The sequence below is a fragment of the Coregonus lavaretus genome (genome assembly GCF_964263955.1).
Source record: "Coregonus lavaretus genome assembly, contig: HAP1_SCAFFOLD_90, whole genome shotgun sequence".
NCBI classification, from domain to species: Eukaryota; Metazoa; Chordata; class Actinopteri; order Salmoniformes; family Salmonidae; genus Coregonus; species Coregonus lavaretus.
In genome coordinates this window covers 157726-229814 of record NW_028160689.1, presented here as the reverse complement: position 1 = coordinate 229814, position 72089 = coordinate 157726, and the positions used below count along the sequence as shown (strand labels likewise).

Sequence of the window (72089 nt, the reverse complement as noted above, 5' to 3'; positions counted from 1 at the left end):
ACAACTAAAAGATACCAACAACTATTTAGTGCAATCAACATAAGCTAAATAATAATAATAATAATAATAATATGCCATTTAGCAGACGCTTTTATCCAAAGCGACTTACAATCATGCGTGCATACATTTTTGTGTATGGGTGGTCCCGGGGATCGAACCCACTACCTTGGCGTTACAAGCGCCGTGCTCTACCAGCTGAGCTACAGAGGACCACAATAAATATGATGTGGCTGTCCATGGCACTGATTTCTGTTTGCGTGTGGATGCGTGCAAGTAGAACAATCATGTCTCACTCTACTGGTAGAGAAACGCCAAGGCCATCCTCCTCTTTCATGTTGCCTAAACGGTCTATGAGGCTTTTAGTTTTTGTTGTCCTAGGCTACCTGGCTAAAATGCTTGCTCGCTAGCCTGACTTCCTTTCATTAAAATACTACAGTTCATTCGGAAAGGTTTCAGACCACTTCACTTTTTGCACATTTTGTTACGTTACAGCCTTACTCTAAAATTGATTAAATATTTTTTCCCCCCCTCATCAATCTGCCCATAATGACAAAGAGAAAACAGGTTTTTAGACATTTTTGGAAATTGCTTAAAAATAAAAAACATACCTTAGTTACATAAGTATTCAGACCCTTTGCTATGAGACTTGAAATTGAGCTCAGGTGCATCCTGTTTCCATTGATCATCCTTGAGATGTTTCTACAACTTGTTGGAGCTGTGGTAAATTCAATATTAAGCACAAGTTTTAAATCCTCAAGGGATTCCTGCAGAGCTATAAAATCTGACTGTAGTTTGGATACAGCCAGATCAACAGTTGGGCCGATAACATACATAGTAGTATAGATGAAGTTAACTTTTTTTTTTACAGATTGACCAATGGTGTTTATATAAAGAGTGACGAGAACAGGTCCCGAAATCGATCCCTGTGGTACTTCAAGAAAATAACTTAACCCCATCAATCACGATGGCCTGAGTTCTGTCACTAAGACAATCATGAAACCATGAACAGGCGTCAGAGCTCAGGCCTATCGAGGACAATTTATTCAACAAAATAGCATGATCAACAGTATCGAAAGCTTTTGACAGGTCCACAAACAAAGCAGCACATTTAATTTGTGTCTAAAGCATTGACAAGATCATTAACAACTAAAGTGGTTGCTTTAATATTGCTATGCCCAGGCCCTGATTGGTTTAAATTCAAAATGCATTTCTCAGAAAAAAAAAAGTTGTACATTTACCAAGGAAGCCTTTGAAATGGGGCGATAAATATTGAGATCACTACTAGCTGATTTCCATACTTTTTGAATATTTCCTGATAACAATGTTAAATAAAACATGTGGGTTATTGAGCCAACAATGATGGGCGCTGCACATGTAAGCAGACAGGGATCCAATTGGTCGCCCCCTGGGGATTTCATGTTGTCTAAGCATCCAGGACTTATCTTTCTGTAAATAGCCTAAAAGAAAAGCTTTGGCTGTAATTTTTCTGAACATTCAACCATTTTTCCCCTATCTGCATCCAGCCCAATATCATTGTGAATAGGCTTAGAAGTTCTTTCAAAGAGAGCCCTCTGAAATAAAATGGTGGTTAAATGCATCAATGATGCCATTTTGTTTCTCGTCATGAGGCCAGTCTCTGAATTTATTTGTTGTGGAAGAGGGGAGGAATTAGAACCCTTCAGGTATTTGACAGTTTTCCAGAATTTAGCCGGGTTCCCATTACAATCCGAAAGAGCGGTTACATAATAATCCGATTTAGCCTTTCTGATTTGTCTTACACAGTGATTCCTCAGATGCCTAATAGCTTGCCAGTCTGGGCCTAAGCCTGTGTTCCTGGCCTTGACCCAAGCATCATCCCTTTTTATTAAATACTTCTGATAATTCTGAAGTGTACCAGGCATTCGATCTACCTTTAACCCTTCATTTTTTTGAAGGGAGCATGATTATCCACAATAGTATTGAAGACAACAGCAAAAAGGCTCAATGCTAAATCCGGTTCAGAGATAGCTAAAATACAATCAAGGTCACTAAAATCAAGGTCTTAAAAAGCCTGTTCACTGACATTTTTTAAGTTCATGATGATGACACGAGGCATAGAGTTTTGTATTCTCAGATCTGTAACACAAACAACTGGACAATGGTCACTATCTTGGGTGAAGACACCAGTAGAAACATTTCTCTGGTGTATTTGTTAAAATAAGATAAATCAGAGTTGACTCTCTTATGCGTGGGAATACTTGGGAACAGATTTCCACAATTAAAATCACTTGGAGCTGATTTCCTGGTGTTTTTACAGTCTTATGTCAAACAAAAATTCACAAAAATATAAAAAATATATTTATATACACATTTTTGATCAGAAAACTTGAGGCCAAATAAAACCTACTTCAGTCTATAAATAAATACAATATTTCAAAATAGGCTACTACACCAGAAAGCATGATTTGGCCACAGAGGATCATTCACTTCTTTAAAAAATGTAAAACCATTCATATTGCCTAGTCAGAAGGACCTGAAATTTGGGCAGCGCGCTGGAAATACCACATAGATGATTGAGTTGCGACTGTCAGTTAAATATCGCAATATTTCATCACAGTTTGGAAAGCAAATGGTTATTGCTGTAAAGAGAAGACAATAAATAGTCTCTAATCTGTCTTTATAGTTAGTCTATAAATTCACATCTTAATTGATTGAACAGTATAGCCTTTTGGGTTTAAAAACTCAAACCCAACTTTTAGAACAATATTATGGTATTATAAAAATGGATCTATGAGTTTGTAATTTGTGAATGTTTTCTGGGGGTGCTCTAAGTTACTATTAAATGTGTTTAAAGCATTGAGAAATAGCTGCTACATGCCCTTTAACAGACTTCAGTGCAGTAGCTCTCTAAATCCCTTCTCCGAATGTAGAGTTTTCAGCCATTACATTTGCCCACATTTGGCTCTGCGTAAACTACAATTCTGACGCTGTGTTTTAACATTGAGAAACGTAAATAATCATCGATTTCGAAAAGGTGTTCGAAAGATATGCTAATATGCCCCTTATCTTTCATGTCAGCGAGAACTAATCTTTCAAATAAAGATACACTTACTGTAGCAGTTTTACACAGATCCATACACTGTGTGCCTCCAGTTGACAAACGACACTACAAATCTCCAGAAACACCCCAAAACATCATTTTTAGAAACGGCAAAACTCTCAGTATAATGATGCAGGTCTTTAGACGTTGTACACATGACGTTGTTTCATTCCGAAATGTGTCTGCAATGTTATATTCCATATTGGTCGACTCGAGCCGTCTCGAGTGGTTCCATTTCCCATGTAGCCTGCAGGTAACTGCAGAAATAAAGGAAACGCCAACATATAGCGTCATAATTTTATTTATTTATTTTAGCCTTTATTTAACTAGGCAAGTCAGTTAAGAACAAATTCTTATTTACAACGACGGCCTACGAGCCGCCAGAACAGATTCAACAAGTGTCTGGAACTTCCTGTGTGGAAGCACCCCATGCTTTCAATATACTTTGTATCCCTCATTTCCTCAGTGTTTCCTTTATTCTGGAAGTTACCTGTAAAATGGACAGAGAGTTATCGCTCGAGTCGCAACAAAATGGAATATAACGTTGCGGATAAAGTTCGGAATGACACAATTGCATGTGTACAACATCTAAAGACCTTCATCACTATACTGAGAGTTTTGCCGTTTCTAAAAGGACGTATTTGGGTGTTTTTTTGGCGCCTTTGTTTTTTCGGGGTCCACATACTGCTAAACAAGGATGAGGAAGTGATTCGCTGGTTGGGGTAAGGTTCTCAAAAGCATGTGAAATCACAAAAAAAAAGTGTCTGGACCGTTCTATAAAATAACATTTACATCAAAAATACAGATTTGATTGTAAAATAGGAAACTTCTCCTTTTAAGTATTTTTTTTTGGATGTCTGTAATTTACTATTTTATATTTCTGGCAACTTTTACTCCACTTCATTCCTAAAGAAAAGTTGTACTTTTTACTCCCATACATTTTCCCTGACACCCAAAAGTACTCGTTACATTTAGAATGCTCAGGCAGGACAGCAATATGGTCCAATTCACACGTTGTCATCCCTACTGCCTCTGATCTGGCGGACTCACTAAACACAAATACTGCATTTGTAAATGATGCCTGAGTGTTGGAGTGTGCCCCTGGCTATCTGTAAATGATGCCTGAGTGTTGGAGTGTGCCCCTGGCTATCTGTAAATGATGCCTGAGTGTTGGAGTGTGCCCCTGGCTATCTGTAAATGATGCCTGAGTGTTGGAGTGTGCCCCTGGCTATCTGTAAATGATGCCTGAGTGTTGGAGTGTGCCCCTGGCTATCTGTAAATGATGCCTGAGTGTTGGAGTGTGCCCCTGGCTATCTGTAAATGATGCCTGAGTGTTGGAGTGTGCCCCTGGCTATCTGTAAATGATGCCTGAGTGTTGGAGTGTGCCCCTGGCTATCTGTAAATGATGCCTGAGTGTTGGAGTGTGCCCCTGGCTATCTGTAAATGATGCCTGAGTGTTGGAGTGTGCCCCTGGCTATCTGTAAATGATGCCTGAGTGTTGGAGTGTGCCCCTGGCTATCTGTAAATGATGCCTGAGTGTTGGAGTGTGCCCCTGGCTATCTGTAAATGATGCCTGAGTGTTGGAGTGTGCCCCTGGCTATCTGTAAATGATGCCTGAGTGTTGGAGTGTGCCCCTGGCTATCTGTAAATGATGCCTGAGTGTTGGAGTGTGCCCCTGGCTATCTGTAAATGATGCCTGAGTGTTGGAGTGTGCCCCTGGCTATCTGTAAATGATGCCTGAGTGTTGGAGTGTGCCCCTGGCTATCTGTAAATGATGCCTGAGTGTTGGAGTGTGCCCCTGGCTATCTGTAAATGATGCCTGAGTGTTGGAGTGTGCCCCTGGCTATCTGTAAATGATGCCTGAGTGTTGGAGTGTGCCCCTGGCTATCTGTAAATGATGCCTGAGTGTTGGAGTGTGCCCCTGGCTATCTGTAAATGATGCCTGAGTGTTGGAGTGTGCCCCTGGCTATCTGTAAATGATGCCTGAGTGTTGGAGTGTGCCCCTGGCTATCTGTAAATGATGCCTGAGTGTTGGAGTGTGCCCCTGGCTATCTGTAAATGATGCCTGAGTGTTGGAGTGTGCCCCTGGCTATCTGTAAATGATGCCTGAGTGTTGGAGTGTGCCCCTGGCTATCTGTAAATGATGCCTGAGTGTTGGAGTGTGCCCCTGGCTATCTGTAAATGATGCCTGGGTGTTGGAGTGTGCCCCTGGCTATCTGTAAATGATGCCTGGGTGTTGGAGTGTGCCCCTGGCTATCCATAAAAATAAAAAAAGAAGGAAAATCATGCCGTCTGGTTTGCTTAAAGATACGCTATGCAGAAATCCCTCCCCCATTTCCTGGTTGCAAAAAATGGAATAGTTTGCCTAATTTCAGGTTATGTATAAAAACAAGCAGTCATTGTGTAGAGAATCACTGTACCATCTAAACCGATGTGAAATAACTTTTACATAACCAAAAGTATTGTATATTCAGTTGTTTGAAGCTGGTGTACAAATCCGAAAGTAAAAGACTCAAAAACAAAACTTAAGAACAGAACATAGAACAGATCTACTGCTTGTTAGACTTGCTTTCATTGCCATAACTCACATTTCTATGTGCATTTAGTCGGGCTGCCCAAAAAAGTTACATATTGGAGCTCAGTTGGTAGAGCATGGTGCTTGCAATGCCAGGGTTGTGGGTTTGATTCCCACGGGGGGACCAGTACGAAAATGTATGCACTCAATATTGTAAGTCACTCTGGATAAAGAGCGTCTGCTAAATGACTAAAATGTAAAATGTAATTAATATAAGGAATTTGATGTAAAGCATTTACTTTTTACTTTTACTCAAGTATAACAATTGAGTACTTTTTCCATCACTGACCAATGGTTTTTGTGAGTGAAATAATACAATGAAGACAAGGTTATTCAGTACAATAGTACATAGTGCTGCCTAAAACAAACTGCAACCTTGTACTAAATGGTTTGAGTCAATTATGCATTTATATTAATTGAGGAAATCTACTATAGGTTACGTGCACTTACGTTGTGTAATTTAAAGTATGTACTTTGTCTAATGTGAATGAATGTATGTATGTTTTGTTGTCAATGCTTAGCTACCTGATATATTGTCATGACATAATTGACTAAGAAAAAATATAATATATTTTTAGAGAATAAAGAAAGTGCCAGAACTGTCAAGACAATAACTTTTTGTGTCTGTTTCTCATTGTTACTACAGGACGACTATAATTCAATCTGAGGCCGGTAACATTAACAGTGAGGACAAACCCAGCCTGCCTCTCTCCTTCCACACTGAGTCCAAACCTACAGTCACTGGGTCCTGATTGTGACAGTGGAGCCCAGTTTGCACTGCAGGATCCAGAGATGGCATCAGTGAAGCTGGAAGACTGCAGTCAAACACTGGAGCTGAATGTCAACATTAAAGATGAAGAAGAGGAGGAGAAGATTGGGAAATCTGTTTCTCAGGGTAAGAGCAGGTTTTATCTATCTGTAAGTTATCTTCATAATATCTTCATAAAACCTCCATATTTGGTTTACTTTCTCAATTGACTCGAATAGAAATGGAATTGACCCCAACCCTGGTAGCTGCTAACTTGTGATAGTGAGTGGAGGATGAATTGAAATGGAATCCTGGTGGTTGCTAAGTGATGGTGAGTGGAAGATGAATTGAAATGGAATCCTGGTGGTTGCTAAGTGATAGTGAGTGGAGGATGAATTGAAATGGAATCCTGGTGGTTGCTAAGTGATGGTGAGTGGAGGATGAATTGAAATGGAATCCTGGTGGTTGCTAAGTGATGGTGAGTGGAGGATGAATTGAAATGGTGTCCTGGTGGTTGCTAAGTGATGGTGAGTGGAGGATGAATTGAAATGGAATCCTGGTGGTTGCTAAGTGATGGTGAGTGGAGGATGAAATGAAATGGAATCCTGGTGGTTGCTATGTGATGGTGAGTGGAGGATTAATTGAAATGGAATCCTGGTGGTTGCTAAGTGATGGTGGTGGAGGATGAATTGAAATGGAATCCTGGTGGTTGCTAAGTGATGGTGAGTGGAGAATTTTCACTCCTTTTGCTCCTTTTTGCCGTCGACTGTTATCCACTTTTAGAATAGTTTTATTCCCCTTTTGTATTGAACAGCCTACTGATATGAAGTCATATGTATATCACACCAACTGACTGGTTCTTCTGATGTTGTTCACACAGGAGACCACGTTGAGACATTCTCTACATCCAGAGAGCAACAGCAGGAAGATCACAGAGCTAAGAGGTCTCACCACTGCCCACATTGTGAGGAGATTTTCCCAATTCTATCAAAGCTAGAAATACACAGAAAAATACACACGGGAGAGAATCTGTATTCCTGTACTGACTGTGGAAAGAGCTTCAAAACATCAAGGTCTCTGACAGTTCATCAGAGAGTGCACACAGGAGATACGCCTTACTCCTGCTCTGACTGTGGGAAGAGTTTCTCTCAACAGAGCAATTTAAAAACACACCAATGTATACACACAGGAGAGAAGCCTTACTCCTGCTCTGACTGTGGGGAGAGTTTCTCTGGATTGGATACCTTAAAAACACACAAACGTATACATACAGGAGAGAAGCCCTATTCCTGCTCTGACTGTGGGAAGACATTTTCTCAACTGGTCCATTTAAAAGCACACCAACGTATACATACTGGAGAGAAGCCTTACTTCTGCTCTGACTGTGGGAAGAGTTTCTCTCAACAGAGCAGCTTAAAATCACACCAACGTATACACACAGGAGAGAAGCCTTACTCCTGCTCTGACTGTGGGAAGTGCTTCACAACATCATCTGAGCTAAAAGTTCATCAGAGAACACACACAGGAGAGAAGCCATACTCCTGCTCTGACTGTGGAAGGAGTTTTTCCCGATTGAATACCTTAAACTGTCACCAGCTAATACATACAGGACAGAAGCCTTACTTCTGCTCTGACTGTGGGAAGAATTTCTCTCTACAGAGCAACTTAAAATCACACCAACATATACATACAGGAGAGAAGCCTTATTCCTGCTCTGACTGTGGAAAGAGTTTCTCTCGACAGGGCAGTTTAAAATCACACCAACGAATACACACAAGAGAGAAGCCTTACTCTTGCTCTGACTGTGGGAAACGCTTCAAAACATCAGCTGAGCTAAAGGTTCACCAGAGAACACACACAGGAGAGAAGCCTTACTCCTGCTCTGACTGTGGGAAGAGTTTCTCTCGACAGGGCAACTTAAAATCACACCAACGGATACACACAAGAGAGAAGACTTTTGCAGATTAAAACTTTACATTTTGGTGGATGGACAATGGATCCCTGTTTAAAGTATCCTCCTTTTTAAATGAAGTTATACAGAGTTGGCTACAATCTCATCCTCCAGATAAGGCAGATCTAATAATACAGCAAATAATATGACTAAACTCCAATATACTGATAGAGAAAGAAAACTATTTTCTTGTAAAAGATGGGTATAATATTTATGAAGGACATTGTAAACAAGAATGGTAAAAAACTAACAACAGTGTATGGAGGTGTATACTCAATACAAAATTATAACCAACTCATCGTGGCTCTGCCACAAAATTGGAAGAGACAATTACTTAAAGAAGAAATTAAAGAATTAGTCTGGTTGCCCCTCATTTAAATCAGAAATGGCTTAAAATGATTAGTATAAATCGAAAAATATATCAGTTTCACTTAAAGTCATAAGGTTTGACAGCAACACCCTATACAATTCAAGTAATTTGGGAACAGGTTTTTGGTGTCCCAATACCTTGCCATCGGGTCTATGAACTGACAAATAAAACAACAATTGACACAGCAATCCGTTCATTTCGAAATAAGCTATTATACAAAATGCTCAATAAAGAATGCTCAATAGAACAGTCAGCCCTGTGCAGACACTGCCACGGGGAAACAGAATCAATAGAACAGTCAGCCCTGTGCAGACACTGCCACGGGGAAACAGAATCAATAGAACAGTCAGCCCTGTGAAGACACTGCCACAAGGAAACAGAATCAATAGAACAGTCAGCCCTGTGAAGACACTGCCACAAGGAAACAGAATCAATAGAACAGTCAGCCCTGTGCAGACACTGCCACGAGGAAACAGAATCAATAGAACATTCAGCCCTGTGCAGACACTGCCACGAGGAAACAAAATCAATAGAACATATTTTCTGGTACGGTCCATCGGTGGCTCGCTTGTGGAGTCAGGTCCAGGAAGGTTGTTATGTCATAATATCAGGGTTCAGATGGACCTGCAAACTGTATTGTTAGGGGATCTGAAAGACCACGTTCAGTCAATGGAAATATCATTATACTCTTGGGTAAAGTATTTATTTTTAGGACAACATCAGTATAAATGTACAAATAGGGAGGATCAGGACCCTCGTAAGACATCGTAGTAAAATGGAGGGATGTATTGCAAAAGGAAATAGCAAAATGGTATTAAACTGTGAAAGATGGATTAATCTGTGGACATGGGAGGGTTGGAGTTCATATCAGAATGGCATTATACTGGGAAAGATGGGTTAATCTGTGGACATGGGAGGGTTGGAGTTAAAATCAGAATGGCATTATACTGGGAAAGATGGGTTAATCTGTGGACATGGGAGGGTTGGAGTTCATATCAGAATGGCATTATACTGGGAAAGATGGGTTAATCTGTGGACATGGGAGGGTTGGAGCTCATATCAGAATGGCATTATACTGGGAAAGATGGGTTAATCTGTGGACATGGGAGGGTTGGAGTTCATATCAGAATGGCATTATACTGGGAAAGATGGGTTAATCTGTGGACATGGGAGGGTTGGAGTTCATATCAGAATGGCATTATACTGGGAAAGATGGGTTAATCTGTGGACATGGGAGGGTTGGAGTTCATATCAGAATGGCATTATACTGGGAAAGATGGGTTAATCTGTGGACATGGGAGGGTTGGAGCTCATATCAGAATGGCATTATACTGGGAAAGATGGGTTAATCTGTGGACATGGGAGGGTTGGAGTTCATATCAGAATGGCATTATACTGGGAAAGATGGGTTAATCTGTGGACATGGGAGGGTTGGAGTTCATATCAGAATGGCATTATACTGGGAAAGATGGGTTAATCTGTGGACATGGGAGGGTTGGAGTTCATATCAGAATGGCATTATACTGGGAAAGATGGGTTAATCTGTGGACATGGGAGGGTTGGAGCTCATATCAGAATGGCATTATACTGTGAAAGATGGATTAATCTGTGGACATGGGAGGGTTGGAGTTCATATCAGAATGGTATTAAACTGTGAAAGATGGATTAATCTGTGGACATGGGAGGGTTGGAGTTCATATCAGAATGGTATTATACTGGGAAAGATGGGTTAATCTGTGGACATGGGAGGGTTGGAGTTTAAATCAGAAGGAATGGTGGGTTGTTCGCTGTGGGTGAAAATCCAGCACTTGAAGAAAGAGGACATTAGCAATATATGTATAATGATTTCTTTACAGGTACCCTAGACGTGAGGGAAAACAGCTGTACATAGCAGTAGAAGTATTGTTGTCCGTTAGTTTACTCCAACTAGGGGAGGGGTGGTAGGGTAGTTCACTATAACCAGGGTAGGGATGGTAGGGTAGTTTACTATAACCAGGGTAGGGATGGTAGGGTAGTTTACTCCAACTAGGGGAGGGGTGGTAGGGTAGTTCACTATAACCAGGGTAGGGGTGGTAGGGTAGTTTACTATAACCAGGGTAGGGATGGTAGGGTAGTTTACTATAACCAGTGGAGAAGTGGTAGGGTAGTTTACTATAACCAGGGTAGGAGTGGTAGGGTAGTTTACTATAACCAGGGTAGGGGTGGTAGGGTAGTTTACTATAACCAGGGTAGGGGTGGTAGGGTAGTTTACTCCAACCAGGGGAGAGATGGTAGGGTAGTTTACTCCAACCAGGGTAAGGGTGGTAGGGTAGTTTACTATAACCAGGGTAAGGGTGGTAGGGTAGTTTACTCCAACCAGGGTAAGGGTGGTAGGGTAGTTTACTATAACCAGGGTAGGGGTGGTAGGGTAGTTTACTATAACCAGGGTAGGGGTGGTAGGGTAGTTTACTATAACCAGGGTAGGGATGGTAGGGTAGTTTACTATAACCAGGGTAGGTATGGTAGGGTAGTTTACTATAACCAGTGGAGAGGTGGTAGGATAGTTTACTATAACCAGGGTAGGGGTGGTAGGGTAGTTTACTATAACCAGGGTAGGGGGGTAGGGTAGTTTACTATAACCAGGGTAGGGGTGGTAGGGTAGTTTACTATAACCAGGGTAGGGGTGGTAGGGTAGTTTACTATAACCAGGGGAGGGATGGTAGGGTAGTTTACTCCAACCAGGGTAAGGGTGGTAGGGTAGTTTACTATAACCAGGGTAAGGGTGGTAGGGTAGTTTACTATAACCAGGGTAGGGGTGGTAGGGTAGTTTACTATAACCAGGGTAGGATGGTAGGGTAGTTTACTATAACCAGGGTAGGGATGGTAGGGTAGTTTACTATAACCAGGGTAGGGGTGGTAGGGTAGTTTACTATAACCAGGGGTAGTTTACTCCAAAACCACTGTGACTGTGGGGAGAGTTTCTCTCAACACGGCAACTTAGAAACACACCAATATATACATACAGGAGAAAAGCCTCATCATATGTCTCCGACCAGTTAAGATTAAAGTCACTCCATCGCTTAATTCTCATCTCGTAAGAGAAGCTGTAACGTTGAATTGGATCATGAAGAAAGCGTAGAAAACTATTGTAATCCTATTGTTTCTCAAATCAAATTGTATTAGCAGCGTATACATATTTTGCAGATGTTATCGTGGGTGTAGTGAAATGCTTATGTTCCTAGCTAGTAGCTAACAGTAGGCGGCAGGTAGCTTTAGTGGTTAAGAGCGTTGTGCCAGTAACCGAAAGGTCGCTGGTTCTAATCCCCGAGCCGACTAGGTGAAAAACTGTTGATGTGCCCTTGAGCAAGGCACTTAACCCTAATTGCTCCTGTAAGTCGCTATGGATAAGAGCGTCTGCTAAATGACAAAACATAATAATACAAACCAACAGTGCAGTAGTACCTAGCTAGTAGCTAACAATACAAACCAACAGTGCAGTAATACCTAGCTAGTAGCTAACAATACAAACCAACAGTGCAGTAGCACCTAGCTAGTAGCTAACAATACAAACCAACAGTGCAGTAATACCTAGCTAGTAGCTAACAATACAAACCAACAGTGCAGTAGCACCTAGCTAGTAGCTAACAATACAAACCAACAGTGCGGTAGCACCTAGCTAGTAGCTAACAATACAAACCAACAGTCAGTAATACCTAGCTAGTAGCTAACAATACAAACCAACAGTGCAGTAGCACCTAGCTAGTAGCTAACAATACAAACCAACAGTGCGGTAGCACCTAGCTAGTAGCTAACAATACAAACCAACAGTGCAGTAATACCTAGCTAGTAGCTAACAATACAAACCAACAGTGCAGTAGCACCTAGCTAGTAGCTAACAATACAAACCAACAGTGCAGTAGTAGATAGCTAGTAGCTAACAATACAAACCAACAGTGCGGTAGCACCTAGCTAGTAGCTAACAATACAAACCAACAGTGCAGTAGCACCTAGCTAGTAGCTAACAATACAAACCAACAGTGCAGTAGTAGATAGCTAGTAGCTAACAATACAAACCAACAGTGCGGTAGCACCTAGCTAGTAGCTAACAATACAAACCAACAGTGCAGTAGTAGATAGCTAGTAGCTAACAATACAAACCAACAGTGCGGTAGCACCTAGCTAGTAGCTAACAATACAAACCAACAGTGCAGTAGCACCTAGCTAGTAGCTAACAATACAAACCAACAGTGCAGTAGTAGATAGCTAGTAGCTAACAATACAAACCAACAGTGCGGTAGCACCTAGCTAGTAGCTAACAATACAAACCAACAGTGCAGTAGTAGATAGCTAGTAGCTAACAATACAAACCAACAGTGCAGTAGTAGATAGCTAGTAGCTAACAATACAAACCAACAGTGCAGTAGGACCTAGCTAGTAGCTAACAATACAAACCAACAGTGCAGTAGTAGCTAGCTAGTAGCTAACAATACAAACCAACAGTGCAGTAGTACCTAGCTAGTAGCTAACAATATAAACCAACAGTGCAGTAGTACCTAGCTAGTAGCTAACAATACAAACCAACAGTGCAGTAGTAGATAGCTAACAATATAAACCAACAGTGCAGTAGTTGTTAGCTTGTAGCTAACAATACAAACCAACAGTGCAGTAGTAGATAGCTAGTAGCTAACAATACAAACCAACAGTGCAGTAGCACCTAGCTAGTAGCTAACAATATAAACCAACAGTGCAGTAATACCTAGCTAGTAGCTAACAATACAAACCAACAGTGCAGTAGCACCTAGCTAGTAGCTAACAATACAAACCAACAGTGCAGTAGTAGATAGCTAGTAGCTAACAATACAAACCAACAGTGCAGTAGCACCTAGCTAGTAGCTAACAATATAAACCAACAGTGCAGTAATACCTAGCTAGTAGCTAACAATACAAACCAACAGTGCAGTAGTAGATAGCTAGTAGCTAACAATACAAACCAACAGTGCAGTAGTAGATAGCTAACAATATAAACCAACAGTGCAGTAGTTGTTAGCTTGTAGCTAACAATACAAACCAACAGTGCAGTAATACCTAGCTAGTAGCTAACAATACAAACCAACAGTGCAGTAGTAGATAGCGAGTAGCTAACAATACAAACCAACAGTGCAGTAGTAGCTAGCTAGTAGCTAACAATACAAACCAATAGTGCAGTAATACCTAGCTAGTAGCTAACAATACAAACCAACAGTGCAGTAGTAGATAGCTAGTAGCTAACAATACAAACCAACAGTGCAGTAGTAGATAGCTAGTAGCTAACAATACAAACCAACAGTGCAGTAGTACATAGCTAGTAGCTAACAATATAAACCAACAGTGCAGTAGTAGCTAGCTAGTAGCTAACAATACAAAACAACAGTGCAGTAGCACCTAGCTAGTAGCTAACAATACAAACCAACAGTGCAGTAGTACCTAGCTAGTAGCTAACAATACAAACCAACAGTGCAGTAGCACCTAGCTAGTAGCTAACAATACAAACCAACAGTGCAGTAGTAGCTAGCTAGTAGCTAACAATACATTTACATTTTAGTCATTTAGCAGACGCTCTTATCCAGAGCGACTTACAGGAGCAATTAGGGTTAAGTGCCTTGCTCAAGGGCACGTTTACGTCATTTAGCAGACGCTCTTATTCAGAGCGACTACAAATTGGTGCATTCACCCTATAGCCAGTGGGATAACCACTTTACAATTAAACTTTTTTTATTTTATTTATTTATTATTATTATTTTTTTTGGGGGGGGGGTAGAAGGATTACTTTATCCTATCCCAGGTATTCCTTAAAGAGGTGGGGTTTCAAATGTCTCCGGAAGGTGGTGAGTGACTCCGCTGTCCTGGCGTCGTGAGGGAGCTTGTTCCACCATTGGGGTGCCAGAGCAGCGAACAGCTTTGACTGGGCTGAGCGGGAACTATGCTTCCGCAGAGGAAGGGGAGCCAGCAGGCCAGAGGTGGATGAACGCAATGCCCTCGCCTGAGTGTAGGGACTGATCAGAGCCTGAAGGTACGGAGGTGCCGTTCCCCTCACTGCTCCATAGGCAAGCACCATGGTCTTGTAACGGATGCGAGCTTCAACTGGAAGCCAGTGGAGTGTGCGGAGGAGGGGGGTGACGTGAGAGAACTTGGGAAGGTTGAACACCAGACGGGCTGCGGCATTCTGGATGAGTTGTAGGGGTTTAATGGCACAGGCAGGGAGCCCAGCCAACAGCGAGTTGCAGTAATCCAGACGGGAGATGACAAGTGCCTGGATTAGGACCTGTGCCGCTTCCTGTGTAAGGCAGGGTCGTACTCTCCGAATGTTGTAGAGCATGAACCTGCAGGATCGGGTCACCGCCTTGATGTTGGCGGAGAACGACAGGGTGTTGTCCAGGGTCACGCCAAGGCTCTTCGCACTCTGGGAGGAGGACACAACGGAGTTGTCAACCGTGATGGCGAGATCATGGAACGGGCAGTCCTTCCCCGGGAGGAAGAGCAGCTCCGTCTTGCCAGGGTTCAGCTTGAGGTGGTGATCCGTCATCCATACTGATATGTCGGCCAGACATGCAGAGATGCGATTCGCCACCAACAGTGCAGTAATACCTAGCTAGTAGCTAACAATACAAAAACAATAACGCAAATAAAATGAAAAATAAAAAAAGGAACTAAGAAATGTAGAAATATTAGAACGAGCAATGTCAGAGTCCGGAATATAAATATATGTATATGATGGTGTGTATAGACATTATGGACAGTATATGAATAGAAAAGGTTTGTACAGCAGTAGTTATATAGGATGAGCCTTGACTAGAATACAGGATATACATATGAAGTGGGTAAAACAGTATGTAAACATTATTAAAGTGACCAGTGTTCAATAACTATGTACATAGGGCAGGGTTGAGTACCGGGTGGTAGCTGGCAAGAAACAGTGACTGAAGTTAAAGTTCAGGGCAGGGTACTGGGCAGAGGCTGGCTAGTAGTGACTATTTAATAGTGTGATGGCCTGGAGATAAAAGCTTTGATGCGCCTGTATTGTCTCCGCCTTCTAGATGATAGTGGGTGAGCAGGCCATGGCTCGGGGGGATGAGGTCCTTGATGATCTTCTTGGTCTCCTGAGACACCGGGTGCCGTAGATGACCTGGAGGGCAGGCAGTGTGCCCTCTGTGATGCGTTGGGCTGACCGCACCACCCTCTGGAGAGCCCTGCGGTTGCGGACGGTGCAGTTGCTGTACCAGGCGGTGATACAGCCCCGACAGGATGCTCTCAATGATGCAGCTGTAGAAGTTTGTGAGGGTCTTAGGGGCCAAGCCAAATTTCTTCAGCCTCCTGTTGCGCCTTCTTCACCACGTCTGTATGAAGGGACCATTTCAGGTTGTCAGTGATGTGCACGTTGAGTAACATGACGTTTTTGACCCTCTCCACTGCGGCCCGTCGATGTGGATGGGGGGGGCGTGCTCCTTCTGCTGTCTCCGAAGTCCACGATCAGGTCCTTTTGTTTTGTCGTTGAGGAAGAGGCTATTTTCCTTGATATGACCCTTAACTAGCCTCTCAAATCACTTCATGATAACAGAAGTGAGCGCTACGGGGCGATAGTCATTTAGTTCCGTTACCTTCGCTTTCTTGGGTACAGGAACAATGGTGGACATCTTGAAGCAAGTGGGTACAACACACTGGGATAGGGAGAGATTGAATATGTCCGTACGAACAAAGGATCCAATTCAGGATAGTCGTATCTCTCATTGAAATGCTGGTGCGTGACCGCAATTCTAATATCCCAAAGTTATTTTAACGACTAGGTAATAATGCAAGAAACGTTCTGAGCAAATAATGTCAGATATAACACAAATATATACAGTACCAGTCAAAACTTTGGACACACCTACTCATTCAATAACTTTGAAATAACACATATGGAATCTTGTAGTAACCAAAAAAGTGTTAAACAAATCAAAGCTGTCATCAAGGCAAAGGGTGGCTACTTTGAAGAATCTCAAATATAAAATATATTTGTATTTGTTTAACACTTTTTTGGGGTTGCTACATGATTCCATATGTGTTATTTCATAGTTGTGATGTCTTCACTATTATTCTACAATGTAGAAAATAGTTTTAAAAAATAAAGAAAAACCCTTGAATGAGTAGGTGTGTCCAAACTTTCGACTGTTACTGTATATATACTGCGAAGTTGGAACAGGGCGAGCATGTCTGTCGGCGCCATCTTGTATCACTGTGAGATAATTGTGCAGAGGAAAGGGAGCGTTATAGAATGTTAGCCTGTCTTGACTTTACTGATCAGTGTTCACCTTGTCAGTTTTGGTGTGTTTTGTTATCTTCTACTGTAATGATATTGAGATGACCTTGGATTTGCCCTTAGGGTTGAATAGCCTTAGTGAGGTCTGATAGATGACTGGGGGGTACTGCTTCCCTCTGCTTCCCTCTGCTTCCCTCTGCAGCTTTCTGTGGGAATGATCTAGTAGACACAACATGCATCAGACAGAGATGTTGTGATGATCAGTTTTCACCATTAGTTTCGGTGGATAATTTTTTACGACTAATGACTATTACTTTAATGATAAACAGGCTATGAAACAACTACATGTTTATGAAATTGTATTTTAGTTTTGTTCTTTTAGAAAGCAATTAGTGGTGCGCACCAATATCCATAATTCAATATTAGGTACACCTCTCTGTTTACCATAATGGATTGCTCATATAGACAGTGAGCCACGTGGCTTGCTATATAAAGCAGGCAGACAGGCATCGAGGCATTCAGTTACTGTTCGATTGAATGTTATATTGGGCAAAACCAGTGACCTAAGCGACTTTGAGCGTGGTATGATAGTCATTGCCAGGTACGCCGGATCCAGTAACTCGGAAACAGCCTCCCTCCTGGGCTTTTTCTCGCACAACAGCGTATAAGGTTTCCCGAGAATGGTGCGACAAACAAAAAACATCCAGGTAGCAGCAGTCCTGTGGGCGAAAACAGCTTGTTGATGAAAGAGGTCGAAGGAGAATTACAAGAATCATGCACGCTAACAGGCTAACAAGCTAACAGGCTAACAGGCAGGCCACAAACAGACAAATAACGGCACAGCACAACAGTGTTGTGCAGAACGGCATCTCGGGAAACGCCCAACTTGTCGATCCTTGTCACAGATGGGCAATTGCAGCAGACGACCACACACCGGGTTCCACTCCTATCATCTAAAAAACAAGAAGAAGCGGCTCCAGTGGGCACGCCATCACCAACACTGGACAATTGAGGAGTGCAAAAACATTGTCTGGTCTGACGAAATCCCAGATCCTGTTGCGTCATGCTGACGTCAGAGTCGGGATTTGGCGTAAGCAGCATGAGTCCATGGACCCAACCTGCCTGGTGTCAACGGTACAGGCTGGTGGCGGTGGTGTCCAATCTGCAGCAACTGTGTGGACCAGCATCCCTGTGGAACGTTTCTGACATGTAGAATCCATTCCCCCGAAGAATTCAGGCTGTTCTGCAGGCAAAGGGGGGTCCGACCCAGTACTAGAAGGGTGCACCTAATAAACTGTCCGCTGTTAACCTACACTTTTATGTAAAACAGCTTCCATGACTGGTTGCCCAGGCAACCCTCTAACAGGCTCTCAACTGATTTAACTGCCTGCCGATTGGCCAATCGACTGCTTCCCATTGTATTTACACTGGTTGGGTGGGTTACGCCCCCAAGAACAATCACACTTGGCCCAATGGGCAATCAGCAAGCAGCTGTCTGGACTTCACAAAGCCGTGGCAATTGTGAAGTCCACACAGTCACAGTGTTATTTATTCAAAACTGATAATGATATCGATATTAGTTGAACAAAATTACAGTTCAACTCATATCGATATACTGTAGATTTTCCATATCAGTGCCCATTGCTAAACCAATGTAGTCTGATGGTTGACTGGGTTTTACTGCCTCCCTCTTCAGTGTTCTGTGGGAATGAGCTAGGAGACACAACATGTATCAGGTAGAGATGGTGTGATGATCAGTTTTCACCATTAGTTTGGGGGGATAATGTTTTACTAGTAAACAACTATTTATTTAACAATACACAAGCTTTGAAATGACTAAATGTGCTTATTAGTATGAAAATGTATGCACTCACTAACTGTAAGTCGCTCTGGATAAGAGCGTCTGCTAAATGACTAAAATGTAAAATGTATTAAATTGTCTTTTAAAACAAGATTTGTTATTTTAGTCATTGATATGAAAAGTGATTGGATTAATGCATTGAACTGAATCGATCTGTCAATGAAAAATACAAGTTTGTACATACATTTTTGCTGGTCAAACTCTTCTCTTTTGTGTAATTAACATCTGGCCACGTCTCTATCACACTCCAGCCCAGAAGGTGGCAGTGATGAACAGGAGAGAAGAAGAATGCATGCTTAGCTACCACCCCCCCTCTCCATGCTGCAAAACTATGAAAGCTCACACAGTGAGAGCGCGCAATCAAGCGTTTGTAAGTACATTTAATTTAACAAAAATGATTAATACACTTGGTTCGATTGCACGATGTTACTTCAATCAGAATAAAGGAGAGATTAGGGAAAGTGGGAGAACACTCAACCAAAATGGAGGTCTGGTGACCAAACAATAGCGCCAATACTTACAAGTCTGGGGTTGGGCAACATGGGCAAAAAATCATATCACGGTATTTTTTTTAATTAAATTGGACGGTATGAAGGTATTTTATGTTTTTGAATTATAAAAGTTCAAAATGTGCTTTATGAGTAGTGTTAAGTTGCGTCAATTCAAATCTGGTATTAGGAACAAAAGAGGTCAATACACGTCTTCTAAAATAGACTAGTATTTTAATTAATGCAAACCACTTCAATGGTAAATATGATGTTCGTATATACGGGTCCACTGAAATACCACGCAGGGCACTCAGAGAACTGATCCATTGTTCTAAGTTCTTCTTCAAATACTCTGACAGAGATAGTTCCCGCTCCCTGCTGGCCAATCAGAGTAGAGACTGAGCGTGGTTTAGACTTACTCAGCCAATCGTTGGCGCACAGGCTGGACCCAGCCCCTTGGCGCTCCACTTGTTGCACACTGTTGCCAGGCATAAGTTGTTATCATCACAACCTGTAGAGTCAGCACCTTTTTGCAGTACACGTCCTTGAGCGCGGTTTAACAAAGAGGCAGTGTGTATGTGTCTGTGAGAAATACAAGTCTGTCTCACCCTACTCCCTAACATTCCTCACATGAATCACAGCTTGTTATGTTAAACAATTTATATCAGTACAGTACAAACCTATTATGTTTCATCATTAATGCATTCTTTCGAAGCTAGGCATAACATCTAGATCCCCACAGTAGTGCTGCACGATATAGGCAAACAACCTAGGCCTTATTTTTAACCAAACGTTGCAATTGCGATTTGACTTGGCGATTTAGAGCAAAACACTTTGGTGAATTATCAGGATCATGGAAATATAATTATTATTCTATAACACTTTACTTGACACCCAGTGTATGACACGGTCATAACCACGTCATAATATGTAATAACAGCTGATATAACCTGTCATAATATAGTCTCATAACACTGTCATGACCCATATATTTACACCTGTTGTAACAAATATTGCGTTATTTTATGGCTGGTTATGACAACTACATAAGAGTGTCAAAACTCACATTTATTCAAATTAGTTATTTCCCTGCCAAGAAGTGTCCTTTCGTTTGAAAGTTTGTCTCTTAAAATCCTTTGTTTTTGTTGTAATGAATTCTTTACAGTCATGTTTTTTTTTCACATGTTAAATACATTGTGGAAAATACACTTTTACACTGTCATGAAGCATTATGACCATCCTGTTACACTTTACTTGGACTAAGAAAATACACTTTATGATACTGTCAAGAAGCAATATGACCATCCTGTTACACTTTACTTGGACTAAGAAAATACACTTTATATGACACTGTCAAGAAGCATTATGACCATCCTGTTACACTTTACTTGGACTAAGAAAATACACTTTATATGACACTGTCAAGAAGCATTATGACCATCCTAATCATATAAGTCAGATAGGCCTATCACCTACAGGCCCTTATATCAGTCATCAGTCAAAAAGAGGGTGTCCTGTCCTGCTCCTGAAATCTGCTCCTGTATTCATCCCAGTCATCAGCAACAGAGCATTGGAGTAGGCGCATGTCTGACATCAATGTGTGCTCAATTACAATGATAATTTAACATGGTCAATAAAGAAAAAAATACTATAACAAACATTCTGTTGATACATAGGCTATGGTGTAATGGGATGTTTTACCTTGTGTAGTAGGTTTTGGGGGTTTTGACACTTATGTAGGTGTCATAACCAGCCAGAAAATAATGCAATGTATGTCTCAACAGGTCTAAATATATGGGTCATGACAGTGTTAAGACCATGTTATAACAGGTTATGACAAGTTCTGTCAGCTGTTATTGACATATTATGACATGGTTATGACCGTGTCATAACGTGTTATGATGCTGGGTGTCAAGTAAAGTGTTAGCGATTATTCTAATTCTATAGCTAGAATATAGTAGTGGGCACTTTGAACACAGTGTTGTTTGACATGACAACTAATTTAAATGCCAGGGAGCAGTTATTGTGACAGAGTAGGAACCAAAGTGTTGATAAGTGTTTTTGTCTTAGCTACTTCATGTAGCTAACAATCTTGCTTCGCGTATTCCTCTTTGATTTAGAAGATACTGTTGCTCAAACAACATGCTGATTTAGGTCTACAGCATCACTGGTATTATCAGGCTGTATAGCTAATTTACGTTTGCTCGGACTCGGTACATTTATTAGCTAGCTAGCTAGCGATTAGCATTAGTGATTAGCATTAGCGATTAGCTGCTAACAAGATTTAGGCCCAACTTGCTAAGAAAACACAAACTAGTAGTGTAATTATAGAACGCTAGTGGATTTATATTAAGAAGCAAAGAGAAAACAGCATTGGTGTCATCAATATTGTTGCATGCGCTGCGTTGACCATTGCAGACTGAAGTGTCTCGTGGTCGAGGTACAACAGATGCGCTCCCTGAGTGACGGGGCGGTGTCTAGGTCTGTGTGGAAAGCGACATGGAGAGGGAGAGAGATGACTAAAGTAGCGAAGTTAACTATAAAAAAAATGGATGTTACACATCACGGCGTATCCCATTTAACAAATCAAACATTCAAATAACGTTATAGAAGGTATATTAAAAACCCAAAACCGGTCCGTGCATCAATACCGGTATATGGTAAAATACGGTATACCGCCCAGCCCTACTTACAAAAAGGATTAATGGCCTTTAAAAAAGTAGAATCTTTATCCCACTGGAAGGGAGGGTTCAAAGAGGAGAAAGGCACTAAAGCTAAGAACTGGGGTGTATTCATTATGCCTTGCAATGGAAACCGTTTACCGTTTAAAAAACAAAACAAAAAAATAGCAAATGGAACGAAATGGGGAGGGACCTACCTGAATTTGTCCAATAGAAACTCTCGGCAGGTATCTTAGTGGTTAAGAGCGTTGTGCCAGTAACTGAAAGGTTGCTGGTTCTAATCCCCGAGCCGACTAGGTGAAAAATCTGTTGATGTCCCCTTGAGCAAGGCACTTAACCCTAATTGCTCCTGTAAGTCGCTCTGGATAAGAGCGTCTGCTAAATGACTAAAATGTAAATGTAGTAAGCTGTTAGTAGCCCATGTGCCTCACCCTAATAATTTGGTCCCTTTCCCCCTCATAACTTAGCCTACTGTTCTGACTTGGTGGTGCACATGTAGCCTATAGCCTGTTTTAGAGAAATGTAATCATTGAATATTGTAAGAGCTTTCATTGTCTGCTTATATGCCCCCTTTATTTATCCTACAGTTCTGACTTGGTGTACAGGGAGAACACTGTAAGAAACAGACCATGTTCTGAATTCCATCACTGTACATTTCCAAAAATGCCAAACAAATAGTTATATTGACTACGTCCGTCCTAGCTCGCTCATTAATGTCTTAATCGAAATTACAGATTGCCTCTTATCCGCTCGTCGTCCCCTTATGCCATAGTTTGTACATCTCAATTGTCAGTAGAAACCACATTTGTTTAAGCAAGTCAGCCATATCAGCTATGTTTTTTTTTAAGGCAGTAAATGAGGCTAAATTAACTGTTTCGCTGCCAGACAAGGCTCCGCTGATAGCCAGGTGTAGCAGTGGTAAGATGTTGGGACTCTGCTGTTGGGACTCTGCTATTGGGACAGCTCTATGTAGGTCCTAACAGTTTGTGGGCACCGTTCGTCACCGTTATAGGGGTTCAACAAGGGTTCTTCTAAGATCCTCAAAGCTCTTCGAAGAACCTTAGGGTTCTTGGCACTGAAAATGGCCCCCAAAAGGTTCTTCCAAGAACCCCATAGGATGTGGGGTTCACAGAGGAACCTCCTTCAGTTGGTGGGAGTTCTTGCAGGAACCTAACTGCCCAACTGAAACATTTGGATTTGAATTTGAGAAAACAGCAGGTGCAGGCACTTAACTTTAAAAAATGTTAACCATCTATCTTTTCATATTTGTGCAAATGGCTGTGTTGTTGTTTGGCACTTTCTCCCTTTTAAAAGTCTTTATAAAACAGAAAATGGACACAATTCAATGGACGTCAATCAAAAAAGATACATTGAAGTCTGTAGTAGATGACTGAACCGCCCACTTATATGCGTGTGTCTGCAGGTATGACGAGGAGGCACACACAGGAATGTACTGTACAATTGATATTGGGTTGTCGCATAATGTTATGCAGATCACATGTAGGGGCGGCAGGTAGCTTAGTGGTTAAGAGCGTTGTGCCAGTAACCGAAAGGTCGCTGGTTCTAATCCCCGAGCCGACTAGGTGAAAGATCTGTCGATGTGCCCTTGAGCAAGGCACTTAACCCTAATTGCTCATGTAAGTCGCTCTGGATAAGAGCGTCTGCTAAATGACAAAAAAATAAAATTAAAATAAAAAATAATAAAATGTAGGCTAATTTATATGAATGGTTTCTCTAAAACCTTCTAGGAGTCAGTCACAGCAGCCAGCTTCCTCCTCTTCAATGAAGATCCCAGAGGTCTCTACATTATGGACAAGGGATGTGTATGAAAACCGTTGTCAAAAGTGAACCGTTTTTTTATTCACATGTACCACAGAAACCAAAGGGATGAATAATGTCCTGTGCGCGTTTTGTTAATCATCTGTATAATTATTATTTGTGTATTCACAGACTTCACCCTCCCTACACCGCGGATGAACATAACTGGAAACCTGTTCGATCCCCATGCACTGATAAATTATTCGGGCTATATGGATACGATGGGTATCAACGCCAGAGGATACACTGATTGAACTTAGAGCTCTGCTGGGAGTTTACATCTTTTTTTATATTTTTTATTTTTTATTTATTTTTATTTTTTATTTTATATTGTTTTTTAGGGGGTAGATCAGCTTAATATTGCAGATAGATTGTATCTTCTATCAATGTAATTGTCTGCATCACTTCCAATCCCCCATGTTTTTTATATATACAGTGGGGGAAAAAAGTATTTAGTCAGCCACCAATTGTGCAAGTTCTCCCGCTTAAAAAAATTAGAGAGGCCTGTAATTTTCATCATAGGTACACGTCAACTATGACAGACAAAATGAGAAAAAAAATCTAGAAAATCACATTGTAGGATTTTTAATGAATTTATTTGCAAATTATGGTAGAAAATAAGTATTTGGTCAATAACAAAAGTTTCTCAATACTTTGTTATATACTCTTTGTTGGCAATGACACAGGTCAAACGTTTTCTGTAAGTCTTCACAAGGTTTTCACACACTGTTGCTGGTATTTTGGCCCATTCCTTCATGCAGATCTCCTCTAGAGCAGTGATGTTTTGGGGCTGTCGCTGGGCAACACAGACTTTCAACTCCCTCCAAAGATTTTCTATGGGGTTGAGATCTGGAGACTGGCTAGGCCACTCCAGGACCTTGAAATGGTTCTTACGAAGCCACTCCTTTGTTGCCCATTCGGTGTGTTTGGGATCATTGTCATGCTGAAAGACCCAGCCACGTTTCATCTTCAATGCCCTTGCTGATGGAAGGAGGTTTTCACTCAAAATCTCACGATACATGGCCCCATTCATTCTTTCCTTTACACGGATCAGTCGTCCTGGTCCCTTTGCAGAAAAACAGCCCCAAAGCATGATGTTTCCACCCCCATGCTTCACAGTAGGTATGGTGTTCTTTGGATGCAACTCAGCATTCTTTGTCCTCCAAACATGACGAGTTGAGTTTTTATCAAAAAGTTCTATTTTGGTTTCATCTGACCATATTACATTCTCCCAATCCTCTTCTGGATCATCCAAATGCACTCTAGCAAACTTCAGACGGGCCTGGACATGTACTGGCTTAAGCAGGGGGACACGTCTGGCACTGCAGGATTTGAGTCCCTGGCGGCGTAGTGTGTTACTGATGGTAGGCTTTGTTACTTTGGTCCCAGCTCTCTGCAGGTCATTCACTAGGTCCCCCCGTGTGGTTCTGGGATTTTTGCTCACCATTCTTGTGATCATTTTGACCCCACGGGATGAGATCTTGCGTGGAGCCCCAGATCGAGGGAGATTATCAGTGGTCTTGTATGTCTTCCATTTCCTAATAATTGCTCCCACAGTTGATTTCTTCAAACCAAGCTGCTTACCTATTGCAGATTCAGTCTTCCCAGCCTGGTGCAGGTCTACAATTTTGTTTCTGGTGTCCTTTGACAGCTCTTTGGTCTTGGCCATAGTGGAGTTTGGAGTGTGACTGTTTGAGGTTGTGGACAGGTGTCTTTTATACTGATAACAAGTTCAAACAGGTGCCATTAATACAGGTAACAAGTGGAGGACAGAGGAGCCTCTTAAAGAAGAAGTTACAGGTCTGTGAGAGCCAGAAATCTTGCTTGTTTGTAGGTGACCAAATACTGATTTTTCCACCATAATTTGCAAATAAACTCATTAAAAATCATACAATGTGATTTTCTGGATTTTCTTTTCTCAATTTGTCTGTCATAGTTGACTTGTACCTATGATGAAAATTACAGGCCTCTCATCTTTTTAAGTGGGAGAACTTGCACAATTGGTGGCTGACTAAATACTTTTTTCCCCCACTGTAAGGTCACAGTTATGAAAACTTAGGACACTAAAGAGGCCTTTCTACTGACTCTGAAAAACACCAAAAGAAAGATGTCCTGGGTCCCTGCTCATCTGCGTGAACGTGCCTTAGGCATGCTGCAAGGAGGCATGAGGACTACAGATGTGGCCAGGGCAATAAATTGCAATGTCCGTACTGTGAGCTGATCGTCCTCGCAGTGGCAGACCACGTGTAACTACACCTGCACAGGATCGGTACATCCGAACATCACACCTGCGGGACAGGTACAGGATGGCAACAACAACTGCCTGAGTTACACCAGGAACGCACAATCCCTCCATCAGTGCTCAGACTGTCCGCAATAGGCTGAGAGAGGCTGGACTGAGGGCTTGTAGGCCTGTTGTAAGGCAGGTCCTCACCAGACATCACTGGCAACAACGTCGCCTATGGGCACAAACTCACCGCTGCTGGACCAGACAGGACTGGCAAAAAGTGCTCTTCACTGACAAGTCACGGTTTTGTCTCACCAGGGGTGATGGTCGGATTCGCGTTTAACGTTGAAGGAATGAGCGTGTACTCTGGAGCGGGATCGATTTGGAGGTGGAGGGTCCGTCATGGTCTGGGGGCGGTGTGTCACAGCATCATCGGACTGAGCTTGTTGTCATTGCAGGCAATCTCAATGCTGTGGGTTACAGGGAAGACATCCTCCTCCCTCATGTGGTACCCTTCCTGCAGGCTCATCCTGACATGACCCTCCAGCATGACAATGCCACCAGCCATACTGCTCGTTCTGTGCGTGATTTCCTGCAAGACAGGAATATCAGTGTTCTGCCATGGCCAGTGAAGAGCCGGATCTCAATCCCATTGAGCACGTCTGGGACATGTTCGATCGGAGGATGAGTACTAGGGCCATTCCCCCCAGAAATGTCCGGGAACTTGCAGGTGCCTTGGTGGAAGAGTGGGGTAACATCTCACAGCAAGAACTGGCAAATCTGGTGCAGTCCATGAGGAGGAGATGCACTGCAGTACTTAATGCAGCTGGTGGCCACACCAGATACTGACTGTTACTTTTGATTTGACCCCCCCTTTGTTCAGGGACACATTATTCAATTTCTGTTAGTCACATGTCTGTGGAACTTGTTCAGTTTATGTCTCAGATGTTGAATCTTGTTATGTTCATACAAATATTTACACATGTTAAGTTTGCTGAAAATAAACGCAGTTGACAGTTAGAGGACGTTTCTTTTTTTGCTGAGTTTACAAAACTTTTGCTATTTACAAAAATAAAATAAATACCCACCCCACTCCTTCAGTGATAATCCAAATCACATCCCTACACAGACTCAGGTGCCTGTGTGGACGGAAAATTCATTGACAGGATTCCTTGTAATGTCCCAAAAAACTTTCAGCTGTACTCACAACGATGACTATTGTCTCAGATTTCTTGTTTGTTTTGTGCTGTGCAGTTTACAACCAATGCAATAAACACTACAAAGTCCACCTTTTTAACATGCAACATGTCAGGATCCTGTTGGCGAGTAACATCTACTGATGTCTGTAATCCAACTACCATGGTTTATTCCACTCTTCTCACCGCCTCCGGATAGGAGACATGCTGGACATCCCTTATTCTTGTCACCTCAGTCTCCTTCACCCTGACAGGGCACTTCATGATACTCCTCCCCGCTATATAGACTTGACACTTGTCTAAATAGTTTACATTACTCACACTGCAAGGGTTTGGGCACCAAGGCTCTTACAGGATATCTCACATGACCCAAATATATACGTATGAAGGGAGATACTCTTCTTCAAAGAACAAAATAATATATGGAGTGGGCTTCCTCACTCCATCCACCATAGGGGTCAGTCGGCGTGCACCAACCACTGGGCTTCCTCACTCCATCCACCATAGGGGTCGGTCGCCGTGCACCAACCACTGGGCTTCCTCACTCCATCCACCATATGGGTCAGTCGGCGTGCACCAACCACTGGGCTTCCTCACTCCATCCACCAAACGGGTCAGTCGGTGTGCACCAACCACTGGGCTTCCTCACTCCATCCACCATAGGGGTCGGTCGCCGTGCACCAACCACTGGGCTTCCTCACTCCATCCACCATAGGGGTCAGTCGGCATGCACCAACCACTGGGCTTCCTCACTCCATCCACCATAGGGGTCAGTCGGCGTGCACCAACCACTGGGCTTCCTCACTCCATCCACCATAGGGGTCAGTCGGCGTGCACCAACCACTGGACTTCCTCACTCCATCCACCATAGGGGTCAGTCGGCGTGCACCAACCACTGGGCTTCCTCACTCCATCCACCATAGGGGTCAGTCGGCGTGCACCAACCACTGGGCTTCCTCACTCCATCCACCATAGGGGTCAGTCGGCGTGCACCAACCTCTGGGCTTCCTCACTCCATCCACCATAGGGGTCGGTCGCCGTGCACCAACCACTGGGCTTCCTCACTCCATCCACCATACGGGTCAGTCGGCGTGCACCAACCACTGGGCTTCCTCACTCCATCCACCATAGGGGTCAGTCGGCGTGCACCAACCTCTGGGCTTCCTCACTCCATCCACCATAGGGGTCGGTCGCCGTGCACCAACCACTGGGCTTCCTCACTCCATCCACCATAGGGGTCGGTCGCCGTGCACCAACCACTGGGCTTCCTCACTCCATCCACCATACGGGTCAGTCGGCGTGCACCAACCACTGGGCTTCCTCACTCCATCCACCATAGGGGTCGGTCACCGTGCACCAACCACTGGGCTTCCTCACTCCATCCACCATACGGGTCAGTCGGCGTGCACCAACCACTGGGCTTCCTCACTCCATCCACCAAACGGGTCAGTCGGCGTGCACCAATCACTGGGCTTCCTCACTCCATCCACCATAGGGGTCGGTCGCCGTGCACCAACCACTGGGCTTCCTCACTCCATCCATCATAGGGGTCGGTCGCCGTGCACCAACCACTGGGCTTCCTCACTCCATCCACCATAGGGGTCAGTCGGCGTGCACCAACCACTGGGCTTCCTCACTCCATCCACCATAGGGGTCAGTCGGCGTGCACCAACCACTGGGCTTCCTCACTCCATCCACCATAGGGGTCAGTCGGCGTGCACCAACCACTGGGCTTCCTCACGCCATCCACCATAGGGGTCAGTCGGCGTGCACCAACCACTGGGCTTCCTCACTCCATCCACCATAGGGGTCAGTCGACGTGCACCAACCACTGGGCTTCCTCACTCCATCCACCATAGGGGTCAGTCGGCGTCCACCAACCACTGGGCTTCCTCACTCCATCCACCATAGGGGTCGGTCGCCGTGCACCAACCACTGGGCTTCCTCACTCCATCCACCATAGGGGTCAGTCGGCGTGCACCAACCACTGGGCTTCCTCACTCCATCCACCATAGGGGTCAGTCGGCGTGCACCAACCACTGGGCTTCCTCACTCCATCCACCATACGGGTCAGTCGCCGTGCACCAACCACTACTTCTACTTCTTCAGTTACATCCTTCGCACAACCCCCTTGATATGAGCCCTGCTTCGCAGATCCACACGACACATTCCAATCCAATATATTTTTCAGGTGCAAAGCTCCTTCTGCTCCTCTGACATAAAAAAACTAAATAAACCCATTTCTTGTTATTTTCACTGACACCACCTCATCTATGATTTTCATCGAGACTTCAAACGAATCTCCCAGATATCCCTTCAACCTAGCATTTCTGCATATCTTGTTCTCGTTCGATCCAAAACCCACGACCACTTTACTTTTCTTGTTTCCTTTTTTTAATCCTTCTCCCCTCGACGTGCCATCAGTTTCAAACCAAACATCCCCTCCGCCATCTTCTAGCCTTCCTGAGTCAACCTCCTCTGTCTGTCTTCCTCCCTGTTTCTGTGGACGAACGGGCATCGCGCACCTCTCTCTCCCCCGGCAGACAAGTTTCAAATTCTCGCTGAAGTTTCTAGCCACAAGCATTGAACTACCTAGCTGGCTTCTTCTTATCTGATATAATGGTGGTCCTCAAACAAACCCTCCCTAGCCCCCCAAACCCATTACACTGTATCTATATGTATCTACAGTACATTTACATTTAAGTCATTTAGCAGACGCTCTTATCCAGAGCGACTTACAGTTAGTGGTCCTCAAACAAACCTTTAAGGTGGTTTCCGCCACCTACTGTGCCGCAGTGTGAGATCAATTATGGTCTGCCTAATTCTGTACTACAAAAAATATATATATAACACAGAGGGGGAACATCTTCAGTCAGGATTCCCTGCAATGCTTCCACTGTTCATTCCTGAAGAGTCAACAACCTGTCCAGTTTCTTAAGAGTTCTTGTTCATTTAGGCAGTACAATTATCACCTGCGCAATTAATGCCACAAAATTCACCTTCTTTACAATCAGTGTATCAGTATCCCTCAACTGGTGAACGACATTCTGAATCTCAACAGGCTGCGGGTCATCCGCTGCCATAGCTTCCTCAGCTCCACTCGCTCCTTCAACTACTTCCCGCGCCTCCCTGTAGGAGAACTGCTGTACAGCCCAGATCCTTGTTACTTCAAACTCTTATAATAATAATAATAATAATATGCCATTTAGCAGACGCTTTTATCCAAAGCGACTTACAGTCGTGCGTGCATACATTTTTTTGTTTGTGTGTATGGGTGGTCCCGGGGATCGAACCCACTACCTTGGCGTTACAAGCGCCGTGCTCTACCAGCTGAGCTACAGAGGACCACAATCCTTGTTCCTTCATCCTAGCAGGGCGCTCCTGGAATTCGTCAACGTGACTTCCACCACAATTGCTTCGCAGTACATCATCATTGATTCCATCGGCACTTTCGTCACGGCAACGGCTTATTATTATTTATTTTAAAAAAGTTGACTTTTGTTCATTTTGCTCCATTGTTCGTTGTCTCTGTCTTCACTCCACCGCGCGCCATCAGAATCGAACAGCACCTCCACCATTATTTTCCTACCCACAATCACACACCTGCATGGAAAATATTGCATGTAGAATTAAAAAAAGTGAGATTGATTAGATAGAAAAAATAAACCTAGTTAAAAAAAATTAAAAAGTATGTTTATTAACCCATTACATATGCATTAGTGAGAATACTGGTGGCTGGCAAATTGTCTTGACCCCATGGTGATGTGTAGAGGTGTAGTGACATGTTTTGAGTAGATAAATAGAAATATACATTTTGAATTCCATGAATCAAACAAAAGCATATTTACTGTATAGAAAACTAAAAAACAAAGGTTGACCAGCACAAATTCATGTACAACATTTATTTTTCATTAGCAGATCAATTAAGTTCACTGCAGCTATCTAAATACATTAATCATCAATGACGAAAATAACAAATCTACACTGAACAAAAAATATAAACGCAACATGTAAAATGTTGGTCCCATGTTTCATGAGCTGAAAAAAATAGATCCCAGAAATTCTACAAGTTCAAATGTGCCTCACAAAGCTGCATCACATGAGGTGATGGCGGCAGGTGAATGGCACGATAATTGTGTTCGCTGTCTGTAGCTTATTTCTGCCCATACCATAACCCCACTGCCACCATGGGGCACTCTGTTCACATTTTGCAACAGCTAATGGGGGTTCCTAATAAAATACCAAATACCAACATTGACATCAGCAAACCGCTCGCCAACACAACACCATACACGTGGTCTGCGGTTGTGAGGCCCGTTGGATGTACTGCCAAATTCTCTAAAACTTATGGTAAAGAAATTAACATGACATTCTCTGGCAACAGCTCTGGTGGGCATTCCTGCCGTCAGCATGCCAATGGCACACTCTCTCAAGACTTGAGACATCTGTGGCATTGGGTTGTGTGACAAAACGGCACATTTTAAAGTGGCCTTTTATTGTCCCCAGCACAAGGTGCACCTGTGCAATGATCATGCTGTTTAATCAGCTTCTTGATATGCCACACCTGTCAGGTGGATGGATTATCTTGGCAAAGGATAAATGCTCACTAACAGGGATGGAAACAAACTTCTGCACAACATTTGAGAGAAATAAGCTTTCGGTGCATATGGAACATTTCTAGGATATTTTATTTCAGCTCATGAAACATGGGACCAACCCTTTCCATGTTGCGTTTATATTTGTGTTCAGTGTATATAGCATACTGTACGACCACTATTCCATTGTTAGCCATAATGTAACATAACCTAACGTAACGGATTTGGGTACAGAATGATACGTTTAGTGACGGGCAGGGTACAGAGCTGCAGCGGGACTATTTCACTAGCGGCCGCCCAGGCTAGGTTTGACTAAAGTCACACATAAAACCGTTCCCAAACGTGATAATACATTTACGGACTCATTATGACCTGTTCTTCCGATATTATACAGTTTTAAAACGTGTTATTACATACCTGTAGTAATAAACAGAAACGGGACTCAAAAGATGTCTTGACAGCAAAGATGGTGGAAAATTAAGACACTCATTCAGTTTACAATTTAACATGTTTTTTTTTCTTCAGTTCCGGTATGCTTAATGGTAATGAGTGGGGCTCCCATAGGCACCAATGTATCAGCAGCTGGGTCTGGTCTGCTTAGTTCACGAACTGTTACCACAGTGCAACAGCGCCATCTATTGTATTGATGGACTAACTCCTGCTAAAGCATGTAGAATATGACAGTGAGATAGATCATCCAGATAAATAAACCTTTATTTTTTATTTATTTTTTATACAGTACCAGTCAAAGGTTTGGACGCACCTACTCATTCCAGGGTTTTTCTTTATTTTCACTATTTTCTACATTGAAGAATAATAGTGAAGACATCAAAACTATGAAATAACACATATGGAATTATGTAGTAACCAAAGAAGTGTTAAACAAATCAAAATACATTTGATGTTTGAGATTCTTCAAATAGCCACCCTTTGCCTTGATGACAGCTTTTGGCATTCTCTCAACCAGCTTCATGAGGTAGTCACCTGGAATGCATTTCAATTAACAGGCGTGTCTTCTTAAAAGTTAATTTATGGAATTTCTTTCCTTCTTAATGCGTTTGAGCCAATCAGTTGTGTTGTGATAAGGTAGGGGGGGGGGGGGGGGGTATACAGAAGATAGCCCTATATGGTAAAATACCAAGTCTATATTATGGCAAGAACAGCTCAAATAAGCAAAGAAATGACAGGCCATCATTACTTTAAGACATGAAGGTCAGTCAATATGGAACATTTCAAGAACTTTGAAAGTTTCTTCAAGTGCAGTCGCAAAAAACATCAAGCGCTATGATGAAACTGGCTCTCATGAGGACTGCCACAGGAATGGAAGACCCAGAGTTACCTCTGCTGCAGAGGATAAGTTCATTAGAGTTACCAGCCTCAGAAATTGCAGTTCAAGTCACAGGCACATCTCAACATCAACTGTGCAGAGGGGACTGTGTGAATCAGGCCTTCATGATCGAATTGCTGCAAAGAAACCACTACTAAAGGACACCAATAAGAAGAAGAGACCTGCTTGGGCCAAGAAACACGAGCAAGGGACATTAGACCGGTGGAAATCTGTCCTTTGGTCCGGAGTCCAAATTTGAGATTTTTGGTTTCAACCGCCATGTCTTTGTGAGACGCGGTGTGGGTGAACGGATGATCTCTGCATGTGTAGTTCCCACCGTAAAGCATGGAGGAGGAGGTGTTATGGTGTGGGGGTGCTTTGCTGGTGACACTGATATATTTAGAATTCAAGGCACACTTAACCAGCATGGTTACCACAGCATTCTGCAGCGATACGCCATCCCATCTGGTTTGGGCTTAGTGGGACTATCATTTGTTTTTCAACAGGACAATGACCCAACACACCTCCAGGCTGTGTAAGGGCTATTTTACCAAGAAGGAGTGATAGAGTGCTGCGTCAGATGACCTGGCCTCCACAATCCCCCGCAGAGTGAAGGAAAAGCAGCCAACAAGTGCTCAGCATATGTGGGAATATGCGAAAAGCATTCCAGGTGAAGCTGGTTGAGAGAATGCCAAGAGTGTGCAAAGCTGTCATCAAGGCAAAGGGTGGCTATTTGAAGAATCTCAAATATAAAATATTTTTTTGATTTGTTTAACAGTTTTTTGATTACTACATGATTCCATATGTGTTATTTCATATTTTTGATGTCTTCACTATTATTCTACAATGTAAAATTTTTAAAAAAATAAAGAAAAACCCTTGAATGAGTAGGTGTGTCCAAACTTTTGACTGGTACTGTATATGGGGTGTCAGTTTAGTGTCAAAGTTTTTCAACCCATTACATCTATTAATATGCATTCTAGAGAATACTGGTGGCTAGCAAATGGGCTTGTCCCCATGGTGATGGGTAGAGGTGTAGTGACATGTTTTGAGTTGATAAATAGAAATATACAATAATTTGAATCCCATAAATTAATGGCAGATCAATTAAGTTGGCTTGAGTGCAAATATCCAAAAACATTCATTATCAATGACTAAATTAACAAATCTATTTTTGTTATAAACACATGAATACTGAAAAAATACATAAAACGCAACACTTTCAAAGATTTTGCTGAGTTACAGCTCATAAAAGGAAATCAAGTCATGGGAAATTGAAACATGGGACCAACACTTTACATGTCGCGTTTATATTTTTGTTTAGTGTCGAGGTTTCAAAGCCTGTTCATCGTTAAACAAAGTTGTTTAATAGCAAAAATAATCCACCCACAAACTAAAAGGAGAAAACTGATCATCACACCATCTCTATCTGATACATGTCTACTAACTCATTCCCACAGAGAACTGCAGAGGGAAGCAGTAACCACCCAGTCAACCATCACGCAGGTTATTCAACACTAAGGGCAAATCCAAGGTCATCTCAATATCATTACAGTAGAAGATAACAAAACACACCAAAACTGACCAGGTGAACACTGATCAGTAAAGTAAAGAGAGGCTAACATAATAATAATAATAATATGCCATTTAGCAGACGCTTTAATCCAAAGCAATTTACAGTCATGCGTGCATACATTTTTGTGTATGGGTGGTCCCGGGGATCGAACCCACTACCTTGGCGTTACAAGCGCCGTGCTCTACCAGCTGAGCTACAGAGGACCACATTATATAACTCTCCCTTTCCTCTGCACAGTTCTCTCACAGTGAGAAACAATAGGATTACAATAGAGTGTTATGCTTTCTTAACGTTATCAAATTCACTGTTCCCACTTCCTTTCTGAGGTGAGAATGAAGTGACTTTAATCTTAACTGGTCTGAGATAACTGATGAGGCTTCTCTCCTTTATGTATACGTTGGTGTGTTTTTAAGTTTCTCTGGTGAGAAAAACTCTTTCCACAGTCAGAGCAGGAGTAAGGCTTCTCTCCTTTATGCATCCATTGGTGTCTTCTTAAATTAGTCAATTGAGAGAAACTCGCCCCACAGTCAGAGCAGTAGTAAGGCTTCTCTCCTTTATGTATCCGTTGGTGTCTTCTTAAATTGCTTAATTGAGAGAAACTCGACCCACAGTCAGAGCAGCAGTGAGGCTTCTCTCCTGTGTGTGTTCTCTGATGAGATTTTAGCTCAGTTGATGTTTTAAAGCCTTTCTCACAGTCAGAGCAGGAGTAAGGCTTCTCTCCTTTATGTATACGTTGGTGTGTTTTTAAGTTGCCCTGTTGAGAAAAACCCTTCCCACATTCAGAGCAGGAGTAAGGCTTCTTTCCTGTATGTATTTGTTGGTGACATTTTAAGGTATCCAATCGGGAGAAACTCTCCCCACAGTCAGAGCAGGAGTAAGGCTTCTCTCCTGTGTGTCTTCGCTGGTGAGATTTTAGCTCAGTTGATGTTTTAAAGCATTTACCACATTCAAAGCAGGAGTAAGGCTTCTCTCCTGTATGTATTCGGTGGTGACATTTTAAGGTATCCAATCGGGAGAATCTCCCCCCACAGTCAGAGCAGGAGTAAGGCTTCTCTCCAGTGTGCACTCTCTGATGAACTGTCAGAGCCTGTGATGTTGTGAAGCTCTTCCCACAGTCAGTACAGGAATACAGATTCTCTCCTGTGTGTATTTTCTGGTGTATTTTTAGCTGTGATAGAATTGGGAAAATCTCCTCACAATGTGGGCAGTGGTGAGAGCTCTTAGCTCTGTGATCTTCCTGCTGTTGCTCTCTGGATGTAGAGAATGTCTCAACATGGTCTCCTGTGTGAACAACATCAGAAGTACAACTCAGTTGGTGTGATATAGTTAAATTATTTTGTAATTTTTTTAAGCCCTTTTTAAATTAGCAGTTTTCACAAAGTGCTGTACAGAAACCCAGCCTAAAACCCCAAAGAGCAAGCAATGCCGAGGGAAAAGCACAGTGGCTAAAACTCAGTAGAAAGGCAGGAACCTTGGAAGAAACCTAGAGAGGAACCAGGCTCCGAGGGGTGGCCAGTCCTCTTCTGGCTGTACCGGGTGACATATGTATTCATATGTGACCAACCGGCTCGAATTTATGTAGCAAAATTTGGAAATTGTGTATTTTACATTGGATAAAAGTAGAGACTCGGAGCTAGAAAATGGTATATCATACACTACAGTTGAGGAACAATGGGAAAGTACTTCTGCTTTGAAAGCTGATAAACTTGTATCCTCACTTTTGAGAAAATGGCCTTTGAATGCTAGTTAGCACCCAAGCGCGTTGGCTGGCTTGCTAGCTACTTCCAGACACGAATGAGAGAACAGCTTGCTCTGACCATTTTACTCGCCCCCAGCAGAGCTGGTTAGGCTGTTTTTATGTTATCCAAATCAAGTTTTATTGTGTTGGTGACTCTGTTGCTGCTGGCAACAATTTACATTTTGTCTACTTTTACTGACACCATTTTCAACGGGTGTTGAGCGTTTGTAAATTCTGCGCTCTGGCACACTCAGACGAGAGTGCTCTGAAATCGGAGTAGATACCCAGAACGAATTTACCAGCTACGTCTATCAATAGTTGTCGCAGTGACATCCTGAACATTCTATTGAAATGGTTACTTGCATAGTGGAGTCTTTTAGTTAAGACATGTAGCTAAACAATGAACCATAATCCCAACTCATGACGTTACTACCCTGCATTAATCTGCAGGTAGCTAACCAACCAGGTTCAACGTTAGCTAGCTAACATTAGGCTATAATTAGCAAAGCAAATTGTTCTGAGATATGAATAATAATAATAATAATATTACTACACAGATCATACACATAACGTTAACTAGTGAGCCAGCCAGCTAACGTTAGCTAGCAAGCTAACAGTACCTTTAACTTGAAATGAAAATGACTTTCTGACAAAATTAGAAATATCTGAAAATGTAGCTAGCTAGACTATTTTATACATAGATGGACGCTTCTCCCTGATGCCATGGTTGCCTTTAGTTTGAAGATGTAATCAGGAGACAGGGGTTTTCTCCATCTCTTTAGCTATCATACTCTAATTCCACTGATTTCAAAACTCGGTCCTCCAGAAAGTGGAGAGTAACACTTATGCAGTTCCACTGCTGCAATATATATTTTTTAAAGCCGCGTTAGACAGGATTACCTACACATACTGACTAGCTCAAATAGACAGAAGCGTGCTACATGGCAGACCAATCCGAACTCATCCCTCAGCATGTCCAGCCCACTCATTATCTCAGCCAATCATGGCTAGCGGGAAGGTTACTTTTTTTTTTTTTCTGTAGCTAAACCAACAGGGCTCGTAATTTCTCCATTTTATTTTATAATTTTTAATGTAATTTTATTCGTATTTACAGATGGCATACAAGTTTGTTATTAAGGCACATGACATTTCACATGTTCCAGAAGGAATTTCTGCCAATGGCTCTCCTGTGAAGTAGCGACGCGCGACATACGGCTAGTTTCCTGAAACGAGTCACATTTCAGTAGACTGTCCAATACAAAAGGGGAATACAACTATTCTAAAAGTGGGTAACAGTCAGGGTTGGGTTCAATTCCATTTAAAATTCAGAAAGTAAACGAAATTCCAATTCCAAATTTTTCCTCATTGAAAAGCACTGAAGAGAATTGGAATTTCAGTTTATTTCCTAAAGTATCTGGTAACACCAACCCTGGTAACAGTGGAAGTCAAGAAGGGGGCAAAAGGAGTGAAAATGATGAGCCATATCATCCTCCACTCACTATCACAAGGGTTAGTAACTACACAGACTCATTTCATAGAACTTTAAAAAACACTGGCAGTTTGTCTACTTCACTTCTTTAGTCTACTCTCTGATCACTCCAGATAGCCCAGTTGTTCAGGGATGTGTGATGTCAGAATTACAGAATTCCACCTAGCAATAGACTGGGTCATAACTCATGAAGGTCTAACTTATGAAGATAACATAGCAGTGCATTCGGAAAGTATTCAGACCCCTTCACTTTTTCCACATTTTGTTACGTTACAGCCTTATTCTAAAATGGATTAAATATGTTTTTCCTCATCAATCTAAAAACACAATAACCCATAATGACAAAGCGAAAACAGGGTTTTAGAAATATTTGCAAATGTATTAAAAATATATATATATATAAAAAAAACTTATTTACATAAGTATTCAGACCCTTTGCTATGAGACTCTAAATTGAGCTCAGGTGCATCATGTTTCCATTGATCATCCTTGAGATGTTTATCCAACTTGATTGGACTCCAGCTGTGGTAAATTCAATTGATTGGACATGATTTGGAAAGGCACACACCTGTCTATATAAGGTCCCACAGTTGACAGTGCATGTCAGAGCAAAAACCAAGCCATGAGGTCGAAGGAATTATCCGTGGAGCTCCGAGACAGGATTGTGGGGAAGTGTATCCAAAAATGTCTGCAGCATTGAAGGTCGTCCCCAAGAACACACTGGCTTCCATCATTCTTAAATGGAATTAGTTTGGAAATAACAATACTCTTCCTAGAGCTGGCCGCCCGGCCAAATTGAGCAATCGGGACAGAAGGGCCTTGGTCAGGGAGGTGACCAAGAACCCGATGGTCACTCTGACAGAGCTCCAGAGTTCCTCTGTGGAGGTGGGAGAACCTTCCAGAAGGACAACCATCTCTGCAGCACTCCACCAATCAGGCCTTTATGGTAGAGTGGCCAGACGGAAGCCACTCCTCAGTAAAAGGCACATGACAGCCCGCATGGAGTTTGCCAAAAGGCACCTACAGTGAAGGAAAAAAGTATTTGATCCCTTGCTGATTTTGTACATTTGCCCACTGACAAAGACATGATCAGTCTATAATTTGAATGGTAGGTTTATTTGAACAGTGAGAGACAGAATAACAAAAAAATCCAGAAAAACGCATGTCAAAAATGTTATGAATTGATTTGCATTTAAATGAGGGAAATAAGTATTGACCCCTCTGCAAAACATGACTTAGTACTTGGTGGCAAAACCCTTGTTGGCAATCACAGAGGTCAGACGCTTCTTGTAGTTGGCCACCAGGTTTGCACACATCTCAGGAGGGATTTTGTTCCACTCCTCTTTGCAGATCTTTAAGTCATTAAGGTTGCGAGCCTGACGTTTGGCAACTCGAACCTTCAGCTTCCTCCACAGATTTTCTATGGGATTAAGGTCTGGAGACTGGCTAGGCCACTCCAGGACCTTAATGTGCTTCTTCTTGAGCCACTCCTTTGTTGCCTTGGCCATGTGTTTTGGGTCATTGTCATGCTGGAATACCCATCCACGACACATTTTCAATGCCCTGGCTGAGGGAAGGAGGTTCTCACCCAAGATTTGACGGTACATGGCCCCGTCCATCGTCCCTTCGATGCGGTGAAGTTGTCCTGTCCCCTTAGCAGAAAAACACCCCCAAAGCATAATGTTTCCACCTCCATGTTTGACGGTGGGGATGGTGTTCTTGGGGTCATAGGCAGCATTCCTCCTCCTCCAAACACGGCGAGTTGAGTTGATGTCAAAGAGCTCGATTTCGGTCTCATCTGACCACAACACCCAGTTCTCCTCTGAATCATTCAGATGTTCATTGGCAAACTTCAGACGGCCCTGTATATGTGCTTTCTTGAGCAGGGGGACCTTGCGGGCGCTGCAAGATTTCAGTCCTTCACGGCGTAGTATGTTACCAATTGTTTTCTTGGTGACTATGGTCCCAGCTGCCTTGAGATCATTGACAAGATCCTCCCGTGTAGTTCTGGGCTGATTCCTCACCGTTCTCATGATCATTGCAACTCCACGAGGTGAGATCTTGCGTGGAGCCCCAGGCCGAGGGAGATTGACAGTTCTTTTGTGTTTCTTCCATTTGCGAATAATCGCACCAACTGTTGTCACCTTCTCACCAAGCTGGTTGGCGATGGTCTTGTAGCCCATTCCAGCCTTGTGTAGGTCTACAATCTTGTCCCTGACATCCTTGGAGAGCTCTTTGGTCTTGGCCATGGTGGAGAGTTTGGAATCTGATTGATTGATTGCTTCTGTGGACAGGTGTCTTTTATACAGGTAACAAGCTGAGATTAGGAGCATTCCCTTTAAGAGTGTGCTCCTAATCTCAGCTCGTTACCTGTATAAAAAGACACCTGGGAGCCAGAAATCTTTCTGATTGAGAGGGGGTCAAATACTTATTTCCCTCATTAAAATGCAAATCAATTTATAACATTTTTGACATGCGTTTTTCTGGATTTTTTTGTTGTTATTCTGTCTCTCACTGTTCAAATAAACCTACCATTACAATTATAGACTGATCATTTCTTTGTCAGTGGGAAAACATACAAAATCAGCAGGGGATCAAATACTTTTTTCCCCTCACTGTAAAGGACTCTAAGACCATGAGAAATAAGATTTTCTGGTCTGATGAAACCAAGTTTGAACTCTTTGGCCTGAATGCCAAGTGTCACATCCGGAGGAAACCAGGCACCGCTCATCACCTGGCCAATACCATCCCTACGGTGAAGCATGGTGGTGGCAGCATCATGCTGTGGGGATATTTTTCAGCGGCAGGGACTGGGAGACTAGTCAGGATCGAGGGAAAAATGATCGGAGCAAAGTACAGAGGTCCTTGATAAAAACCTGCCCCAGAGCATTTAGGACCTCAGACTGGGGGCAAAGGTTCACCTTCCAACAGGACAACGACCCTAAGCACACAGCCAATACAATGCAGGAGTGGCTTCGGGACAAGTCTCTGAATGTCCTTGAGTGGCACAGCCAGAGCCCGGAATTGAACCCGATCGAACATCTCTGTAGAGACCTGAAAATGACTGTGCAGCGACGCTCCCCATCCAAGCTGACAGAGCTTGAGAGGATCTGCAGAGAAGAATGGAAGAAACTCCCCAAATACAGGTGTGCCAAGCTTGTAGCGTCATACCCAAGAAGACTCGAGGCTGTAATCGCTGCCAAAGGGGCTTCAACAAAGTACTGAGTGAAGGGTCTGATTACTTATGTACATGTAAATTGCAGTTTTTTTTTTTAATTTATACATTCGCAAAAAATAATTTTGGGGGTATTGTGTGTCGATTGATGAAAAAACAACCATTTAATCCATTTTAGAATAAGGCTGTAACGTAAAAATATGTGGGAAAAGTGAAGGGGTCTGAATACTTTTCTGCTCTTACTCCTGGGTCATAACTTATGGAGGTCTAACTTACGAAGGTAAGTACAGGTTCTATCTAGAAGTTACCATGACAAACAGATTTACCAATCTCCTCCTCCTCCTCTTCATCTTTAATGATGACGTTCAGCTCCAGTGTTTGACTGCAGTCTTCCAGCTTCACTGATGCCATCTCTGGATCCTGTGGTGCAAACTGGGCTCCACTGTCACAATCAGGACCCAGTGACTGTAGGTTTGGACTCAGTGTGGAAGGAGAGAGGCAGGCTGGGTTTGTCCTCACTGTTGATGTTACCGGCCTCAGACTTAATCCTAGTCGTCCTGTAGTAATAAAGAGAAACGGACACAAAGAGTTATTGTCTTGACAGTTCTGGAACATTCTTTATTCTCTATAAATATATTCTATTTTTTATTGTTCAATTATCTCATTTCAACAGATCACGTAGCTAAGCATCGACAACAAAACATTAATTGACAGACAAAGTACAGGCTTTAAATTAAGCTACACAACGTAAGTGCACTTAACCTATAGTAGATTTCCTAAATTCACATAAATGCTTAAATCACTCAAAAACCATTTAGGACAAGGTTACAGTTTGTTTTAGGCTGCACTATGTACTATTTTCCTGAATAACCTTGTCTTCCCTGTATTATTTCACTCACAAAAACCAATTGTATTTCCCGTTCACACCATAGTAGGAATTATCATGGGTCGTACAGAGAGTGGCAAATCAAATTCAAGGACTTTTTCAAGCACTAACATTTATTTTCAAGGACAATCAATTGGTAATAGTTCCTATTATGCAATTGTTTTTAGTCACCACCAGATGGCAGTATATCACCACAACCTCATGGGGGGATATTCATCAGTACCTTACAAGTTCAACTCAATAACTACTTATTTACTACACACATTAGTGGTAAGTCACGAACTAATGATGTTGTAATTTGAGTAGCGATGAGCAGAGTTTGGGGTCATGCCTACTGGTGAACACACATTTCCTATTCGCATTCCTACACAATTCCATCTTAAAATGACTGTTTTTATTGGGCATTTGGGAATCTACTACTCAATAGCTACCAAAAAGCGTCTTGCTTCCGACTGGCAGCTTTAGTGTCGCTGGTCGGGAGAAGGGGCGCGTGGGCTGTGAGGAGAACGGCCACCAGAACGGCATGAGCACTGCTGCCGCTTGATAAAGTGGAATCTCGCTGGCGCCCCGTGAATGAGGCGATTGGCTAAAGGATGCAGCATCTTCCCCCCTTTTATGTGGCTCTTCAGGGCCGATTCACCCTCTCTCACAATGTCAAGTCTGGCACCTTTTTTTTTTGCACCTTACACGGTGTGGGTTGGTGGGGTCCAGTGATGTATTGGCAAAAAAAAGGTGGGTAAACTATACTGAACAAAAATATATACACAAAACGTAAAGTGTTGGTCCCATGTTTCATGAGCTGAAATAAATGATCCCAGAAATGTTCCATACATTTTTAAAAAGGCAGGATTTAATCTACATTTGCCCGGCATTTTAGCTATGGATGTGACGCTTGGCGGCGCCTAATCAGTCAGTTCTGTACCTGCCTTGCTGAGTAGCAGTGTGGGTAGAATGAGCGAGCTCGCCTGGCAACCACAGCACGAAACACGATGTGATAAAATAAATGTGTGAGTAAGATATGGCTAAAATGTTACACCCTCAGTTAAACTAATAATGTATGGCTAATGAGTATACTAGAGCTTAGAGAATTAATCAAATGTGTTTATATCCCAGCAACAGAGTATAGACTGGTTCCCAGAACACACAGGGAGGGGGAGTGGAAGGCTGGCAGGATATTGTGAGAATGTGATAACTGAAGGCTGCAGCCTGCTTGAGCAAGGAGAAGGAAAAGATAAGAACAGTGTGTGTGTGTGTGTGTGTGAGACATGATGGTCAGGAGAGCAGTTTTCCAGTGGAAAACTACAGCCCGCCTAAAGAGGGGAGGGATTTATTTATCTGACGTGTACATATAAAAATATTGTACGGCCATTTTGTTTTAGAACGTTCTCATGAATAAAGCCTGATGATTGTATGCTGGGCTGCTTGTTCTGATTATTAGAGATTTACAACCTCTGGGATACAGACTGAGTAATAATTTCATTTTTGAAACATTGGGATAGAAATTCACGTAACAACGAGGAAATAAAACTCGGTAGTCTGCCTGGAAGTTAATTCAAGACCAATACATTTTTCATAAACATATTTGATCATTCTCTGTTCTCCCCTCATTTTAATTCAAGTACATTTCAAGTACCAACTTGAGAAAAATGTCTGATTTTAAAAGGTATTCCAGTACATGAATTTCAGAGTGCCTAATTCAAGTACTTTAAGCACCTTGTGCGAACCCTGAATTATAGATAAAGATAGAAACTGAACGTGTCTGAATATTACTACACGCGTAGAAAACTGATAATCATTACATTCAGCTTCAAAACAGTAGGTCAACCGTGACATTGTCTCTCTAATGCGGCACTACCTGCACTGAAGTCCGTTGATGCAGACCTAATGGTATCATGGCGGTCCGCAAACAAAACGTTTAAGAAGCATTCCGCCACCTACTGTTCTGGAGTGTGCGATCAATCATGGTCTGCCTAATTCTGTACTACTAAGAAAATAAACCAAGAAATCCCTACTAACTTCTACCACACCCTCCCCCCAAAAAACCCTCTCACACCCCCAATAAACTATCTATAGACCCCTCTCTGTGTTTGCAAACATTGGAGTCTGTATCATGCTGAGACAATCCACCCTTAGGTTATCCAGGTCATCAAAAACCATGCCGACAGTGACATCTGTTAACCCCAACAACTCTGCTGCAATTTACAAGATAACCTTCAACCTGGCATTTCTGCTTTACACAATCTGAGTTGTTGATAACCCTACCAATGAAAGTTGTTAAGTAAATGTTATTCACTATTAAAGTATCCTTTGTCACAGCACATTTATGGGCGCAAGATTTCTGAACAGGCCTCGTAACCATGTCAGAAATAGTAGAAGGACCCGTTCTGACAGTAGATCCTCTTACTACGGGACCAGCCATGGAAGCTCGATCCGTCTGACAGTAGGTCCTCTTACTACGGGACAAGCCATGGAAGCTCCATCCGTCTGACAGTAGGTCCTCTTACGACGGGACTAGCCATGGAAGCTCTACCCGTCTGACAGAAGGTCCTCTTACTACGGGACCAGCCATGGAAGCTCCATCCGTCTGACAGTAGGTCCCCTTACTACGGGACCAGCCATGGAAGCTCCATCCGTCTGACAGTAGGTCCCCTTACTACGGGACCAGCCATGGAAGCTCCACCCGTCTGACAGTAGGTCCTCTTACTACGGGACCAGCCATGGAAGCTCCATCCGTCTGACAGTAGAACCCCTTACTACGGGACCAGCCATGGAAGCTCCATCCGTCTGACAGTAGGTCCTCTTACTACGGGACCAGCCATGGAAGCTCCACCCGTCTGACAGTAGATCTTCTTACTACGGGACCAGCCATGGAAGCTCCATCCGTCTGACAGTAGGTCCTCTTACTACGGGACCAGCCATGGAAGCTCCACCCGTCTGACAGTAGATCCTCTTACTACGGGACCAGCCATGGAAGCTCCATCCGTCTGACAGTAGGTCCTCTTACTACGGGACCAGCCATGGAAGCTCCACCCGTCTGACAGTAGGTCCACTTATTACGGGACCAGCCATGGAAGCTCCACCCGTCTGACAGTAGGTCCCCTTATTACGGGACCAGCCATGGAAGCTCCATCCGTCTGACGGTAGGTCCCCTTACTACGGGACCAGCCATGGAAGCTCCATCCGTCTGACGGTAGATCCTCTTACTACGGGACCAGCCATGGAAGCTCGATCCGTCTGACAGTAGGTCCTCTTACTACGGGACAAGCGATGGAAGCTCCATCCGTCTGACAGTAGGTCCTCTTACGACGGGACCAGCCATGGAAGCTCTACCCGTCTGACAGAAGGTCCTCTTACTACGGGCCAGCCATGGAAGCTCCATCCGCCTGACAGTAGGTCCCCTTATTACGGGACCAGCCATGGAAGCTCCACCCGTCTGACAGTAGGTCCCCTTATTACGGGACCAGCCATGGAAGCTCCATCCGTCTGACGGTAGGTCCCCTTACTACGGGACCAGCCATGGAAGCTCCATCCGTCTGACGGTAGATCCTCTTACTACGGGACCAGCCATGGAAGCTCGATCCGTCTGACAGTAGGTCCTCTTACTACGGGACAAGCCATGGAAGCTCCATCCGTCTGACAGTAGGTCCTCTTACGACGGGACCAGCCATGGAAGCTCTACCCGTCTGACAGAAGGTCCTCTTACTACGGGACCAGCCATGGAAGCTCCATCCGTCTGACAGTAGGTCCCCTTAATACGGGACCAGCCATGGAAGCTCCATCCGTCTGACAGTAGGTCCCCTTATTACGGGACCAGCCATGGAAGCTCCATCCGTCTGACGGTAGGTCCCCTTACTACGGGACCAGCCATGGAAGCTCCATCCGTCTGACGGTAGATCCTCTTACTACGGGACCAGCCATGGAAGCTCGATCCGTCTGACAGTAGGTCCTCTTACTACGGGACAAGCCATGGAAGCTCCATCCGTCTGACAGTAGGTCCTCTTACGACGGGACCAGCCATGGAAGCTCTACCCGTCTGACAGAAGGTCCTCTTACTACGGGACCAGCCATGGAAGCTCCATCCGTCTGACAGTAGGTCCCCTTAATACGGGACCAGCCATGGAAGCTCCATCCGTCTGACAGTAGGTCCCCTTACTACGGGACCAGCCATGGAAGCTCCATCCGTCTGACAGTAGAACCCCTTACTACGGGACCAGCCATGGAAGCTCCATCCGTCTGACAGTAGGTCCTCTTACTACGGGACCAGCCATGGAAGCTCCACCCGTCTGACAGTAGATCTTCTTACTACGGGACCAGCCATGGAAGCTCCATCCGTCTGACAGTAGGTCCTCTTACTACGGGACCAGCCATGGAAGCTCCACCCGTCTGACAGTAGATCCTCTTACTACGGGACCAGCCATGGAAGCTCCATCCGTCTGACGGTAGGTCCTCTTACTACGGGACCAGCCATGGAAGCTCCACCCGTCTGACGGTAGGTCCCCTTATTACGGGACCAGCCATGGAAGCTCCACCCGTCTGACGGTAGGTCCCCTTATTACGGGACCAGCCATGGAAGCTCCATCCGTCTGACGGTAGGTCCCCTTACTACGGGACCAGCCATGGAAGCTCCACCCGTCTGACGGTAGATCCCCTTACTACGGGACCAGCCATGGAAGCTCCATCCGTCTGACAGTAGGTCCTCTTACTACGGGATCAGCCATGGAAGCTCCATCCGTCTGACAGTAGGTCCTCTTACTACGGGATCAGCCATGGAAGCTCCATCCGTCTGGCAGTAGGTCCTCTTACTACGGGACCAGCCATGGAAGCTCCACCCGTCTGGCAGTAGGACCTCTTACTACAGGACCAGCCATCCGTCTGACAGTAGGTCCCCTTACTACGGGACCAGCCATGGAAGCTCCATCCGTCTGACAGTAGGTCCCCTTACTACGGGACCAGCCATGGAAGCTCCATCCGTCTGACAGTAGGTCCCCTTACTACGGGACCAGCCATGGAAGCTCCATCCGTCTGACAGTAGGTCCCCTTACTACGGGACCAGCCATGGAAGCTCCATCCGTCTGACAGTAGGTCCCCTTACTACGGGACCAGCCATGGAAGCTCCATCCGTCTGACAGTAGGTCCCCTTACTACGGGACCAGCCATGGAAGCTCCATCCGTCTGACAGTAGGTCCCCTTACTACGGGACCAGCCATGGAAGCTCCATCCGTCTGACAGTAGGTCCCCTTACTACGGGACCAGCCATGGAAGCTCCATCCGTCTGACAGTAGGTCCCCTTACTACGGGACCAGCCATGGAAGCTCCATCCGTCTGACAGTAGGTCCTCTTACTACGGGACCAGCCATGGAAGCTCCATCCGTCTGACAGTAGGTCCTCTTACTACGGGACCAGCCATGGAAGCTCCACCCGTCTGACAGTAGGTCCTCTTACTACGGGACCACCCATGGAAGCTCCACCCGTCTGACAGTAGGTCCCCTTACTACGGTACCAGCCATGGAAGCTCCACCCGTCTGACAGTAGGTCCTCTTACTACGGGACCAGCCATGGAAGCTCCATCCGTCTGACAGTAGATCCTCTTACTACGGGACCAGCCATGGAAGCTCCATCCGTCTGACAGTAGGTCCTCTTACTACGGGACCAGCCATGGAAGCTCCACCCGTCTGACAGTAGGTCCTCTTACTACGGGACCAGCCATGGAAGCTCCACCCGTCTGACAGTAGGTCCCCTTACTACGGGACCAGCCATGGAAGCTCCACCCGTCTGACAGTAGGACCTCTTACTACGGGACCAGCCATGGAAGCTCCATCCGTCTGACAGTAGGTCCTCTTACTACGGGACCAGCCATGGAAGCTCCATCCGTCTGACAGTAGGTCCCCTTACTAGGGGACCAGCCATGGAAGCTCCATCCATCTGACAGTAGGTCCCCTTACTACGGGACCAGCCATGGAAGCTCCATCCGTCTGACAGTAGAACCCCTTACTACGGGACCAGCCATGGAAGCTCCATCCGTCTGACAGTAGGTCCTCTTACTACGGGACCAGCCATGGAAGCTCCACCCGTCTGACAGTAGATCTTCTTACTACGGGACCAGCCATGGAAGCTCCATCCGTCTGACTGTAGGTCCTCTTACTACGGGACCAGCCATGGAAGCTCCACCCGTCTGACAGTAGGTCCTCTTACTACGGGACCAGCCATGGAAGCTCCACCCGTCTGACAGTAGGTCCCCTTATTACGGGACCAGCCATGGAAGCTCCACCCGTCTGACAGTAGGTCCCCTTACTACGGGACCAGCCATGGAAGCTCCATCCGTCTGACAGTAGGTCCCCTTACTACGGGACCAGCCATGGAAGCTCCATCCGTCTGACAGTAGGTCCTCTTACTACGGGACCAGCCATGGAAGCTGCACCCGTCTGACAGTAGGTCCCCTTATTACGGGACCAGCCATGGAAGCTCCATCCGTCTGACAGTAGGTCCTCTTACTACGGGACCAGCCATGGAAGCTCCATCCGTCTGACAGTAGAACCCCTTACTACGGGACCAGCCATGGAAGCTCCATCCGTCTGACAGTAGGTCCTCTTACTACGGGACCAGCCATGGAAGCTCCACCCGTCTGACGGTAGATCCTCTTACTACGGGACCAGCCATGGAAGCTCCATCCGTCTGACGGTAGGTCCTCTTACTACGGGACCAGCCATGGAAGCTCCACCCGTCTGACGGTAGGTCCCCTTATTACGGGACCAGCCATGGAAGCTCCATCCGTCTGACGGTAGGTCCCCTTACTACGGGACCAGCCATGGAAGCTCCATCCGTCTGACGGTAGATCCTCTTACTACGGGACCAGCCATGGAAGCTCCATCCGTCTGACGGTAGATCCTCTTACTACGGGACCAGCCATGGAAGCTCCACCCGTCTGACAGTAGGTCCCCTTATTACGGGACCAGCCATGGAAGCTCCACCCGTCTGACAGTAGGTCCCCTTACTACGGGACCAGCCATGGAAGCTCCATCCGTCTGACAGTAGGTCCCCTTACTACGGGACCAGCCATGGAAGCTCCATCCGTCTGACAGTAGGTCCCCTTACTACGGGACCAGCCATGGAAGCTCCATCCGTCTGACAGTAGGTCCCCTTACTACGGGACCAGCCATGGAAGCTCCATCCGTCTGGCAGTAGGTCCTCTTACTACGGGGTCAGCCATGGAAGCTCCATCCGTCTGGCAGTAGGTCCTCTTACTACGGGACCAGCCATGGAAGCTCCACCCGTCTGACAGTAGGTCCCCTTACTACGGGACCAGCCATGGAAGCTCCACCCGTCTGACAGTAGGTCCCCTTACTACGGGACCAGCCATGGAAGCTCCACCCGTCTGACAGTAGGACCCCTTACTACGGGACCAGCCATGGAAGCTCCATCCGTCTGACAGTAGATCCTCTTACTACGGGACCAGCCATGGAAGCTCCATCCGTCTGACAGTAGGTCCTCTTACTACGGGACCAGCCATGGAAGCTCCACCCGTCTGACAGTAGGTCCTCTTACTACGGGACCAGCCATGGAAGCTCCACCCGTCTGACAGTAGGTCCCCTTACTACGGGACCAGCCATGGAAGCTCCACCCGTCTGACAGTAGGACCTCTTACTACGGGACCAGCCATGGAAGCTCCACCCGTCTGACAGTAGGACCTCTTACTACGGGACCAGCCATGGAAGCTCCATCCGTCTGACAGGAGGTCCACTTACTACGGGACCAGCCATGGAAGCTCCATCCGTCTGACAGTAGGTCCTCTTACTACGGGACCAGCCATGGAAGCTCCATCCGTCTGACAGGAGGTCCACTTACTACGGGACCAGCCATGGAAGCTCCATCCGTCTGACAGTAGGTCCTCTTACTACGGGACCAGCCATGGAAGCTCCATCCGTCTGACAGTAGGTCCACTTACTACGGGACCAGCCATGGAAGCTCCATCCGTCTGACAGTAGGTCCTCTTACTACGGGACCAGCCATGGAAGCTCCACCCGTCTGACAGTAGATCCTCTTACTACGGGACCAGCCATGGAAGCTCCACCCGTCTGACAGTAGGACCTCTTACTACGGGACCAGCCATGGAAGCTCCACCCGTCTGACAGTAGGACCTCTTACTACGGGACCAGCCATGGAAGCTCCATCCGTCTGACAGGAGGTCCACTTACTACGGGACCAGCCATGGAAGCTCCATCCGTCTGACAGTAGGTCCTCTTACTACGGGACCAGCCATGGAAGCTCCATCCGTCTGACAGGAGGTCCACTTACTACGGGACCAGCCATGGAAGCTCCATCCGTCTGACAGTAGGTCCTCTTACTACGGGACCAGCCATGGAAGCTCCATCCGTCTGACAGTAGGTCCACTTACTACGGGACCAGCCATGGAAGCTCCATCCGTCTGACAGTAGGTCCTCTTACTACGGGACCAGCCATGGAAGCTCCACCCGTCTGACAGTAGATCCTCTTACTACGGGACCAGCCATGGAAGCTCCATCCGTCTGACAGTAGATCCTCTTACTACGGGACCAGCCATGGAAGCTCCATCCGTCTGACAGTAGGTCCTCTTACTACGGGACCAGCCATGGAAGCTCCATCCGTCTGACAGTAGATCCTCTTACTACGGGACCAGCCATGGAAGCTCCATCCGTCTGACTGTAGATCCTCTTACTACGGGACCAGCCATGGAAGCTCCACCCGTCTGACAGTAGGTCCTCTTACTACGGGACCAACCATGGAAGCTCCACCCGTCTGACAGTAGGTCCCCTTACTACGGGACCAGCCATGGAAGCTCCACCCGTCTGACAGTAGATCCTCTTACTACGGGACCAGCCATGGAAGCTCCACCCGTCTGACAGTAGGTCCTCTTACTACGGGACCAGCCATGGAAGCTCCATCCGTCTGACAGTAGATCCTCTTACTACGGGACCAGCCATGGAAGCTCCACCCGTCTGACAGTAGGTCCTCTTACTACGGGACCAGCCATGGAAGCTCCACCCGTCTGACAGTAGGTCCTCTTACTACGGGACCAGCCATGGAAGCTCCATCCGTCTGACAGTAGGTCCTCTTACTACGGGACCAGCCATGGAAGCTCCATCCGTCTGACAGTAGGTCCACTTACTACGGGACCAGCCATGGAAGCTCCACCCGTCTGACAGTAGGTCCTCTTACTACGGGACCAGCCATGGAAGCTCCACCCGTCTGACAGTAGGTCCTCTTACTACGGGACCAGCCATGGAAGCTCCATCCGTCTGACAGTAGGTCCTCTTACTACGGGACCAGCCATGGAAGCTCCATCCGTCTGACAGTAGGTCCTCTTACTACGGGACCAGCCATGGAAGCTCCACCCGTCTGACAGTAGGTCCTCTTACTACGGGACCAGCCATGGAAGCTCCATCCGTCTGACAGTAGGTCCTCTTACTACGGGACCAGCCATGGAAGCTCCATCCGTCTGACAGTAGAACCTCTTACTACGGGACCAGCCATGGAAGCTCCATCAGCCTGACAGTAGATCCACCAGTCTGTCTTCCAGCCTCTGCATATGATACATCATGACGGATTCTATATCTCTGAGTCTCTCTAGCCTCTCTCTGCACCTGGCATCCACCAAATGCTTCCCTGTGTGCCCCCCCCCCCCCCCCCCCCCAAACACTTAACCATCACATTGCTCCAACATTCACTGTAATAATGTTCCCCACAACACTTGGCACATCTTTTCACTGAACAGCTACACGTCCCATTCTTTGGCATTGAAACCGCTGTAATGGGGCTACAACAAATTCTCTGACATTGAAGCTAAGGAATCCTATTCTGTACTTTTCCAGGCGAAAACCTTCTCAAACCTCAGCAGCACTGATGAGCTTTCGTTTCTTTGACCCGCTTTCCAACTGATCAACCTTTAGGCTTCAACCACTCGGCATCATTTCACATTTTATTTAATATCATCCATTAACATAGATATTGGGACCCCAGAGATTACTCCCCTCAATTTAGCATAAGTCCAGTGTCATGGCTGCTGAGCTTCTTCCCATTAAGATTTTCCATTTGAAGAATCTTCCCTCGCTGAACCTGACTAGCAATCTACCATTTCCAATGAACAGGGTCAGTTTAACGTCACCCCTCTTTCTTTACCGCCTTGGTTAATCAGATTGGGTGTAAATGAGGCCCTGTGGTCTCGTCAAACACCATCACATTACTCTTGCTCCCTACCTTGGCCCTCTTTAGACTTTCTATACTCGATGCGCTCCTGCTTCCAGTATCATTATCTCTCTTCTTCCGATGTCTTTCCACTACAGACCATTCAAATTCCAGGCCCTCCTCCTCCTCCCCCGTTCCATATCATCAGAACTGTCACCCACATTGTTCGCGTTCCAGCACAGCTGTTGCTTCTCAAAACTTTCTCCACTTCCATTGCTTCATGGGTGTCAAACTCATTCCAAGGAGGGCAGAGTGTCTGCAGGTTTTAGTTTTTTTCCCCTTTCAATTAAAACCTAGACAATCAGGTCGAGGGGAGTTCCTTACTAATTAGTGACCTTATTTCATTAATCAAGTACATTAGGTGGAGCGAAAAACCCTGCAGACACTCGACCCTCCTTGGAATGAGTTCGCATTACTCGCCGCCATTCCATGCTGTCGGCCTCTCTCTCCCAAAATGGCGAAAGATCGCTTCAGTTAACTCCCTTCTATTTTGAAGCTCCGTCACACAGCCTCACGTCGCCATTTCACCATGAGCAAACTCCTAGAAAGACCACAGAAGCCGTTGACGCCGCCATTTCACTAGTATCGGACGAAACATCCTGATCTCGCGAACTTATATTAACGAAACAGAATGTATGTAAACTCGCGAGATCAGGATGGTTCGTACGAGGCTATTTACCAGCTCACAAACAACATTTGACCCAAAACCAATAATATGTAAAAAATGAACGCAAATCTCAAATTGATTATTCATTTAATAACCTTGACAAAATAATGTACATTCACTCAGACGAACTCAAAGTCCAGCTATGTGACTTGTAAAATCGTTTTTAAATCACGTTGTTCACTCACTCGGTTTGACCCCAAAAAGAACACATAACACCTTTACCAAACGTGATAATACCTTGACCGATTTGTTACCTAGTATATTATGATATGTTCTTTCGATATTAGAAAGTTTAAACGTGCTATTACATACCTGTAATAATACATTTGAAACGGACACAAACGCTATCGACATGGCAACACAGATCTGTCGTTTTCTTCAGTCTGAAGAATGGGGCGCGCCAACACGGAACTTCCTGTTCCCCCACTACCACAGTGCGACAGCGTCCTCTATTGGACTGATGGACTTATGATTATTATTGTTCTCTGGTATACTGACGTTTACACCAATGTAATAATAATAATAATATGCCATTTAGCAGACGCTTTCATCCAAAGTGACTTACAGTCATTCGTGCATACATTTTTGTGTATGGGTGGTCCCGGGGGATCGAACCCACTACCTTGGCGTTATAAGCGCCGTGCTCTACCAGCTGAGCTACAGAGGACCACAATGTGATGTGTCTGCCGCCACCTACTGTACGGTTAGTAAACTGGAGAAAAAAATAAATGTCCATTGCGGAAAAGGGGAGGGGGTACAACGACATCAAACAAAATACCAAAATAGATCAATAAAAACTTCCCTTCAGTCACAGTCCAATCCAAATCACATCCCTACACAGTCTCATGGGCCTCGGGGGGGGATACATCTTCAGTCAGTATTCCCTGCAATGCTTCCACTGTTAATTCCTGAAAACCCCAAAACCTTTCAGCCCTACATACAATTATGTCCAGCTTCTTGACTTCTTGTTCTTTTGGGCAGTACAATGAATCACCTGCGCAAAAAACGCCACAACATCCACCTTCTTTACAATCAGTATCCCTCAACTGGTAAACGACATTCTGAATCTCAACAGGCTGCGGGGCATCCACGGCAAACGTGGCAGGTTAGGTGAATTAGCGTGGCAGGTTAGGAGACTGAGGTTAAGGTTAGGTGAATTAGCGTGGCAGGTTAGGAGACTGAGGTTAAGGTTAGGTGAATTAGCGTGGCAGGTTAGGAGACTGAGGTTAAGGTTAGGTGAATTAGCGTGGCAGGTTAGGAGACTGAGGTTAAGGTTAGGTGAATTAGCGTGGCAGGTTAGGAGACTGAGGTTAAGGTTAGGTGAATTAGCGTGGCAGGTTAGGAGACTGAGGTTAAGGTTAGGTGAATTAGCGTGGCAGGTTAGGAGACTGAGGTTAAGGTTAGGTGAATTAGCGTGGCAGGTTAGGAGACTGAGGTTAAGGTTAGGTGAATTAGCGTGGCAGGTTAGGAGACTGAGGTTAAGGTTAGGTGAATTAGCGTGGCAGGTTAGGAGACTGAGGTTAAGGTTAGGTGAATTAGCGTGGCAGGTTAGGAGACTGAGGTTAAGGTTAGGTGAATTAGCGTGGCAGGTTAGGAGACTGAGGTTAAGGTTAGGTGAATTAGCGTGGCAGGTTAGGAGACTGAGGTTAAGGTTAGGTGAATTAGCGTGGCAGGTTAGGAGACTGAGGTTAAGGTTAGGTGAATTAGCGTGGCAGGTTAGGAGACTGAGGTTAAGGTTAGGTGAATTAGCGTGGCAGGTTAGGAGACTGAGGTTAAGGTTAAGAAAAGGGTGAGGTTTAGTGACTTGTTTATATAGTAGGTTTGGATAACTAATGTGGCGGTTAGGAGACTGAGATTAAGGTTAGGAAAAGGGTTAGGTTTAGTGATTTGTTTATATAGTAGGTTTGGATAACTAATGTGGCGGTTAGGAGACTGAGATTAAGGTTAGGAAAAGGGTTAGGTTTAGCTACAATGCTACAGTTGTCAACAAATGTTGTCCCCGACGCAAAAGAAACGGGCACGGACCAAAGGGGAGCATCAATAGGTGTAACTTGATATCAAGATATACGGGGCGGCAGGTAGCTTAGTGGTTAAGAGCGTAGTGCCAGTAACCGAAAGGTCGCTGGTTCTAATCCCCGAGCCGACTAGGTGAAAAATCTGTCGATGTGCCCTTGAGCAAGGCACTTAACCCTAATTGCTCCTGTAAGTCGCTCTGGATAAGAGCGTCTGCTAAATGACTAAAATGTAAAAATGTAAAGAAACACCCGATATCAAAAAACGCTCCTAATTGCAGTCTGCAATTACACCCTTTTGGGATCAAGGGGCCAGGCTGGACTCATGCTTTCCACTGTGCTCAGAGGGCATTTTCGGTAGTGCAGTTTAGCTGAAGCACCGCCAAGAAAGACAATTCCCATTGACGGACATATAGAGAAGTCACATTTTGTATTTTAAAATAAGACAATAGTAGTCATCAAGTTTGTAAACAAAAACATCCATTGAATTATTCAAGTAATTGCCTTAGAGTCCAATTTTTTTACCATCACTCACAGCCAACGTTACTAACATTTTAGATTCATGCTGTGAGGTGGGAAAGCTTTTGCCACATGCAGATGCTGAAGGCAAAACACACGTCTTGACCTGGACCTGCTTGTGCATAATGTAGGTCAAGGAGCAGCCTCGTCTCATAGATTAAACATAACATAGTAAATGTACATCTGGGACTCTCGAAACAGTATGATATGTTACGTTGTTATGGTTACGTTGTTATGGTTATGTTGTTATGGTTACTTAATAAATGGAATTAGGTGGGGCTGTAATAGAGAGCTGACCCAGTTGAAAATATTGATGCCAGGGGATATTGTTGGTGACTGTGTGCTCCTGAAGTGCTGTGGCCCTGTGTGCTCTTTCATTAGTGTTGTGTTTTTATTCCTGGTCCCCTCCTACCTGAGCTCCATGAGGCCTGTGGGGCGTCGCAATGTTAGAATGATCCCAGTGTGGAGATGAAAACACCTGTGTGTTGCAAAGCCACATGTTCTGTCCTCTCTACTCTAGCCAGGTGTTTTAAATGTGGGTAATAGTAATACAGAGATAATGTAAAAACTACAGAGATAATGTAAAACTACAGAGATAATGTAAAACTACAGAGATAATGTACATTTCTTTTCTCTTTTCTTTTCATGTCATTATGTTTACCATTTCAGTTAAATCTGTAGTTTGAAGCATATACAGGACCCCTTGACTTTTTCCACATTTTGTTACGTTACAGCCTTATTCTAAAATGGACTAAATGCATTTTTTCCCTCATCAATTTACACACAATACCCCATAATGACAAAGCGAAAACAACAAAAGTACAAACTGAAATTACCTTATATACATAAGTATTCAGACCCTTTGCCATGAGACTGGGAATTGAACTCAGGTGCATCCTGTTTCCATTGATCATCATTGAGATGGTTCTACAACTTGATTAGAGTCCACCTGTGGTAGTAAATTCAATTGATTGGAAATTATTTGGAAAGGCACACACCTGTCTATATAAGGTCATACAGTTGACAGTGCATGTCAGAGCAAAAACCAAGCCATGAGGTCGAAGGAATTGTCAGTGGAGCTCCGAAACAGGATTGTGTCGAGGCACAGATCTGGGGAAGGGTACTTAAACATTTCTGCAGCATTGAAGGTCCCCAAGAAAAACTTGAGAAAACTCCAGGCACTCAGCCCATAAGAACCATTCATACTGTCAGATCTAATATGAAAGAACTGAATACAACCATAAGAACCATTCATACTGTCAGATCTAATATGGAAGAACTGAATACAACCATAAGAACCATTCATACTGTCAGATCTAATATGGAAGAACTGAATACAACCATAAGAACCATTCATACTGTCAGATCTAATATGGAAGAACTGAATACAATCATAAGAACCATTCATACTGTCAGATCTAATATGGAAGAACTGAATACAACCATAAGAACCATTCATACTGTCAGATCTAATATGGAAGAACTGAATACAACCATAAGAACCATTCATACTGTCAGATCTAATATGGAAGAACTGAATACAACCATAAGAACCATTCATACTGTCAGATCTAATATGGAAGAACTGAATACAACCATAAGAACCATTCATACTGTCAGATCTAATATGGAAGAACTGAATACAACCATAAGAACCATTCATACTGTCAGATCTAATATGGAAGAACTGAATACAACCATAAGAGCCATTCATACTGTCAGATCTAATAAGAACTGAATACAAAAGAGAAGGAAAGGGTGACCAGTACAAATTCATGTACAAACTTTTATTTTTCATTGGCAGATCAATGAAGTTCACTTGAATGCAGTTTTATCCAAACACATTAATTATCAGTAACTAAAACAACAAGTTGTAAAATACTATTTAATAAACACATGTCATCGTTTTTATAGCCTGTGTATCATTAAACAAAGTTGTTTACAGTTTTTTTCAATTGTTTACACACTAAAATTAAAACTTTCCCACAATTAGCAAAACCTTACACTCAAGGAGCAAAACACAGGCCTAGATTTGCACAACTGTAAGCACATTGTCAGCTTCACACTTTTTGCAAAACACTAAAACACACTTGTATGCATTTGAGACACAGAAATGTATCATGATGTCATTTCCTATGCAATTTCAAAGCAAAGGCTTTCAAATGAACCAATTGGTTAAACACAGCCACCAGGTGTGCACACACACTGGTGCTTAATTGTAGACACACCAATCAGGTTTAAGCACTATAAAAAAGGCAACAGGTAAGTTCACCTGTCTTCCAAAACCAATGGACGGTGTCAGAGGAAGACCTGGAGGAGGGGTAGGACATGCACAAAGAAGAAGACAACCAAATCTATTTAAACGAAATTCGTGCTACAATTGTGGACCCATGTAATAAACCACGGACTAACACTGAGGGGGGCTGGACTGAGAGTACAGTCTAACCTCAGCAGGTACACGGTGGCATCAATAGTTCGGACATTTCGTCAAGAGCACAGGTGAGAAACGTATCTTCTGTCAACAGAAAATCCATTGCATGTACTATTATCAACAGTTTTGGTATCTATTCCTCTATCATTTTACAGTTAGCTACATGTATTTTGTTTGGCCAACATAGGATTGAACGTCGAGAACACCAAGGAGGGAGGGGCCCCATATTCACACAGAAGCAAGAGAGAGAGAGAGAGATCATAAACCTTGGTTTTGGCCAATAATGCAATCAGACTTAGAGATATTCAAGCCCATATTGTCAATGATCACCGAATGTTCAATAATGTCCAACAGGTCTCTCTGTCAACAATAGCCCGTATCCTTAAAAAACTTCAAGTTCTGATGAAACAACTGTATAAAAGTGCCATTTGAAAGAAATTCAGACAGGGTGAAAGGCCTGCGGCGTGAATATGTGGTGGTACGTTTTGTTCACTGACTGTAGTATTCTGTACTGCACACACAACCTTTTTACTGTACATGTAATTTTACTGTATAGCAGACCTACAGTAAATTGATCTACACAATGAACTTTTGCTGTATTTCAGAGAGTTTTGCAAATGGATGCAGAGGAAGTCCCGCATGAGTTTATACAGTGGGGGGGGAAAAAGTATTTAGTCAGCCACCAATTGTGCAAGTTCTCCCACTTAAAAAGATGAGAGAGGCCTGTAATTTTCATCATAGGTACCTTCCATCAGCAAGGGCATTGAAGATGAAACGTGGCTGGGTCTTTCAGCATGACAATGATCCCAAACACACCGCCAGGGCAACAAAGGAGTGGCTTCGTAAGAAGCATTTCAAGGTCCTGGAGTGGCCTAGCCAGTCTCCAGATCTCAACCCCATAGAAAATCTTTGGGAGGGAGTTGAAAGTCTGTGTTGCCCAGCGACATCCCCCAAAACATCACAAAATAGCAGCAAGTGTGTGAAAACCTTGTGAAGACAGAAAACGTTTGACCTGTGTCATTGCCAACAAAGGGTATAACTAAGTATTGAGAAACTTTTGTTATTGACCAAACACTTATTTTCCACCATAATTTGCAAATAAATTCATTAAAAATCCTACAATGTGATTTTCTGGAGAGAAAAAAAATCTCATTTTGTCTGTCATAGTTGACGTGTACCTATGATGAAAATTACAGGCCTCTCTCATATTTTTAAGTGGGAGAACTTGAACAATTGGTGGCTGACTAAATACTTTTTTCCCCCCACTGTCTACATTGAGGCTGGATTTAACCTGACAACAGTGAGAAGAAGGGGAAGAAACATCATTGGCTATTGTCAATGTACCAGGGCAACGTGGGGGTAACATTACCCTTTGTGCTGCCATTTCACATAATGGGGTCCTCCACCGCCATGCCAACTTGGGTCCTTAAAAACACTGACCTCATTCTTACATTTTTAGACAGATTACACAATATTATCAGAGCAGCAAACCAAAGGGACCAGATGCAATACGTTGTCGTCTGGGACAATGTAGCTTTCCATCATTCTGCTCTGGTCCAAAACTGGTTTCATCAACACCCACAATTTACAGTTCAATACCTTCCACCATACTCCCCCCTTCCTAAACCCCATCGAGGAGTTCTTCTCAGCATGGCGGTGGAAGGTTTATGATCTCCGGCCCTATGTCCAGATGGCCCTCATTCAATCTATGGTGGAAGCATGTGATCAAATTGAAACAGCATCCATACAAGGGTGGATTCATCACTCCAAAAGATTCTTCCCACGTTGCCTTGCAAATGAAAATATAGCCTGTGATGTTGACGAGGCCCTGTGGCCAGATCCAGCTAGGCGGAGAGATGTTTAGCTTATTTTTCTTTTTTTATTCGGTACTGAACTGGATATGTAATTTATGTTACAGTATTACTGTAAGCTTACAGTGCAATGGTACGTTCAGTAATCCTGTATGAAAACTGGCAAATGTTTTGTTGAAATGTTCAGTATTGACTGACTTGAGTACATGAAAATAAATACATATTTTCATTAGTCTGCACAATTGGGGGTCATGTGGTGTTGGTGAATTAATTTTTACACATTCTCTGTGTAAATGCTAAAACTGTTTTAAGGTTGAGCGCAGGAGTGTTTAACTGATTCAAACAGAATCAGACCATATGATGGTTGGGATTTATGTTATGACATCACAATAAGGTTTTTAGAAAACATTGTATAGTTTTGACAACAGCGTTCCATTTTGCAAATGATCTGAGGTGTTGTGCTACTTTGGTGTAGTGTTGTGCTCATTGTGTGAAGGGGTTTGAAAAACCGGGCCCTGTTTTCAAAATTGTGCTTAAGCAATTGAAAAAAAAACTGTAATAGCTAAAATAATCCACCCAAACTAATGGTGAAAACTGATCATCACACCATCTCTGTCTGATACATGTTGTGTCTACTAGCTCATTCCAACAGAATACTGCAGAGGGACAACTTGGTCTCAGAGCAAAACGTATTATGTTACAAAAAAAAATCAGTGACACTCCATTTAGTATGTTATGTTACATTACATTGGCCTACCAATGTAATACATGTCATATAATATAAAGTGAAATAAAATATAAACGCAACATGTAAAGTTTTGTTTCATGAGCTGAAATAAAAAAATCCCAGAAATGTACCATATGCGAAAAAAGCTTATTTCTCTCAAATGTTGTGCACAAATTTGTTTACATCCTGTTTAGTGAGCATTTCAGCCTTTGTCAAGATAATCCATCCAACTGACAGGTGTGGTATATCAAGAAGCTGATTAAACAGCATGATCATTACACAGGTGCACCTTGTGCTGGGGACATTAAAAGGCCACACAACACAATGTCACAGATGTTTCAAGTTTTGAGGGAGTGTGCAATTGTCATGATGACTGCAGGAATGTCCACCAGAGCTGTTGCCAGAGAATTCAATATTTATTTCTCTACCATAAGCCACCTTCAACGTCGTTTTAGAGAATTTGGCAGTACGTCCAACCGGCCTCACAACCGCAGACCACATGTAACCACGTCAGCCCAGGACCTCCACATCCGGCTACTTCACCTGCAGGATTGTCTGAGGGGAAGGGGGGCGGGGTGCTGAGTAGTATTTCTGTCTGTAATAAAGACCTTTTGTGGGGAAAAACTCATTCTGATTGGCTGGGCCAAGTGGGTGGGCCTATGACCTCCCAGGCCCACCCATGGCTGCGCCCCTGGCCAGTCATATGAAATCCATAGATCAGGGCCTAATTTATTTATTTCAATTGACAGATTTCCTTATATGAACTGTAACTCAGCAAAATCTTGGAAATTGTTGCATTTCTATTTTTGTTCAGTATAATACGACTTGTAGGACATATCGTATGTTACAAATTAAAATGTGTATGTTCTGTTACGCATTGCTATTCATACAATATGTTACGAACTTGTAATATGTTATGGATTCCAATGTGTTGTTGCTAACTTTAGCTAGGTTAGGGGTTTAAGGTAGGGTTAAATGGGGTTAGGGGAAGGGTTAGCTAACATGCTAAGTAGTTGCATGCTAAGCTAACATGCTAAGTAATAGCTAAAAAGTAGTAAGTAGTTGCAAAGTTGCTAATTAGCTAAAATGCTAAAGTCCTCCGTGATGAGATTCTCCCCACAGACAGAGTCAGACCAGGCTGAGAGGGAAGCAGTACCACCCAGTCAACTTGCAGACTATAGTGTTTGTTTTCTAAATGAGAAGCCTCACAGAGGGTATTCAACACTAAGGGCAAATCCAAGGTCATCTCAATATCATTACAGTAGAAGCTATCAAAACTGACAAGGTGCACACTGATCAGTAAAGAGAGGCTAACATTCTATAACGTTCCCGTTCCTCTGCACAGTTCCCTCACAGTGAGAAACAATAGGATTACAATAGTGTTCTACGCTTTCTTTATTTGATCCAATTCAACGTTACAACTTATTTTATGAGATGAGAATTAAGTGATGGAGTGACTAATCTTAGCAGGTCTTAGAGAACTGATGTGGCTTTTCTACTTGATGTAGACGTTGGTGTGTTTTTAAGTTGCTCTGGTAAGAGAAACTCCTCCCACAGTCAGAGCAGGAGTACGGCTTCTCTCCTGTGTGTGATCTCTGATGAACTTTTAGCTCAGTTGATGTTTTGAAGCATTTTACACAGTCAGAACAGTAGTAATGATTCTCTCCTGTGTGTGCTCTATGATGTAGTTTTAGCTCAGTTGATGTTTTGAAGCATTTTACACAGTCAGAGCAGACGAAAGGCTTCTCTCCTGTATGTATACGTTCATGTGATTTTAAATTATCAGATCGGGAGAAACTTTTTCCACAGTCAGAGCAGTAGTAAGGCTTCTCTCCTGTATGCATACGTTCATGTGATTTTAAGGTTTCCGATCGGGAGAAACTCTTCCCACAATCAGAGCAGGAGTAAGGCTTCTCTCCTGTATGTATTTGTTGGTGTGCTTTTAAGCTGCTCTTTTGAGAGAAACTATCCCCACAGTCAGAGCAGTAGAAAGGCTTCTCTCCTGTATGTATGCGCTCATGTGTTTTTAAGGTATACAATCGGGAGAAACTCTTCCCACAGTCAGAGCAGGAGTAAAGCTTCTCTCCTGTGTGTATTTTTAGGTGTCTTTTTAGCTTTGATAGAATTGAGAAACTCTCCTCACAATGTGGGCAGTGGTGAGACCTCTGAGCTCTGTGATCTTCCTGCTGTTGTTCTCTGGATGTAGAGAATGTCTCAACATGGTCTCCTGTGTGAACAACATCAGAAGAACCAGTCAGTTGGTGCGATATACATGTCAATCAAATGTATTTTACGAAGCCCATTTTTACATCAGCAGTTGTCACAAAGTGCTTTACAGAAACCCAGCATAAAACCCCAAAAGAGCAAGCAATGCAGATGTAGAAGCACAGTGGCCACGAAAAACTCCCTAGAAAGGTAGCAACCTCGGAAACAAACCTAAAGAGGAACCAGGCTCTGAGGGGTGGCAAGTCCTCTTCTGGCTGTACCATAAGACATATGAATTAATATAATACGTAGGCTGTACAATTACAAAAGGGGATTAAAACTATTCTAAAACTGGGTAGAAGTCAAGAACTAAAAAGGGGGAAAAGTTGTCAAAATGATGAGCCATATCATCCTCCACTGACTATCATAAGGGTTAGTAACTACACAGACTCAGTTCATAGAACTTTAAAACACTGGCAGTTTGTCTACTTCGCTTCTTTAGTCTACTCTCTGATCACTCCAGATAGCCCAGTGAATAAAACACATGGTGGCAATACTGGTGTCAAACCATGCAAGTCTCAGTAGCATTAAATAACATCTACCTTCTCATTGAAACAGTTTCATGCAGAGTGGGATGTTGGAACGAACAACGAACTTAGATAGAACCTGCTCTTACCATGAGAAACAGATTTCCCAATCTTCTCCTCCTCTTCTTCATCTTTAATGATGACGTTCAGCTCCAGTGTTTGACTGCAGTCTTCCAGCTTCACTGATGCCATCTCTGGATCCTGCAGTGCAAACTGGGCTCCACTGTCACAATCAGGACCCAGTGACTGTAGGTTTGGACTCAGTGTGGAAGGAGAGAGGCAGGCTGGGTTTGTCCTCACTGTTGATGTTACCGGCGTCAGACCTAATTCTTGTCGTCCTGTAGTAATAATGAGAAACGGACACTAAAGTTATTGTCTTGACAGTTCTGGAACTTTCTGTATTCTCAAAAAATATATTCAATTTTTATTGTTAATTTATCTAATTTCCATATATCAGGTAACTAATCATTGACAACAAAACATTCATTCATTTACATTAGACAAGTGCACACTTTAAATTATGCAACGTACGTGCACTTAAATTCACATGAATGCATAAATGACTCCCAAACCATTTAGTACAAGGTTGCAGTTTGTTCTAGGCAGCACTATGTTCCATTTTCCTGAATAACCTTTTTTTTCTCTTCACTGTATTATTTAGCGTTGAGCGATTAATTCCGTTTTTTGTTGTTATTAAACAACGAATTGACTTGTCGGTTCAATTACTTGAATTCCATTTGGTTCGGCACTAGTATTATGGATTACAAAGGGAAACCCAGCCGAGAGCTGCCCAATGACGCGAGCCTACCAGATAAGCTAAATGCCTTAAATATGCTCGCTTCGAAGCAGCCAACACTGAACCATGAGTGAAAGCACCAGCTGTTCAGGACGACTGTATGATCACGCTCTCCGTAGCCTTTAAACAGTCAGACCTTTAAACAAGTTAACATTCACAAGGCTGCCGGGCCAGACGGATTATCATGACACGTACTCTGAGCATGTGCTGTCCAGCTGGCAAGTGTCTTCAGTGACATTTTCAACCTCTCCCTGACCCAGTCTGTATACCTGCATGTTTCAAGCAGACCACCATAGTCCCTGTGCCCATGAACACCAAGGTAACCTGTTTAATTGACTACTGCCCCGTAGAACTCACATCTGCAGCCATGAAATGCTTTGAAAGGTTGGTCATGGCTCACATCAACACCATCATCCCAGAAACCCACTCCAATTAGTCTACAGCCCGAACAGCCCCACAGATGACGTAATCTCTATTGCACTATCTGGACTAAAGGCACACCCACGTAAGAATGTTGTTCATTGACTACAGCTCAGCGTTCAACACCATAGTGCCCTCCAAGCTCATCACTAAGTTAAGGACCCTGGGACTGAACACCTCCCTCTGCAACTGGCTCCTGGACTTCCTGATGAGCCGCCCCCAGGTGGTGAGGGTAGGCAACAACACATCCTCCACGCTGACCTTTAACACGGGGCCTCTCAGGGGCGCATGCTCCTATACTTCCTGTTCACCCACGACTACGTGGCTGCGCACGACTTCAACACCATCATTAAGTTTGCTGACGGTGGTAGGCCTGATCACCGACGACATGGGCAAGACTCAGGAGCTTATCGAGGACTACAGGAAACGGAGGGCAGAACACGCCCCCCCATTCACATTGACGGGGGTATAGTGGAGCGGGTCGAGAGCTTCAAGTTCCTCAGTGTCCACGTCACTAAGGACCTATCATGGTCCAAACACACCAACAGTCGTGAAGAGGGCATGACAACGCCTCTTCCCCCTCAGGAGGCTGACAAGTTTTGGCATGGGCACTCAGATCCTCAAAAAGTTATCCAGCTGCACCATTGAGAGCATCTTGACTGGCTGCATCACCGCTTGGTATGGCAACTGATCGGCATTCGAGTGCAAGGCGCTACAGAGGGTAGTGCGTACGGCCCAGTAATTCACTGGAGCCGAACTCCCTGTCATCCAGGACCTCTATACCAGGCGGTGTCAGAGGATGGCCCTAAAAATTGTCAAATAATCCAGCCAACCAAGTCATAGATTGTTGTCTCTACTACAACAAGGCAAGCGGTACCGGAGCGCCAAGTCTGGGACCAAAAGGCTCCTGAACAATTTGTAACCCAAGCCATAAGACTGCTGAACAGTTAATAAAATGGCTACCTGGACTATTTACATTGAACCCCTTTTTATTATTTATCTAAAATGTTTTGCACTGACTCTATGCACACTTCCTGCTCCACACAAACTACACTGACACTCAACACACACACACACGCATATTGACGCCACAAACACACATAAGCTGCTGCTACTCTGTTTATTATATATCCTGATTACCTAGTCACATTTCACCCTACCTACATGTACATACTGTATTACCTCAATTAACACTGCAGATTAATACTATATTACCTTAATTACCCCTGAACATTGACTCGGTACTGGTACTCCTTGTATATAGCCTCGTTGTTTTTTATGTGCTACTATTTACTTTTGAATGTATCAAATATTTGTCTTTGATTATTTTAACTATGCATTATTGGTAATGGGCTCGTAAGTAGGCATTTCACTGTAAAGTCTACACGTAGTATTTGTCGCGTATGACCAATAAAATGTGATTTCGCTCGCAAAAAACAATATTATTTCCCATTCACACCATAGTATCAAATGTAGATAAGATAGAAACAACTGAATGTGTCTGAATATTACTACACATGTAGAAAACTGCTAATCATTACATTCAGCTTCAAAACAGTTGGTCGACCGTGACATTTTCTCTCTGCACCGACACTGTTCTCACTGAAGTCCGTTGACGCTGACCGAGAGGCGCCGCCATTTTATCGTTAAAAACAATGTACCCAAAAAAACAATAACATGTAAAACCAATTCAGAAATCTCAAATAAATGGATTCTTTATGAATTTATCTTGACTAAATAATGTTTCATTCCCTCAGAAACCCAGTCTCCAGCGATGTGACTTATCACGTTCTTTACTCGGTTTGACACAAACATAACACATAAAACCTTCACCAAGCGTGATAATACCTTGACGGATTTGTTAACTAGCATGTTATGACATGTTCTTTCGATATTAGAAAGTTTAAACGCGCTATTACATACCTGTAGTAATACATTTGAAACGGACACCAAAGCTATCGTCTTCACAGCACAGTTCTACTGATCTTCTTCTTCAAGGTTTTATGGCAGAGTTGGACTATTGCCGCCACCTACTGTTTGAATGTTAAATGACGAGGCAGAGGCATTGATGCGAGTAACCAGTCTTGTTCAGTATATTACAATACATCCGGGTATCTCAAGTACACCGGTAAAACACTGGAGTTGCAGTAATGAACATTTACCAACAGATGGCATCATTGTGCCATCTTCCACCCATAACATCTACAGCGGCCTCTTTCTGTTCCCTCCTTCCACCTGCTGGTCACACAGCGCAAGACAGACGGACTGGAGCTGCGGTCGGAGTCGTCGTTAGGCTGCTTCCAACGGCTGCCTCCCTGGTCAGCTCTATTGACCTGGAGCAGGTTGTCTGGCCCAATTCATGATACTCCTCCCCTCTATATAGACTAGACACATGTCGAAATCGTTTACATTTCTCACACTCCAAGGGTTTGGGCACCAAGGCTCTTACAGGACATCTCACATGACCCAAATATACGTATGAAGGGAGAGACTCTTCTTCAAAGAACAAAATAATATATGGAGTGGGCTTCCTCACTCTATCCACCATAGGGGTCAGTCGGCGTGGACCAACCACTGGGCTGCCTCACTCCATCCACCATAGGGGTCAGTCGGCGTGCACCAACCACTGGGCTGCCTCACTCCATCCACCATAGGGGTCAGTCGGCGTGCACCAACCACTGGGCTTCCTCACTCCATCCACCATAGGGGTCAGTCGGCGTGCACCAACCACTGGGCTTCCTCACTCCATCCACCATAGGGGTCAGTCGGCGTGCACCAACCACTGGGCTTCCTCACTCCGTCCACCATAGGGGTCAGTCGGCGTGCACCAACCACTGTGCTTCCTCACTCCGTCCACCATAGGGGTCAGTCGGCGTGCACCAACCACTGGGCTTCCTCACTCCGTCCACCATAGGGGTCAGTCGGCGTGCACCAACCACTGGGCTTCCTCACTCCGTCCACCATAGGGGTCAGTCGGCGTGCACCAACCACTGGGCTTCCTCACTCCGTCCACCATACGGGTCAGTCGGCGTGCACCAACCACTGGGCTTCCTCACTCCGTCCACCATAGGGGTCAGTCGGCGTGCACCAACCACTGGGCTTCCTCACTCCGTCCACCATAGGTGTCAGTCGGCGTGCACCAACCACTGGGCTTCCTCACTCCGTCCACCATAGGGGTCAGTCGGCGTGCACCAACCACTGGGCTTCCTCACTCCGTCCACCATACGGGTCAGTCGGCGTGCACCAACCACTGGGCTTCCTCACTCCGTCCACCATAGGGGTCAGTCGGCGTGCACCAACCACTGGGCTTCCTCACTCCGTTCACCATAGGGGTCAGTCGGCGTGCACCAACCACTGGGCTTCCTCACTCCGTCCACCATAGGGGTCAGTCGGCGTGCACCAACCACTGGGCTTCCTCACTCCGTCCACCATAGGGGTCAGTCGGCGTGCACCAACCACTGGGCTTCCTCACTCCATCCACCATAGGGGTCAGTCGGCGTGCACCAACCACTGGGCTTCCTCACGCCATCCACCATAGGGGTCAGTCGGCGTGCACCAACCACTGGGCTTCCTCACGCCATCCACCATAGGGGTCAGTCGGCGTGCACCAACCACTGGGCTTCCTCACGCCATCCACCATAGGGGTCAGTCGGCGTGCACCAACCACTGGGCTTCCTCACGCCATCCACCATAGGGGTCAGTCCACGTGCACCAACCACTGGGCTTCCTCACGCCATCCACCATAGGGGTCGGTCGGCGTGCACCAACCACTGGGATTCCTCACGCCATCGACCATAGGGGTCGGTCGGCGTGCACCAACCACTGGGCTTCCTCACTCCATCCACCATAGGGGTCGGTCGGCGTGCACCAACCACTGGGCTTCCTCACTCCATCCACCATAGGGGTCGGTCGGCGTGCACCAACCACTGGGCTTCCTCACTCCATCCACCATAGGGGTCAGTCGGCGTGCACCAACCACTGGGCTTCCTCACTCCATCCACCATAGGGGTCAGTCGGCGTGCACCAACCACTGAGCTTCCACACTCCATCCACCAAACGGGTCAGTCGGCGTGCACCAACCGCTGAGCTTCCACACTCCATCCACCAAACGGGTCAGTCGGCTTGCACCAACCGCTGGGCTTCCTCACTCCATCCACCATAGGGGTCAGTCGGCGTTAACCAACCACTGGGCTTCCTCACTCCATCCACCATAGGGGTCGGTCGGCGTGCACCAACCACTGGGCTTCCTCACTCCATCCACCATAGGGGTCAGTCGGCGTGCACCAACCACTGGGCTTCCTCACTCCATCCACCATAGGGGTCAGTCGGCGTGCACCAACCACTGGGCATCCTCACTCCATCCACCATAGTGGTCAGTCGGCATGCACCAGCCACTGGGCTTCCTCACTCCATCCACCATAGGGGTCAGTCGCCGTGCACCAACCACTGGGCTTCCTCACTCCATCCACCATAGGGGTCAGTCGCCGTGCACCAACCACTGGGCTTCCTCACGCCAACCACCATACGGGTCAGTCGGCGCGCACCAACCACTGGGCTTCCTCAATCCATCCACCATACGGGTCAGTCGGCGTGCACCAACCACTGGGCTTCCTCACTCCATCCACCATAGGGGTCGGTCGGCGTGCACCAACCACTGGGCTTCCTCACTCCATCCACCATAGGGGTCGGTCGGCGTGCACCAACCACTGGGCTTCCTCACTCCATCCACCATAGGGGTCAGTCGGCGTGCACCAACCACTGGGCTTCCTCACTCCATCCACCATAGGGGTCAGTCGGCATGCACCAACCACTGGGCTTCCTCACTTCATCCACCATAGGGATCTGTCGCCATGCACCAACCACTGGGCTTCCTCACTCCATCCACCATAGGGGTAAGTCGCCGTGCACCAACCACTGGGCTTCCTCACGCCATCCACCATAGGGGTCAGTCGGCGTGCACCAACCACTGGGCTTCCTCACTCCATCCACCATATGGGTCAGTCGGCGTGCACCAACCACTGGGCTTCCTCACTCCATCCACCATAGGGGTCAGTCGGCGTGCACCAACCACTGGGCTTCCTCACTCCATCCACCATACGGGTCAGTCGGCGTGCACTAACCACTGGGCTTCCTCACTCCATCCACCATAGGGGTCAGTCGGCGTGCACCAACCACTGGGCTTCCTCACTCCATCCACCATAGGGGTCAGTCGGCGTGCACCAACCACTGGGCTTCCTCACTCCATCCACCATAGGGGTCAGTCGGCGTGCACCAACCACTGGGCTTCCTCACTCCATCCACCATACGGGTCAGTCGGCGTGCACCAACCACTGGGCTTCCTCACTCCATCCACCATAGGGGTCAGTCGCCGTGCACCAACCACTGGGCTTCCTCACTCCATCCACCATAGGGGTAGGTCGCCGTGCACCAACCACTGGGCTTTCTCACGCCATCCACCATAGGGGTCAGTCGGCGTGCACCAACCACTGGGCTTCCTCACTCCATTCACCATATGGGTCAGTCGGCGTGCACCAACCACTGGGCTTCCTCACTCCATCCACCATAGGGGTCAGTCGGCGTGCACCAACTACTGGGCTTCCTCACTCCATCCACCATAGGGGTCGGTCGGCGTGCACCAACCACTGGGCTTCCTCACTCCATCCACCATACGGGTCGGTCGGCGTGCACCAACCACTGGGCTTCCTCACTCCATCCACCATAGGGGTCGGTCGCCGTGCACCAACCCCTGGGCTTCCTCACTCCATCCACCATAGGGGTCGGTCGGCGTGCACCAACCCCTGGGCTTCCTCACTCCATCCACCATAGGGGTCGGTCGGCGTGCACCAACCCCTGGGCTTCCTCACTCCATCCACCATAGGGGTCGGTCGGCGTGCACCAACCACTGGGCTTCCTCACTCCATCCACCATAGGGGTCGGTCGGCGTGCACCAACCACTGGGCTTCCACACTCCATCCACCATAGGGGTCGGTCGGCGTGCACCAACCACTGGGCTTCCACACTCCATCCACCATAGGGGTCGGTCGGCGTGCACCAACCACTGGGCTTCCTCACTCCATCCACCATAGGGGTCGTTCGGCGTGCACCAACCACTGGGCTTCCTCACTCCATCCACCATAAGGGTCAGTCGGAGTGCACCAACCACTGGGCTTCCTCACTCCATCCACCATAGGGGTCAGTCGGCGTGCACCAACCACTGGGCTTCCTCACTCCATCCACCATAGCGGTCAGTCGGCGTGCACCAACCACTGGGCTTCCTCACTCCATCCACCATACGGTTCAGTCGGCGTGCACCAACCACTGGGCTTCCTCACTCCATCCACCATAGGGGTCAGTCAGCGTGCACCAACCACTGGGCTTCCTCACTCCATCCACCAAACGGGTCAGTCGGCGTGCACCAACCACTGGGCTTCCTCACTCCATCCACCATAGGAGTCAGTCGGCGTGCACCAACCACTGGGCTTCCTCACTCCATCCACCATAGGGGTCAGTCGGCATGCACCAGCCACTGGGCTTCCTCACTCCATCCACCATAGGGGTCAGTCGCCGTGCACCAACCACTGGGCTTCCTCACTCCATCCACCATAGGGGTCAGTCGCCGTGCACCAACCACTGGGCTTCCTCACGCCATCCACCATACGGGTCAGTCGGCGCGCACCAACCACTGGGCTTCCTCAATCCATCCACCATACGGGTCAGTCGGCGTGCACCAACCACTGGGCTTCCTCACTCCATCCACCATAGGGGTCGGTCGGCGTGCACCAACCACTGGGCTTCCTCACTCCATCCACCATAGGGGTCGGTCGGCGTGCACCAACCACTGGGCTTCCTCACTCCATCCACCATAGGGGTCAGTCGGCGTGCACCAACCACTGGGCTTCCTCACTCCATCCACCATAGGGGTCAGTCGGCGTGCACCAACCACTGAGCTTCCACACTCCATCCACCAAACGGGTCAGTCGGCGTGCACCAACCGCTGAGCTTCCACACTCCATCCACCAAACGGGTCAGTCGGCGTGCACCAACCGCTGGGCTTCCTCACTCCATCCACCATAGGGGTCGGTCGGCGTGCACCAACCACTGGGCTTCCTCACTCCATCCACCATAGGGGTCAGTCGGCGTGCACCAACCACTGGGCTTCCTCACGCCATCCACCATAGGGGTCAGTCGGCGTGCACCAACCACTGGGCTTCCTCACGCCATCCACCATAGGGGTCAGTCGGCGTGCACCAACCACTGGGCTTCCTCACGCCATCCACCATAGGGGTCAGTCGGCGTGCACCAACCACTGGGCTTGCTCACGCCATCCACCATAGGGGTCAGTCCACGTGCACCAACCACTGGGCTTCCTCACTCCATCGACCATAGGGGTCGGTCGGCGTGCACCAACCACTGGGCTTCCTCACTCCATCCACCATAGGGGTCAGTCGGCGTGCACCAACCACTGGGCTTCCTCACTCCATCCACCATAGGGGTCAGTCGGCGTGCACCAACCACTGGGCTTCCTCACTCCATCCACCATAGGGGTCAGTCGGCATGCACCAGCCACTGGGCTTCCTCACTCCATCCACCATAGGGGTCAGTCGCCGTGCACCAACCACTGGGCTTCCTCACTCCATCCACCATATAGGTCAGTCGGCGTGC

General features: G+C 45.2%; 2 long non-coding RNA genes across 3 annotated transcripts; both read right to left on the bottom strand.

The window, feature by feature from the left end:
• Positions 1-34059: 34059 nt before the first annotated feature.
• On the bottom strand, positions 34060-53304 carry LOC311121567. The gene is made up of 3 exons (XR_014612309.1): positions 53232-53304; positions 41475-41705; positions 34060-36027 (listed from the first exon to the last, which is right to left on the bottom strand). It is a non-coding gene; the product is annotated as an uncharacterized lncRNA (long non-coding RNA).
• Positions 53305-57222: 3918 nt separating this feature from the next.
• LOC311121562 lies at positions 57223-66419 on the bottom strand. 2 transcript variants are annotated; one of them, XR_014612302.1, is made up of 4 exons: positions 66351-66419; positions 63301-63549; positions 62856-62899; positions 57223-62646 (listed from the first exon to the last, which is right to left on the bottom strand). It is a non-coding gene; the product is annotated as an uncharacterized lncRNA (long non-coding RNA). The 2 variants fall into 2 exon arrangements; XR_014612303.1 differs by lacking the exon at positions 66351-66419 and having other exon boundaries at positions 63301-63554.
• Between the last annotated feature and the right edge of the window lie 5670 nt (positions 66420-72089).